This window comes from Bos taurus, chromosome 8 (assembly GCF_002263795.3).
Source record: "Bos taurus isolate L1 Dominette 01449 registration number 42190680 breed Hereford chromosome 8, ARS-UCD2.0, whole genome shotgun sequence".
Classification (NCBI taxonomy): Eukaryota; Metazoa; Chordata; class Mammalia; order Artiodactyla; family Bovidae; genus Bos; species Bos taurus.
Genome location: NC_037335.1, coordinates 3,138,096 through 3,210,184, shown reverse-complemented (window position 1 = coordinate 3,210,184; position 72,089 = coordinate 3,138,096). Strand labels below are relative to the sequence as shown.

At 38.5% G+C, this 72,089-nt stretch overlaps 1 long non-coding RNA gene across 2 annotated transcripts; it reads left to right on the top strand.

Moving 5' to 3' along the window:
* The first annotated feature begins 13,776 nt into the window (after positions 1-13,776).
* On the top strand, positions 13,777-52,184 carry LOC104969247 (uncharacterized). 2 transcript variants are annotated; one of them, XR_808098.4, is made up of 3 exons: positions 13,777-13,973; positions 30,352-30,506; positions 51,180-52,184. It is a non-coding gene; the product is annotated as an uncharacterized lncRNA (long non-coding RNA). The 2 variants fall into 2 exon arrangements; XR_808100.4 differs by lacking the exon at positions 13,777-13,973 and adding an exon at positions 22,541-23,265.
* The last annotated feature ends 19,905 nt before the right edge of the window (positions 52,185-72,089 follow it).

The following is a 72,089-nucleotide window of genomic DNA, read 5'->3' as shown; positions in this document are numbered from 1 at the left end:
CAGGCTTTTGAGTTTTCCTGGGATCCTTTGCTAGGATGTGCATTCTGTATCATGGGGAAAGAGTTGCATATTGATAGAATTTCCATTTTGGAAACTGATATCCAGATCCATGTTCATCCTCCTGCTCCTCCTGGGAAATTTTGTCAAGATCTCACAGATATATCAAAAAAACTGAAATGTAAAAGCATTAGTCTCCCAGTCATGTCTGTCTGTTTGCAATCCTATAGACTGTAGCCCACCAGGCTCCTCTGTCCATGGGATTCTCCAGGCAAGAATACTGCAGTGGTTTGCCATGCCCTTCTCCAGGGGATCTTCCTGATCCAGGGATCATATCTGGGTCTCCTGCATTGCAGGCAGATTCTTTACCATCTGAGCCACTAGCAAAGTTCCTTATACACGAAAGGATAGTCCCCCTTTTCCTCTTAGCAAAACCAGCACTTTCATACTTGTATTGTGACTTGTTCTTTGTTATTGGCCTTTAGACAAGAGAAGGGTGTGAGGTGATTGGAGAGAAACTTCTGGCTTGATAGGCAGAAGCATCTGTATCATCTTCAAAGAAGCTGGAATCTGTTGCCTTTCACAAAGAGGAAGCCTAGACTTTTGATGTTGTTACTGTTACTCAGAATTCCTCATCCCAAGTCTAATAATTCAACCCCTCCCAATCAGGGTCCTGACTTTGACACAGCATAATCATCAATGATGAAAGTCAGCTTTCTCTGGAGCAACACTCTCCTTGCAAGCAAGTATTGGTTTGAAGCTTTTTCTGGCCTCTATTACAGGAGATGAAATTCTCTACCTATGATATCAAGAAGACCCTCTTGTTTTCCCATTCATCATTCTCATCCTTTCATTATCTTCCTTTTTCTAATTCCTCATTAGTGCCCAACAAGGCCACTTCATTCTCTAGTTTTTGTAATGATTGTTTGTCCAGTGTTTCTCAAGTGCGTGATTAATGGCCAGCATCAGGGCCCTTTGGAAGCTGAATCTGGCCTCTGTACCCCAACACTGAATTAAATCTCAGAGATGAGGACTTCCCTGGTGGTCCAGTGAATAAGACTCCATGCTACCAGTGCAGGGGGCCCAGGTTTGATCCCTGGTTGGGGAACTAAGTTCCCCTATACCACAGCTAGCCCTCATTACAACTAGAGAAGCTTGTTTACCCCAAGGAAGACCCAGAGCAGCCAAAATAAATAACAAATTAAAAAAAGTAAGCAAGTAAAATATCCAAGACAGAGTTTTGGGTGAAATAGAAAAGAATAGCTTTATTGCTTTGTCAGGCAAAAAGGGCCACAATGGGCCCTCCAGAATATGTGTCCCAGTGTGGGAGGGTGGGAAGCTTATGAGGAGTCAAGGGGTGGGGTTATTGGTAAGGATCGGGTGCAGGCAGGGCCTGTACTCCTTCAATCCAAAGATCACTTCACATGAGGTGATGATGGCAAGCTGTAATCTTTTCTGGAGTGAAGAGTGCTTCAGCAAGCAGTTGGAATCTTCCATTTGTTGGGGGCTTCAGTTTTACAGAAGAGCTCAAAGCTATTTTGTGTATCCAGTAAGGGGGATCAAGGACCTGTCCCAAGGCTGCACTATTGTTTCCTGACTGCCCCTCCCTTGTCTCTTCATCCTCTCCTTTCCCTGATTAGCAACTGTTTGAATCTGGCCTTTGAGACTCAGGGAGGGTCAAGGAGGGTAAATGAAGCCTATTTCCTGCCAAGAAGAAAACAGGAATCTTGGAAAGGTTTCTGAGCCCAGTAGCCCCACAGGATCCTGCTCTGTTTCACTTTCTCCGACCAAGAGTTAATTTCCAGTAAATTTGAACACTCACACTAATTGCACCATGCTGGAGGCTCTGTGTTCTCAACCTATCACAAATGATGGGGTTGTATTACCAACGGCTAGTGGATGATCTGGCTCTGAAATCCATGGTCTGCTGGCTTAAACCACACTGGTGCCAACTGATGCTGTTGAGGTCCCCTGAGAAGGACTCTGTGAGGGAGATTTTTGTGCCCCATTTAATGAACAGAATCAGCAAAATCCGTTTATTCAGGAAGAGCAGAGAATTGCAGTTTGGGACAGGCAAGCTATGGAGAATCGTTGGCAAGTTCAAGGAGACAAAGGAAAGATCAGCTTTCATTAGGTTTCAGAAGTAAATTGGGGAGGCTTGTTTTGAGTAAAAGTTCCTTGGAGAAGAGCAAGGGTTGGAGGCTTGGTGGCTTCTTCTTGCCTGCAGGTGGTGGTAAGAGGATTATTTGGGGGGCAGAGAGGGATCTTCCTTCCTTTTCTTAAAAGCAAGAGATGAAACTCCCACATGAAAATTGTCCTCCCTTGCAGCAGAAGTAAAGCAATGTCCATTTCACCATGGGTAAAAAGTTGATCCTGAGAGCATTTTATACATAGAATTCTATACAAACAAACCTTGTTAAAGCAATTCTTCGTGCAAGTCATGCAGGATGCAAAGAAGGGTCCATGCCTGAGAACTCTCCCTCAGGGCTTTCTGACTCCACTTTAAATGAGATTTTCTTTATGTATTTTCACAGGAGAAAGAATTTTGCAGAAGGACAAAGTGAATCATGATTTTTGTTGAAATAGCTCCTTAGTGTCATTACACATTGCCCAGGCATACAGTGGGAGATGTTCCTAATGAGAATGCTCTCTTTACCTGATGGCAGACCAGAAAGGAACTTTGGTGAAAGCTGCTGACTGCCACCCCCTCTGGGAGGTCAGGGGATGTGAGTCTCAGTCCTCAGAAATGATTATCTGATGGAGCATTGTTTATCAATGTGAAAGATGGAAACAATATAAATTCACATTAATAGGGGGTATATATAACATATTTGCAGGGCAGGAATAGAGATGTAGATGTAGAAAGCAGACATGTGGACGACTCAGTGGTAGGGAGGAAGAGGGTGGGACCAGTTGGGAGAGTAGTATTTACACACTTCTGTGTGTAAATTGCCGGAGAAGGCAATGGCACCTCACTCCAGCACTCTTGCCTGGAAAATCCCATGGACAGAGGAGCCTGGTGGGCCGCAGTCCATGGGGTCGCTAAGAGTTGGACAAGACTCAGCGACTTCACTTTCAGTTTTCACTTTCATGCATTGGAGAAGGAAATGGCAACCCACTCCAGTGTTCTTGTCTGGAGAATCCCAGGGATGGAGGAGCCTGGTGGGCTGCCATCTATGGGTCTCACAGAGTCGGACACAAATGAAGCGACTTAGCAGCAGCAGCAGCAGTGTGTAGAACAGACAGCGAGTGGGAAGCTGCTGTACAGCACAGGGAGCTCAGATTGGTACTCTATGATGATAGAGCGGTGGGATGGGGAGATGTCCAAGAGTGAGGGGATATATGTACACATATGGCTGATTCACTTTGTTGTATAGAAGAAGGTAACACAACATCGTAAACCAAATATACTCCAATAAAAAATGGTAAAGATCAATAGACAATAATATTAAACAGTTAAAATCAATAAAAGTAGACCTTCAGATGGCAATGTAGACAGTTCTCAAAAAATGTGAAATTGAATACAAAAATCAACATATAGAGTAACATACAACATACAGTAGTATATATTGTGTATCATTTACACAAATATATAATACACAGAATAATTCCCTGTATTCTTCATTAATATAATCAAGTATTTATGAAAATAATAACTAAAAAGATAAATATACAATTATTGACAGTTGTTTGTCATTGAAGAGAGGAACCCACAGAGAACACAAGTTTCTCTGAATATTATCACTGTATCATTTGTATGATTGGATTCCCTGGTAGCACAGATAGGAAATAATCCATCTACAATGCAGGAGATGTGAGTTCGATCCCTGGGTCAGGAAGATCCCCTGGAGAAGGGAATGGCTACCCAATCCTTGCCTGGAGAATCCCATGAGCAGAGGAGCCTGGCAGGCTCCCGAGGGATGCCTGAGGGACTAACACTTTCATGCTGCTGCTGCTGCTTGATCACTTCAGTCATGTCTGACTTTATGTGACCCTATAGACTGTAGCCCACCAGGCTCCTCTGTCCATGGGATTCTTTGGGCAAGAGTACTGAAGTGGGTTGTCATGCCCTCCTCCAGGGGATCTTCTCAGCCCAGGGATCAAACCCAGGTCTCCTGCCCTGCAGGCAGATTTTTTACCACTGAGCCACCAGAGAAGCCCCAAATTTTTATATATACATATAATCATTTGTACGAAAATATGGAGCAAGCTTTTATGGGTACAAATATTTGAACTCTGGTCTCTCCAGTTGCAAAGTGAATGCTTAGCAGTGAAAGTTCTAGGTGGCATTTGGCAGTGTGAGGGTGGGTGTTCAAGGATATCTGATTCTTTATGTCTCAGTGTCGAAAGAACTCCCTGAGAGGCAAAGTGACGGATAAGAAGTGATGTATTAGAATAAGACATAGGATGCTTGTGCACCTTACAGATGGGTGGGTGAGAGGGTACCAAGCCCTGAGAAGTTAGTAGGCTAAAGTACTATAATCAAAGGAAAAGTGAGGAGGGGTAAAAGACCACCTTATTCCTTATTCTTGGGTGCATACTGCATGTTAAGTTGCTTCAGTCATCTCTGACTCTTTGCAACCCCATGGACTGTAGCCATGGGAGCTCCTCTGTCCCTGGGATTCTCCAGGCAAGAAAACTGGAGTGAGTTGCCATGCCCTCCTCCAGGGGATCTTCCCAACCCGGGGATCAAACCTGCATCTCAATGTCTCCTGCATTGGCAGTCGGGTTCTTTACCACTAGTGCCACCTGGGAAGCCAGATATTGCATTTCTATCACTTTCTTCTCTGTGTCAGGTGAGGAAGGTTCTTTGTTCCCTATGAGGACTATCATGGCACTATGGAGAAATTATTTCAGGTCTCTGTACAATAAGGGTCTTTCACTTGGAAATGTCACCTCTCCATAAATTCTTATTTTTCATGTGTTCAGAGAGCATGTCCTAGGGATTATTAACTTGTTGAGCTCACTGGGAAAGTTGTGGGCTTCATGCCACCATTGTTTTCTGGTTTGCGGACTTCTGTGTGTGGCTTTGTAGCTAAGCAAGCCTGCTTGGTTTTGTAGTTAAGCAAACCTGCTGGCTTGTTCAATCATTAATTTACAGGAGTCTTTCATACTTTTTTTCTTTACTTATAATCCCCTAGTGGGATTAACTATTTAATTACCTACTTTGTCCTTTTTCTCTGTCCTTATCAATAATATCTTGAAACCTTTTTCTAAGCATTATCTGTGTGCTGTGCTAAGTTTGTTCAGTCATGTCTGACTCTGTAACCCCATGGACTGCAACCTGCAAGGCTTCTCAGTATATAGATTCTCCAGGCCGGAAAAATGGAGTAGATTGCCATTTTCTCCTCCAGGGTATCTTCCCGAACCAGGGATGGAGCCACATCTCTTACATCTCCTGCATTGGCAGGTGGGTTCCTTACCACTAGAGTAAACATTATCTACTTTATCCCAAAACAGCACTCTCCCATTTTCTCTTCATCTCCACTGCTGCCAAGTGCTTCATATCTTACTATGTGTGCTTGAATGATTTAATGTTCTCATATGTTGACTGGCTACCACCTCCAACCCATCTTTTATGTTATTATTATGAAATAGTAACTTTCCCTAAACACATCACTAATAATATCACTACCCTGTTCAAATCCATCAGTTGCTCCTCACTGTCCAGCGAAACATGTAGGAAAAAAAGGAGAGAACATATAAGGAAATAGATAATAATAATAATTTAAAAAATTCCAAGATATCAGTACCTAACAAAAGGACTCCAGAAGTATAATAAAGAGAAAAAAGAGATTTTTTTTCTCAAACAATAAAGCACCTTTATTCTTAAATTATGCCTTAAATTATTCCTTCTTTTTTTTACAAGAAATCTTCAAATTTAGGAGATAACATTCATGTTTCTTATAATTAGGACAAACTGCTTCACTTAGCACTGACCTATTTGACCTGATTATCCTAGCATAATTATTAATAGTAAGAGTACTTCTTTTTATCCTCACAAATCCTCTAATTTGTCCTAAAATTTGTATATTCACCCTACATCAAACCTCATATTTTTGAAACCAAAATCCTTGTAGCCTTTAATTATGTGAAGCTCTTATTATATATTTAAGTCTTAAAAAGTCTAACTCTAGTAAAAATTGTGGTGAAAGTTTATACAACATTAAAGATCACCTTCAAGGTATTCAGAGGGAAAAATAATAGATACATGGAAAAATAATGAGAATAAGACAGGTATCAGAATCTCATCAGTTACATTTGAACACTGGAAAACAGAGCAAGGAGTTCACAATTCTTATGTAAATTTTTATTGAGCTTAGAATTGTATTTCATTAATCAAGTGTGAGAGTGGATAACAGCATTTTCAGAAGTGTAAGAAGATAAAGTTTTCTTCTGTGTACTACTTTTTAAAGAGTTACTTAAGGATGCTTTTCCAAAAAATGAATATGTCAAGAATTACATATGAGATCCCAGAACTATGGAGCCTCAGGAGAGAGAGAAGAGTCTTCAGGTGTCACCTGGGTGACTGGAGAGAAAGGAAGCATCACAGTCTAGAACACGGGGGATAAAAATCTGAGACTCAAGAGTAGACGGAGGATTCAGCAGAATAAACAGAAAGATTGATGGCTCAGGAAACCAGGGGAATATACTGATTCTTCGAGAAGAAAAGATGGTGTGAGAAGCAGAAATACAAATGTATGGCTTGAAGTTCTAGTGATGATCTATTGCAGAAGGGCAAGGCAACCCACTCTAGTATTCTTGTCTGGAGAATTCCATGGACAGAGGAACCTGGCGGGCTACAGTCCATGGGGTCACAAAGAGTCGGACGAGACTGAAGTGACTTGGCATGATTGCATGGATAGAAGAACAGAGAATAAAATCATAATTGGGAAAAAGGAGGGTGAAGAGAGATGTAGCCTTGTATAAATGAGGTAAATTTCATCTACCAAAGCAGAAAACAATAGATTAGGTCAAAAGTGTACAAATTGACCTTAAAAAATCAATAAGAAGTGCAAGTAAATTATTCACAGATAAGGGAATAAAGTCTAGAATACCTAAATCAGGTTAATGGTATACATATTATATATATATATGTATATATATATATATGTTTATATACACATATACACAACAAATTCTTTCTGAAGTCTTCCATTTCAGCAAGACTCTGTTGTTCATTCTAGAATTTTATGTTATACACACACACACACACACACACATATATATTTCCTTCATTGACAATAAGCAAGCAAAACTACAGATTATGAGGAAGACTATAGGGACTGCCTATGCTAACTTCCCTGCTGGCTCAGCAGTAAAGAATTCACCTGCCAATGCAGGAGATGAGGGTTTGGTAACTGGGTCAGGAAGATCTTCTAGAGAAGGAAATGATAAGCCACTCCAGTTTTCTCCTTACCTGGGAAATTCTATGGACAGAGGGGCCTGGAAGGCTACAGTATACGGGGTTGCAAAGAGTTAGACACGACTTAGCAACAAAACAACAACAATGCTAAGCTGTAGTGTAGCTTTGCTTTCTGGTTTCTGTCATCAAAATACAATCACATTGGTCCAGAAACAATACCTACTTTTATCAGAGGAAATTTCACTAGATGTTTGTTTCTGTTCAGTTCAGTCGCTCAGTTGGGTCTGACTCTTTGCGACCCCATGAAGCATAGCACACCCTGTCCATCACCAACTCCCAGAGTCCACCCAAACCCATGTCCATTGAGTCAGGGATGCCATTCAATCATCTCTTCCTCTGTCATCCCCTTCTCCTCCTGCCCTCAATCTTTCCCAGCATCAGGGTCTTCTTCAATGAGTCAGCTCTTCACATCAGGCGGCCAAAGTACTGGAGTTTCAGCTTCAACATCAGTCCTTCCAATGAACACCCAGGACTGATTTCCCTTAGGATGGACGGGTTGAATCTCCTTGCAGTCCAGGGGACTCTCAAGAGTTTTCTCCAACACCACAGTTCAAAAGCATCAATTCTTTCACGATTAGCTTTCTAATAGTCCAACCCTCACATCCATACATAACTACTGGAAAAACCATAGCCTTGACTAGATGGACCTTCCTTGGCAATGTAATGTCTCTGCTTTTTAATATGCTGTCTAGGTTGGTCATAACTTTCCTTCCAAGGAGTAAGCGTCTTTTAATTTCATGGCTGCAATCACCATCTGCAGTGATTTTGGAGCCCAGAAAAATAAAGTCAGCCACTGTTTCATTGTTTCCCCATCTAATTCCCATGAAATGATGGGACCGGATGCCATGATCTTAGTTTTCTGAATGTTGAGCTTTAAGCCAACTTTTTCACTCTCCTCTTTCACTTTCATCACTTTTTGTTTAGTTCTTCTTCACTTTCTGCCATAAGGGTGATGTCATCTGCATATCTGAGGTTATTGGTATTTCTCCTGGAAATCTTGATTCCAGCTTGTGCTTCATCCAGCTCAGCGTTTCTCATGATGTACTCTGCATATAAGTTAAATAAATAGGGTGACAATATACAGCCTTGACATACTCCTTTTCCTATTTGGAACCAGTCTGTTGTTTCATGTCCAGTTCTAACTGTTGCATCCTGACCTGCATATAGGTTTCTCAAGAGGCAGGTCAGGTGGTCTGGTATTCCCATCTTTTTCAGAACTTTCCACAGTTTATTGTGATCCACACAGTCAAAGGCTTTAGCATAGTCAATAAAGCAGAAATAGATGTTTTTCAGAAACTCTCTTGCTTTTTCGATGATCCATCGGATGTTGGCAATTTGATCTCTGGTTCCTCTTCCTTTTCTAAAACCAGCTTAAACATCTGGAAGTTCACGGTTCATGTATTGCTAAAGCTTGGCTTGGAGAATTTTAAGCATCACTTTATTAGCATGCAAGATGAGTACAATTGTGTGGTTGTTTGAGCATTCTTTGGCATTGTCTTTCTTTGGGATTGTTTACATATACATTAATTCATATGACAAATGTATGTGGGGTGTCTTTCACTCTACTACATGAGAGTCAGAATGTAAAACAAACAAAAAAAGCAAATCCATTTTTTTCTAATTTATAATATTTTACACTAATGATATACTAATGATATAAGACAATTAAATAGAGTTTAGACTAAGAATGTTCTAAGTGCTCAGAAACTAAAACTGATTGAATATATTTTAATTTTATAACATACTACTTTGAAGAAGTGAATTGTACTAAAAAGAGAATGAAGAAGACTTGGATCTATGGAAGAGTCACTGGTAGCAGAGAAGGGAAAAAAGCAAAAAAGGGGGGAAAAAAGGATAATAATAGAACCTTTGAGGACGAATATGAAAACAAAACAGAAAACTTGCACCGTTTTGGTGACAAAGACACAGTTCAGCTGCTGCAGGTGCATAGGTTTGAGTAATGTTCTGGACCAGGTCATTGGGGTTTTGTGAACATTGGTTCCTGTCTACAAAGGTAGCTGAATGGAGGAAGGGATGGGCACAGAGCGCAAGCAGGCAGAGTGGTAGGTGAGGATGGAATATCAGCAGAAGTATTAGAGACTTCAACAATGCAGAGTTGGCTGACAGTCAGTGCCAGCTCCTCTCTAAGGAGGAGGTGAACAGGGCTGCTAGCCATGAAGATTGAAAGCACATGGATGTTCAAAAAACATTTTGAAGGACAAAGGAACAAAGATTGTGGCTACAGAAGGCTGATGGAGTGAAGGAAGCTTGAGGGATAAAGGAGATGTAGAGCTTTTCATCCTAGTAGCACTAAAATGATGTTACCATTTTATAAATAAGTTTACTTGCATCTTTTCTTTTCAGTTCAGTTCACTCAGTCATGTCCAACTCTGTGAACCCATCAACTGCAGCACACCAGGCCTCCCTGCCCATCACCAACTCCTGGAGCTTATTCAAACTTATGTCCATCGAATCGGTGATGCCATCCAAACATCTCATCCCTTGTTGTCCCCTTCTCCTCCCACCTTCAGTCTTTCGCAGCATCAGGGTCTTTTCCAATGAGTAAGTTCTTTGCATTAGGTAGCCCAAGTATCAGAGCTTCAGCTTCAGCATCAGTCCTTCAGATGAATATTCAGGACTGATTTCTTTTAGGATTGACTGGTTTGATCTTGCAGTCCAAGGGACTCTCAAGAATCTTCTCTAAAACCACAGTTCAAAAGCATCAATTCTTTGGCACTCAGCTTTCTTTTTTTTTTAGGTACCACATATAAGTAATATCGTATGACATTTGTATTTCTCTGTGTGACTTACTTAGTTTAGTATAATAATCTCTTGGTTTGTCCATTCTGCTGCAAATGGCATTATTTTGTTCTTTTTATCGCTAACATTCCACTGTATATATGTACCACATCTTTATCCATTCATCTATAATGGAAAAGAATCTGCAAAAGAATAAATAGACACACAGATGGATAGATACGTGGGTGTTCAGTTACTTCAGTTATGTCAGACTCTTTGTGATCCACTGGACTGTAGCTTACCAGGCTCCTCTGTCCATGGGATTCTCCAGGCAAGAATACTGGAGTGAGTTGCCATGCCCTTCTCCAGGGAGATAGATTGACAGAGATAAGCTGAATCACTGTGCAGTACACCTGAAACTAACACAAATCAAGTATACTCCACTTTAAAAAATGACGTTACTATGACATAAATGGGAAAATAAGGACAGGAAATTCATTTAAAAGAACATAATAGAAACAAAAGAGAGATAGAAAGTAGGGTAAATGTTACATCACATCATTATGAAATAATTTTAGACTTAAGAAATTGCTCAACTAATGCAACGAGCTCTAAATAACTTGAGGAAGTGAATTATACTAGATAACTTTCTTTGAACTCTATTAATTTTGTTTTTCTTTAAGACAAAATCATTTTTAATATATTCTATTAACATGAGACATTAAATTAGAATATATTCATATTTGAGAATATTTATCCCATAATTCTCTGTTACCTGTCCTAATATTTTTAAAAATTTAAGAACTTTCTAGGCAATAAATTTGGTAATTTTCCTTATTATTACATTTCCAACTGATGAAACTTGCTTCACTTTGACGTTTTTCTGGGGAAAGTTTTCCCTTTTCTCTGATGACATCTGAATCATTGAAAGATTGCATCTTGACTGTAAAATTAACAGAATGTTGGTAGGCATATAAATCTTTTCAGATGTTATATATAATTCATGTTTATTTCCCTTCTCTGTTGTGGAAATGATCCTGGTTATTTACAGTTTATTCAAGGAAGAAGTATGAAAAATGTGTTCTTGCTAAATTTTTGTTGCTAAGAAAAGCAAATTATTGCTAATCCTGTCTCTCTCCCCACCCCACTGTGGTAACTCACTTGAGCATATGACAAAAAGAACTACCACGGCAGTATTTTTTAAATTTCAAAAGGCCTGATATAACCTTTTTGTTTCTCTTTAATAAGTTGTGAAAAATCTTCAAAATGCAGAACATGCACACACAATATGTCAAAGACAGTGTTAGAAAAATCCAAGAAAAGTACCAAATATTTTATTATTTCTAGATAAAAATATGCATATCTAATAAATATTATATCAAAATTTTGAGGGCAGAGCAAAAACTTCAGTAGAAGCAAAATCCTGCATATAAAATGAAGTAAGCAAAATTTTGATTTTCACTTATAAAATCTTACCTGCCAAGCGAGGTAAATGTGAAAAAAGATAGATATGAGTAAAATGATATTCATTATTTAAAAATATTTTTTGTCTGTGTACCACTCAAGATCTTTAGTTGCAGCATGTGGGATCTAGTTCCATGACCAGGGATTGAACCCAGGCACCCTTCATTGAAAAAGTGCAGAGTCTTATCCAATGAACCACCATAGAAGTCCTCACAATACTCATTTTTGTCATATATATATAAACATTACCTTTATTGAACAAAAAGGATATTGAGCAGGCAGGAAGGTCATTTTTAGTAACAAATTATTGAAATGTAAGAGTTAATGTGAAATTAATGTTTTTATTAATATGCTAGTGCACAAAAATCCAATTTGAAGGGAAATAACTGAACTGACCTTTTATTTACCTTGATGAGAGAATAGAAAACCATTGCAACTCAACACAAATGTCAAATGTTCCAACATAAAAAGAGGAGACTTTTTATTAAATAATTCATTTTTCAACTTCTGCGTTCATTTGTTTTCTTCTCCTTGACACATATAAGAAAATATATGGGACTTGGTGCTTGTATACTCTTTATATAATATATATTATTTTACTGAATTGTCAATAAAACAGGCTTTTTGTCCACTCAGTGTTTTTTTTTTTATGATTGTTTTATGTTCTCATACTAAACTATTATAAAATTGTGTATGAGTGAACTTTTTGAAACATTGTATTACAGAAATGTTCATGCACACACACACTCTCACACACAAGATGAGAGAGAGAAAACCCAGTGTTCCCCTTTGTTACTATCTCTGATCCACAGTAATTGCTACAATCAAACCAATAATGTGTTGATCCATTATTATTTGAGAATTTTAAAGCAAATTCAAGTAAACAACTTACTCTACACTTAAATAGCCCAATGTGTATCAATAATTTTCATAAGATGTTATTCTTTTTTAATATAGCCATAATAGTATTCTTACCCATTGGAAAATATAATACAAACTATATCCAGTCCATGTTCAAATTTTCCCGTATATCAGAAAAATAATTTTTGCACTTGTTTTGTTTGAATTATTGTACATTTTCTGATATCTATCTTTGTAATATAGCTAATGTAAATTTTACTTATGAATATGATCAACATAAATCTCTGTATTTCTATGGCATGTATTTGTACAGTTAATTAAACTACGTTATTTAAGTATTACATGCACAGGAGTTTAAAATTTCTGATGAGGTGGATGAAACTGGAGCCTATTATACAGAGTGAAGTAAGCCAGAAAGAAAAACACCAATACAGTATACTAATGCATATATATGGAATTTAAAAAGGTGGTAACGATAACCCTGTATGGGAGACAGCAAAAGAGACACAGATGTATAGAACAGTCTTTTGGACCCTTTGGGAGGGGGCAATGATTTGGGAGAATGGCACCAAAACCTGTATAATATCATATAAGAAACAAATTGCCAGTCTAGGTTCGATGCAGGATACAGGAAGCTTGGGGCTGGTGCACTGGGATGACCCAGAAGGATGGTATGGGGAGGGAAGTGGGAGGGGGGTTCAGGATTGGGAACACGTGTACACCTGTGGCAGATTCATGTTGATGTATGGCAAAACCAATACAGTATTGTAAAGTAATTAGCCCCTAATTAAAATAAATAAATTTAATTAAAAAAATAAAAAGTAAAATAAAGTTTTATTATATGAAACATATGTGTGAATTTATGAGTTTGTGTGTATGTGTATAAGTTTTACTTTGATCATAACTATTAGGCTAGATTTTATGTTGTAACCTAAGAGTGATAGTTCAAATTTCAGTTTTCAAAATTAACTCATTAAAACATTCATAAATAGTTACTGAACAGACACATACCAAGAACCTCTTACGATGTCACCATTTGTCTACAAGACAAAAATCAAAAGGAGAAAACTTATAATTTCCTTTGTGTTTTCATGGTAAGACAATGAAATATTGTATGAGAGGGAAAGATGAATTTGATAACACGTAGAAAAAACTCACAAGCTGAAAATCAGTGACTGCAATAGCTTTTCTGAAGTAGGTGATAGTTTTATTTGGTTTTCGTGGCAGCAACTTTCACAGACTAACATGGAAGTAAGTCAACGGAAGATCTGTTTGTTGTTCTTGTGTCTGCTTCTTGGCAACCACATGGACTGTAGCCTGCCAGGCTCCTCTGTCCTCAGGATTCTCCAGGCAAGAATATTGCAGTGGATTGCCATTTTCTTCTTTAGGGGATCTTCCCAACCCAAGGATTGAACCTGTGTCTCCTGCATTGGCAAGGGGATTCTTTACTGCTGAACCACCAGGGAAGCCTAAAATCTGTTTAGGGGTGAGTAAATGAAAAAGGCTAGTAAATATTAAGCATTTATACAGAGAACTGAGTTAAAGTGAGAAAAGGGTATTTATAGAAGCTCTTTATTTCAAAATTAAGGTATACAAATCACACTATAGAAAAAGGAACAAGCCACTTTAGTTATTTTATACAGAACGTGATTGGATGTGGGACATTTGATGATTCTTGATTATGTTCATAATCTCTTTAGTTGACACTCATGGTTTTGATAAAATGGCTGATATAAATCCACAGCGTGTTATCTATAATATTTTACTGTGAAAGTATCCGTTAAAGGAGGAATCCTTTTGAGCACCCACATGGCTTAGAAATATTGCCCAAGTCTGTGCACTCTGGGAGGGCTTCTTTCTTATCTCCACTTAAGGGCTCCTTGTGGCCAGACTTCCAGTCTTGTTTCTCTCAAGCTTCTCACCATCTTGCAACCTGACTTCTCACTGATCATTAAAAATCTGTGAATATACTTCTGTACATGTAACTTTCCAAGAAAAGCAAAAACCTTGATGGGTTATTGGAAGTTCTATCTGCCAAGATTTTTCTCGCTACTGTTGTTCAGGGCTTCTCCTGGGTGGTAATGTTACCTTGCAGTTGTCCAATTCTGACAAATAGCAAGTTCTATCGCATAACTATATATAAACCAGGCTTGAATCTTTTCTTTTTGGACAACCATCATATGAAACACTGCTGGAGGCTATAAACAGAATAGGTCTATTGCAAATATGAGCAGGCAACGAATCTTTCTTGTGCTGTTACACTGCTATCAGAACCTGCTGTCTACCTCTTTTGAAATACACCACATTCACTTTGTGATGGAATTCTGCTGCATGCACAAAGCTGTAGGACTTGAAAGATAGGATAATACCCACATTCTTTGGGGCTGGTCAATTCAGTCATCACTTAGAGTCCTACTGCTGGATCTTTCTTGTTGGACTCAGCAAGGAGCTGTTTATGAAAACTTGAATAATTATCACTAAAGAGAGCACTGCTTTTTAATGAAACAAGGCATGGTGTTTCTTCTGCTGAGCATATCACAGGTGCTATTAAGCTTACAAACATATTGCAGATAGTCTGAATTCTATTATGTCTGCTGAGAACTGGAAACTGAAGTTCAACTGGCAGTTCAGCCTCCCCTGCAATAGGAAAAAGGCAGCATTCTTTTGTCCCGGAAACACTTGAAGCAGGATGCCTCACCAACTCTTCAGTAGATAAAGAAGAGCAACACAAACACTACGGTAAATGTCTCATCAAAAATCTCTAGAAAAAAAAAAAAAAACAGAAAATGACATGCTATTTCCTCTTCTCAGTCAGCAGAAGAGATGGAACCTCATTGTTCACTTCGGAGAGAAAAGCTGAGTCTGATGTAGGACCTCCAGAAAATTCACTGAGATGCCAAGTCCCTCAATGTTTCTGAGTTTAATTTCCTACTTTTCAGCATTGCTATTTCTTACCAAAGTAGGTGGATAGCCTACTACTTCCTGCATCGCTGAAGCTTCTGAACAAACTGTCATCAGCCCTGTGAGACATCAGGGAGATTGTGGGGTAGTCAAAGTTTTTTAGAAATAAGGTACAGTAGTAAGAAAGTATTACTGTAGTGAAGGTTTATATCCGTAACCGATTAAAGTAACCATGATGACCTTGCCACATTCACAGTGCTCCATTGGCTTCTGCCATTTCTGAATGTTATCCGTGGTGCATTGACATGGTAATAGCCCCTCAATGAATCACACCTCCTATACCCTCATCTTTCCAGTTTGACTCTGGCTTGCTCATGAGACAGCCTCCCCATTTCCTGGCCATTGGTATAGTAGCATATATGAAAAGCATTGCCTTGAAAACTCCTTGTTCTTTAAGTCTTCCCCTCTTATTATAGAAACTTTTCTGGGACCATGTTAAAAATCAGATTAGGCTCTTATGAGATGAGAGCATCTGGAAAACATGCCAGTATTTCCAACCAACCCATGATTCCAGTGGAAGCCCAAATGCCTGAAGAGCCCAGCCTACACCACGGGAAATAGAGGAGGCAACTCAATCCAACACAGTCCAAAGTGTAAACCTTCAGAGCTAGAATAAAGTGAATGATTGTTTAAGGTTCCTAAATTTGAGAGAGTAGTTTGTTGGGGATAAATAGGTAATCAGTAGAGAAATTGGTGGCTGGAATTGGGGCTATTACAAAAATATAATGCTTATGATAGAGTCTATGGAAATGGTTGGGCCGTGGAAGCTGGCCGGGCACGAGGAAATAGTAGGCAAAGGTGACAAATAAAGAAACACAATGAGGTAACAGCTAATGGGGGCTGAAAGATGATGAGTCTTGTCATTCAAAAACAATTGTCAGCCCACATAAGTACAGGCAACTGACTTTCGACAAAGGAGCAAAGGCAACACAATGGAGAATGAAGCAAAGAAAGTGTTTTCAATAAATGATGTTGAAGCAACTGGACATCCACATGCCAAAAAAAAACAATGAAATTAGATGAAACTCCTATACTCTTCACCAAATTTAACTTAAAATAGATCAAGACCTAAGTAAAAATGCAAAACTGTAAAAGTTCTAGAAGATAATATAGGAGAAAACTTCGATGATTTGGGTATTATGGTGCCCTTTAGTTTTAAAACCAAAGACACTATTCATGAAAGAAATAATGGAAAACTTAGATTTCATTAAAATTAAAAACTTTTTCTCTGTGAAAGATAATGTCAAGAGAAGGAGAAGACAAGTCACAGACTGGTAGAAAATAGCTGCAAAAGTCACATCTGGTGAAGGACTGATATCCTAAATATACAAAGAGCTCTTGTAATTCAATAATAAGAAAACAACCAATTTAAATATGGTCCTGGAACTTCCTTGGTGGTCCGGTGGTTAAGAATAGGCTGCCAGTGCAGGGGGTGCACAAGTTTGATCCATGGTCTGGGAAGATTCCACATGCCTTGGAGCAACTGAGTCCATGAGCCACAATTACTGAAGCCTGCATGCTCTAGATTCTGTGTTCCACAACACAAGAAGCCACTGCCAGGAGAAGCCCACACAGCACAACACAGAGTAGCCACGACTTGCCACCAACTAGAGAAAGCCCACACACAACAACTAAGGCTCAGCACAACCAAATAAACAAAACTTTGTTCAGAGGCCTCTCACTAAAGATACACAGACCGCAAACAAGCATATAAAAAATCCACATCATAAGGCAGAGATTAGGAAAATGCAAAAATAGCCAAAATTCAGATACCACCGCACACCTAATAGAATAACCACAATCTGGAACAATGGAAAATATGAAATGTGGGCAAGGATGCTCAGCAACAGGAACTTTCCTTCATAATGGCGGGAAAGTAAAATGGTACAGCCAGCTGGGTGGTTTCTTATACAGTCCAGAAATTGTGATTGGAACTTACCCAAAGGAATTTGAAATTTATATCCACACAAAGACAAATGAACAAGGATGTTTATAGCAGCTTTATTCATAATTGCCAAAATTTAGAAGAGGTCCTTCAGTAGGTGAATGGATAAATAAATTGTGCTACCTTCAGCTTTGAAAAGAAATGAACTATCAAATCATGAAAAGACATGTGAGTTCAGTTCAGTTCAGTTGCTCAGTCATGTCCAATTGTTTGTGGCCCCTTGAGCTGCAGCACATCAGGCCTCCCTGTCGAACACCAACACCCGGAGCCTACCCAAACTCATGTCCATTGAGTCAGTGATGCCATCCAACCATCTCATCCTCTGTCATCCCATCTCCTCCTGCCTTCAATCCTTTCCAGCATCAGGGCCTTTTCAAATGAGTTAGCTCTTTGCATCCTGTGGCCAAAGTATTGGAGTTTCAGCTTCAACATCAGACCTTCAAATGAACACCCAGGACTGACTTTTAGGATGGACTGGTTGCATCTCCTTGCAGTCCAAGGGATTCTCAAGGGTCTCTCCAACACCACAGTTCAAAAGCATCAATTCTTCGGTGTGCAGCCCTCTTTATAGTCCAACTCTCACATCCATACATGACTAGTGGAAAAACCATAGCCTTGAATAGATGGACCTTTGTTGGCAAAGTAATGTGTCTGATTGTTAATATGCTGTCTAGGTTGGGCATAACTTTCCCTCCAAGGAGTAAGCGTCTTTTAATTTCATGGCTGCTATCACCATCTGCACTGATTTTGGAGCCCAGAAAAATAAAGTCAGCCACTGTTTCCACTGTTTCCCCATCTATTTCCCATGAAGTGATGGGACCAGATGCCATGATCTTAGTTTTCTGAATGTTGAGCTTTAAGCCAACTTTTTCACTCTCCTCTTTCACTTTCATCACTTTTTGTTTAGTTCTTCTTCACTTTCTGCCACAAGGGTGGTGTCATCTGCATATCTGAGGTTATTGATATTTCTCCCGGCAATCTTGATTCTACCTTGTGCTTCCTCTAGCCCAGCATTTCTCATGATGTACTCTGCATATAAGTTAAATAAGCAGGGCAACAATATACAGCCTTGACGTACTCCTTTTCCTATTTGGAACCAGTCTGTTGTTCCATGTCCAGTTCTAACTGTTGCTTCTTGACCTGCATAAAGGTTTCTCAAGAGGCAGGTCAGGTGGTCTGGTATTCCCAACTCTTTCAGAATTTTCCACAGTTTATTCTGATCCACACAGTCAAAGGCTTTAGCATAGTCAATAAAGCAGAAATAGATGTTTTTCAGAAACTCTCTTGCTTTTTCAATGATCCAGCAGCTGTTGGCAATTTGATCTCTGGTTCCTCTGCCCTTTCTAAAACCGACTTGAACATCTGGAAGTTCACGGTTCATGTATTGCTGAAGCCTGGCTTTGAGAATTTTGAGCATTACTTTGCTAGTGTGTGAGGTGAGTGCAATTTTATGCAGTAGTTTGAGCATTCTTTGGCATTGCCCTTCTTTGGGATTGGAATGAAAACTGACCTTTTCCAGTCCTGTGGCCACTGCTGAGTTTTCCAAATTTTCTGACATATTGAGTGCAACACTTTCACAGCATCATCTCTGAGGATTTGAAATAGCTCAACTGGAATTCCATCACCTCCAATAGCTTTGTTCGTAGTGATGCTTCCTAAGGCCCACTTGACTTCATTTTCCAGGTGTCTGGCTTTAGGTGAGGGATCATACCGTTTCAATTAACTGGCTCATGAAGTTCTTTTTTGTACAGTTCTTCTGTGTATTCTTGCCACCTCTTCTTAATATCTTCTGCTTCTGTTAGGTCCATACCTTTTCTGTCCTCTATTGAGCCCATCTTTGCATGAAATATTCCCCTGGTATCTCTAATTTTCTTGAAGATATCTCTAGCTTTTCCCATTCTATTGTTTTCCTCTATTTCTTTACATTGGTCACTGAAAAAGGCTTTCTTATCTCTCCTTGCTATGCTTTGGAACTCTGCATTCAAATGGATATAATCTTTCCATTTTCCCTTTGCTTTTCACTTCTCTTATTTTCACAGCTATTTGTAAGGCCTCCTCAGACAGCCATTTTGCTTTTTTGCATTTCTTTTTCCCGGGGATGGTCTTGATCCCGGTCTCCTGTACAATGTTCCAGACTTCTGTCTATAGTTCACTAGGTACTCCCTCTATCAGATCTAGTCCCTTCAATCTATTTCTAACTTGCACTGTATAATCATAAGGGATTTGATTAAGTCATACCTGAATGGTTAGTGGTTTCCCCACTTTCTTCAATTTAAGTCTGATTTTGGCAATAAGTAGTTCATGATCTGATCCACAGTCAGCTCCTGGTCTTGTTTTTGCTGACTGTATAGAGCTTCTCCATCTTTGGCTATAAAGAATATAATCAATCTGATTTCACTGTTGGCCATATGGTGAAAAGACATGAAGGAGTCTTAAATACGTATTACTACGTGAAAAAAGCCAACCTGCAAACCCTACAGACTATATGAATCCAACTATATGACATCCTGGAAAAGGAAAAACTATGGATACAGTAAAAAGATCAGTAGCTGACTAAGGCTGAATGTGGACTAAGTGAACTACACTGAATGTTGCTATGATGACAATACATGTTTTTATACCTTCTTCCAAATCCATAGAATGTACAACACCAAGAGTGAACCAGATGGTAAACTATGTACTCTGGGTTATTATGCCATGTCAGTGCAAGTTAATCAATTGTTAACCAGTCCACCACTGATGTGGTATGTTAAAATTGGGGAGAGGGTTTAATCTACTTGGGAGGGGCTGGGGTGTATATGGAAAATTTCTGTACCTTTGCCTCAACTTTGCTTTGAACATAAAATAACTCTAAAAAGAATTTTTAAAAACATTGTTGAAAGTTGCCTGTGATAACAAGGGTGATATGAAACACACCTAATGAATATGTGGACCTCAGTTTCTAGCAAGAACTTCTCTGAATTGCTTAGAGTCACAAAGTAAAGTTTAGGGAACCCAAAGTCTCCATCCTCCTCCTGAGACAATTACTACCCTTAGTTACCAATTTTGGCAAGGTTGAACTATTTTGAATTATATTTCTGAGGTTGAGAAGTGATTCTTCTGTTATCTGGAGAATTTTTCTTAAAGAGTTGCTTAATTTTGCAAGTTAAATATTTTAATTCTTGTTATTTTGCAATTCATGGATTCATGGCTTCCCTCATGACCACTGCCATTCTGGTAACTGGTCAACAGGCACATGTGCTTCATCCCCTTATTCTCCCAGATGGTTCCTTTCTAGGTCACGTCGAGTTGTTAAAATAATTTCAGAGATGCAGAAAATCCTTCAGAGATATTTTCTGATAAAATTCAAACCTTGAAATACTGCTTCTTAAATCCCATTCTTAGTTTTAATGTTTTTCCTAACCATTGAAAATCTGAAATTTACTCTCCCTGTTTGTTCATGATAAGTTCTAAGGCATACATATGTGTGTACAATTGTCCAAGCTCAGTGAACACAGTAAATATTTATCTTATGTAAATTTTATATCAAAACTATCAGTAAACATTAAAAATATGCAATGGTATGCATATGGAAGTATTCAGAGGAAATCTACTGACATCTCAGATTTGAAATGTTAACAGAAAATAAGATGGAGTGTGGGTAGATAAAAGGATGGATACAGGATAGATATGTGAGAAGCAAACCTGGTAAAATGTGATTCTAGATCTTGTTTGTGGGTAAACCAAGGCTTCACTGTAACAATTTCCCCAACTTTTCTCCATGTTTGAAAATTTTTACAGTAAAATGTTAGGAGAGAAGTTCCAAGACTGGTGTATTATTCTCCAGAATATGTGGAAATTAGTATTCTCTTCCAGAAATTCTCTTAAGTCTCTTTTCTTACTGAAAACTCTGAATAGCATTTTGAGACTTCATCAGCATTCAAAAAACTAAGATCATGGAATCCAGTCCCATTACTTCATGGCAAATGGATGGGGAGATAATGGAAACAGTAACAGATTTTATTTTCTTGGACTCTAAAAATCACTGTGGATGGTGACTGTAGCCACAAAATTAAAAGATTCTTGCTTCTTGGAAGGAAAGCTGTGACAAACCTAGACAGCATATTAAAAAGCAGAGACATCACTTTTCTGACAAAGATCCATATAGTCAAAGCTATGGTTTTTCCAATAGTCATGTATGGATGTGAGAGTTGGACCATAAAGAAGACTGAGCCCTGAAGAATTGATATTTTCAAATTATCAATTTGAAATTGATAATTTCAATTTCTGGAGAAGGCTCTTAAGAGTCTGTTCGACAGCAGGGAGATCAAACCAATGAATTCTAAAGGAAATCAACCCTGACTATTCATTGGAAGGATTGATGATGAAGCTGAAGCTCCAATACTTTGGCCACCTAATGCAAAGAGCCAACTCACTGGAAAAGACCCTGATGCTGAGAAAGATTGAGAACAGGAGAAGAAGGTGGAAACAGAAGATGAGATGGTTGGATGGCATTACTGGCTTAATAGACATGAGTCTGAGCAAATTCCAGGAGATAGTGAAGGACAGGGGAGCCTGGCATGCTTCAGTCATTGGGGTTGCAAAGAAGTCGGACATGACTTAGGAATTGAACAACAAAACTACTTAAATTGTTGCCTGAAAATATTTCCTTGGTTTTGTTGCCACCAAAATCTTGGCTTTCTCTGCCCACCAAAGCTGAATAAAAAATGTGGAGGCAGTTTGCGGGAAATAGAGAGGTGACTTTAATCCTCAGCCGGCAGAAGGAAGACATAGCTGGCTCATGCGTCTGAAACTGTGTCCCTCCCTTCCATGGGAAATCTGGAGTATTATATAAGATGCTGCTGCTGCTGCTAAGTCGCTTCAGTTGTGTCCGACTCTGCGTGACCCCATAGATGGCCTCCTACCAGGCTCATCTGTCCCTGGGATTCTCCAGGCAAGAACACTGGAGTGGGTTGCCATTTCCTTCTCCAATGCATGAAAGTGAAAAGTGAAAGTGAAGTCGCTCAGTCGTGCCCAACTCTTCACGACCCCATGGACTGCAGCCCACCAGGCTCCTCCGTCCGTGGGATTTTCCAGGCAAGAGTACTGGAGTGGGTTGCCATTGCCTTCTCCGATTATATAAGATGAGGGCTTATATAATGGTGACTTACAACAGTGTAAGGATCTTATATTGTTTCTCTTGCATTGTTTCAAAAACAGTCGTAGGCTGGGGTCAGGGAGCCTGGTAATTGGGTCTGGCATCCAGCCGTTTAGTAGTTGCTTCTGTTGTCATTTGTATATTGCACTGGCTTTCTTTCTGTAATGCAGAAGGAGAAAAAAATACAAGGGACGATCTGTGAGGAGAGTGCTGTAAAGTTTAGCACCAGATATAGGATGTAATTAGCATAGAGGCAAAGGATAATAGGTACAAAATGTAGCTCATGCCCAGTTAGGGGGCAGTAAGGGAGTTGGTGATGGACAGGGAGGCCTGGCATGCTGCAGTTCATGGGGTGGCAAAGAGTCGGACACGACTGAGTGACTGAACTGAACTGAAAGCAAACTTATTTACAGATATACAGAGTTAGAAAAGCAAACTTAGTTACAGACTACAGATTAGTAACAGTTAAAGTGAAACATAGAAGTGATCAGACCTGTTCACTGTTCTCTTTATCTTCTTTGTTTTCAGGGAAGAAGAAAAAAAAAAATCTCATTCCTTTTTTTCCCCTTTTCACTGCAGCACTTTCACTGGTTGTATTTATTTTTATTTTTTTGGATTACTGTTTGTGCTGTGATTGTCTCAATAAAAGATTGTGATGTTCTCTGAAAATTCAGTTGGAATTTTATCATCAGAAGATTTACAATTACATGAGTCATTTTTATTCTTCTGTTGCAGGTGAGACTCCGGTGATTCTTTTATCTCAGGGACTGGCAGCCTCAGAAAACAGAAAGTGATGAGACCAGTCATCTGTTCAGAGTCGGATGACCCTAGATAGAGGCAGATAGTGATGGCTGCTGGCACAAAGCCATGGAACCCACTGTCTGCATAGATGGGGATGTTGACTTCAAAAATATTCACAGCCTAAAAGTTAAGACTTATGTTTTATTTGGTGGGTATTTTTAGGACGTCAAGCCCAGGAGACAGGATCTCAAGTGACCCTGAGAGAGCTCCTCCAGGGAGGCAGGGGAAGGAGCCAGGTTATATAGAAGTTTGCAACAGAGGGCAGGTAATCTGAATGCCAAAGGTATTTTTGTGAACTAAAGAAAACCAGATATCTCAAATTAAGGAATTTAGTGCTTTTCTGTGTATGAGGAGATGATTACTGAAATCATTCCTTTCATATGCATCTCAGCTCTCTGGGCCCAGTGCCTGGTGGTTTTCACAACCTGAGCTCCCCTGGGTTTGCTGGAGGGAGTGGCTGCAGTCTAATGACTGTCAGATTCCAGGTGTTCTTCTCCCTCCTGAGTCCCTTCAGGGCTCACCAGCTCACATTGGAGGGCCAGCATTGCTGACGACTGTGACATTCTTACTTACTGATATGGTAGAAAATATGTATTTCTCAGGAAATAGACCTCAACATCTTCCTTCCTGGTCAAACAGCAGAAGAAAGCCCTTATTTCAACCTACTTGTTTACCCAGTAAGAATGTGTGTGTGCTAAGTCGCTTCAGTAGTGTCTGACTCTTTGAGACCCCATGGACTATAGCTCACCAGGCTCCTCTGTCCATGGGATTCTCCAGGCAAGAATACTGGAGTGCATTGCCATTCCCTTCTCCAGGGGATCATCCCAACCCAGGGATCAAACCCATGTCTCCTGCACTGGCAGGCAGGTTCTTTACCTCTAGTGCCACCGACCTAGGTTTTATTACAATGCTCACAATTCACATGGTTAATTGTGACAGAAGAACTGAAGAACTATATGCAGTTCTTCAGTTTCCTGTACAATGATTGCTATATGGATCACACCAGGTATTTTGAGGTCCCTATTTAGTTAGTTCCTCTGTTCATTTGCTTAATTTCACACTCATCAAAAATAATAAAATTTTGATACAAAGGGGAAAATGTTTATTTTACTATAAAAATTATAACTGAAAGTTTTAAACTGTAAAAGTATAACTGAAAGTTTTAAAAGATAAAAGCTAACAAAAAGGTCAGCCAACAAAGACAGTGCTAATGTATCTCCAGTAATAATACACATTTAAAAACTGGATGACAGACACATATAAGACAAAATAAGGCAGATTTTTTGGCCATTTAGAAAATGGAAAATTTCCATGTTTTAATCTGTATCAAGGCATTCCTTCACAAAATGTAATAATTGCTGCAATTGCTGCCACCTGGATTCTGGTTAATCTTAGTATCATTGCATAGTCTGGGATCAATCTTGATTATAGTCAAGGACTGTGTAACAAAACCTAACTTGGTAGTTTATGGTTAAGGAAGGAACCTGAGATCTTCTGAATTTAATCTGCACAGGCTGCTATTGTTGAAAAAAAAAAATGTGCACAATGTGGGAGTGTCAAGTTAAGCTTAATTTGGGGCAAAATGAGGACTGCAGCCCAGAAGACAGCATTTCAGATGGCTCTGGGAAACTGTTGCTAGGAGGTGAGGGGAGGAGCCAGGTTATATAAAAGTTTTGCAACGAATGGCAGGTCATCTGAATGTCAAAATAGTACTGTTAATTAAAGAAACCAGATACATTAGGTTAAGGAGTTTAGCACTTCTCTATGTATGGGAAGATGCAAGAGTCTGGGCTCACTGAAATCATTCCTTTGATCTGCACTTCAGCTATCTTGGGCCAGTATCCTGAGTTTTCACATCCTGAGTTTCCTCAGGGCTCACTGTGGGGAGTGGCTACAGGCTGATGGCTGCTAGATGCCAGGTATGTTTTTCCTGCCTGAGTTCCCTGAGGGCTCACAAGCTCAGCATCCATGGTGGCTGCAGTCACTGATGACTGTGGGATCCTTGTTTACTGCTCTGTCAGGCAATATTCCATTTCTCACTGTCCATACCCTAATCTCTATGAAAGTTAGATGCCAACCAAGCTTGCTCTCTGTTGCTTTATCACAAATCCTGTGAATTTTCAGTATCCCTGAAGATACTGGCTCTAAAGATGGAAATGGTAGCATATGATTTTCAAAGGTGATGAACTATTGCTAAATCTAAAGTGATCACAAACATTTGTTGAACTCTAGTGCATGGAACTCATTTAAGTGCTTTGTGTGCCTTAACTCAAGTGTACTATCATCATTACTCTTTTGCAGATAAGAGATTTGGGGCTAATGACATTAAAAACATTTCCAAAAGTTTAAAATGTCACTAAAAATTGTAATTGGGATTTAAACTCAACCAAGATGGTTCCAAACTTATGTTTGTAATCATACTGAAGCATCTGGTTTGTGGGGTCTGGTTTGTGGGATTAATGAGTTAACCAACTCTTTATTCTTTGTGTTTAAATCTCCAGATATAAGTTCTAGCAAAAAGCCCAGTATCTCAGTGCCATTCAAAGTGTCCCACCTCCTTTCAAATTGCACAACCCAGTATTATGAGGAATACAACATTTACCCAAACAAATTATTGATAGTAGTAATAATATTTATTGCTCATTGTGGGCCTTATAGTGGAGAAGGCAATGGCACCCAACTCCAGCACTCTTGCCTGGAAAATCCCATGGACGGAGGAGCCTGGTGGGCCGCAGTCCATGGGGTCGCTAAGAGTCAGACAAGACTCAGCAATTTCACTTTCACATTTCAGTTTCACACATTGGAGAAGGAAATGGCAACCCACTCCAGTGTTCTTGCCTGGAGAATCCCAGGGACGGGGCAGCCTCGTGGGCTGCCGTCTATGGGGTCACACAGAGTTAGACACAACTGAAGTGACTTAGCAGTAGCAGCAGCAGTGAGCCTTATATACATATTTTACTTTTGCATTCATGATCTCATGATTCTAATAGCAATGTTAATATCTGCTGCTGCTGCTGCTGCTACTGCTAAGTTGCTTCAGTCATGTCCAACTGTGTGACCCCATAGATGGCAGCCCACCAGGCTGCCCCGTCCCTGGGATTCTCCAGGCAAGAACACTGGAGTGGGTTGCCATTTCCTTCTCCAATGCGTGAAAGTGAAAACTGAAAGTGAAGTTGCTCAGTCGTGTCCGACTCTTAGCGACCCCATGGACTGCAGCCTACCAGGCTCCTCCATCCATGGGATTTTCCAGGCAAGAGTACTGGAGTAGGGTGCCATTGCCTTCTCCAATGTTAATAGCTACTTACAATTATTACATATTTACAGATGAGGAAACTGAAGCTTATGAAAGTTTGCTTACATGATGTAAAGAAATTACAAATGTGCCTGTAACATCCACAGAGCTGTCTGCCAATTGCAGGTGCCCAGTGAGCAGGAAAAGAAAGTGAGGTCATGTAGACTATAACTGGTTTAGTCAGTATAATGTAAATCAAGTCCTCTCTGTACACGATGTCATAATTGCATATGGGGACCCTTTTCATTACCTTCTACTTGAACCTGGATCATTTGGCCTGTTCTGTATGCTCTGCTTCTTCTCTGGATCTCAGATGACTCTCTTCTGACCCATTATAGTCCCAGGGATCATTCACTCATGTTTTTGCCTGATGAAATAGAAAATGAGGATTTGTTGTTTCCAAATAAGTGATTAAATATACAAGTCAAAATATGAAAATAGGGAAAAGTGTGACGGGTTTGCTATGGGTTTCCCAACCTTACTTCCCACTCAAATTATGATTTTTTCACCATGTTTCAATATTGTAGAGGATGTAAAAACAACAACAACGAAGTCTTTCCTGTATACTCTCAGGTTCAGGAAAGAAGTGACTGAAGTCTGCAAATCAAATTGATAAAAGACAGGTGAGCAGGAGAAAGGTTCGTTTTGCATGCATACAGGGAGCCTCACAGAAAAGAAGTGGAAACCACAAAGAAGTGGTTAGATCTAGAGGCTTATAAGTCGTTTTAATCATGGGCAATAAATTGTGAAGTAATTAGACAAAGGAAGGGAAAGTTGTGTTTCTAGGGCAATAAATTACAATAGGTAAAATACATGGGGGAAAACTAATGGAAGATTAGGGTTATTTAGTAAGGTTTATTATGTGACTCAATTTGATGCTTTCATCATTTAAAAGAGTTGAAAGTGTTTTCAGTGACTGAGTCATGCTCATCTTCCTGGTTCTGGAAGAAGTCACACCTTTGCAAAGGGAAATGTGTGTCCTGCTTTTCTACTGAAAGGGGAAGGGCAGAAAGTTAATTGCTTTCAGCTCAAAACAAACCAGGGACGAGCGGGGAAGGATAAATTGGAAGACTAGAACTGACATACATACTCCTATATATAAAACAGATTAACAAGGACCTACTGTATAGCACAGGGAAGTCTACTTAATACTCTGTAATGACCTATGTGGTAAAATAATTTAACAAAGAGTGGACATATGTATATGTATAACTGATTCACTTTTTTGTACATCTAAAACTAACATAACATTGTAAATCAACTATACCTCAGTAAATATTTTAAAAAATTGTTTTGTCAAAGAAGAATATTTTGGTACAGCAAATTCTGATTTCCTTCAACATATAATTAATATTATGAAGTTTTAAACCTAAAACATGACTTCCTAGTTTCAGGTATATAAAATTAAAATTATCATAAAATTAACATTAACAACTCAAGTATTTTTAAGAAAAAGATATTTAAATTGATTTCCAATTTAAATGTTAAAATCATGCATTTGAAAGACTTTAGCATACCTTTGAATTATAGATGGTCTTCTTAGAGTGCATTTTCTTTTTATAATTGATACTTTCCTCATTTAGTAGATTATGTAGTCACATAATGAGTTTGAAAACTCATTAACAAATTAGAGATAAAACCAGTACATCTTTTTGAATTACAGTTTTTATACCAAGCCTAACTATATATCTGCTGCTAAGTCGCTTCAGTCGTGTCTGTGCGACCCCATAGATGGCAGCCCACCAGGCTCCCCCATCCCTGGGATTCTCCAGGCAAGAACACTGGAGTGGGTTGCCATTTCCTTCTCCAATGAACTATATATCTACCAGGAAATAAAAGTTGGTTTAAAAGGGAGGTTTTTTTTTTTTTTTTTTTTTTTTAGTGTATTACATGATATAAAGAATGTCTAGTGCTCCAAAAATAAAATTTTACTTTATAGTATTGGAAAACTTACTGTTTAAGGATTACTGCAAAAAGACTGCAAACTTTCAAAGTTAGAAATGCAGATTTTGATTACTTTTTGCCCCACTGTTTCTCCTTTACAGACTTATTATACTTGTTACAGTGAAATTTCTCAACAATCATCTGCTAAAAAGATTTTCTCTTGGATTATAGTTCTTTGTCTATTGTATTCTAATTAGAGATCTTTGTACGTTAAGATGAATATTTGCAACTAAAACCAAAGTAGAGTAAAACTATTTAATGTCCCTGAGAATTCTCATAACATCTGTTCCATAGCACTCATTCCACTTCTTGGGTTGTCCCACATCCTCACAAAAAAGTATGCTGAGACATCAACATTCACAGTCATCTTTTGTAATAAACATATGAGAATATTTTCAGTACTGTTCTCAGGTTTATGTGTTTTCTTTACATTATAATTATTCTTTAATTTTCAGTTAAAATGATAAAATTATTACCTTTTGGGGTAGTTGTTTTATTTTATTATACACTTAATTTAGAATATATGCATCTATCTTACAAATATACATGTTGATACATACATGCATTATATATCTAGTATATATCTATCCATTTGAATGTTGGAATCACCAGTTCGGCAACTTTACATTTATTCTTTCCACACAGTCAAATACAGTATGTCTTTTGTAGGCTTAAAACTTGTAATTATATGTATATGTTAGGCAAAAATGTTTAAAAAGTGACAAAAATGCCTTTTATGGATGCCATCTATACACACAAAAACTAACACACATATAGTATATAGTACATAGTAATAAGAATTATTAGGCATAAGTGTGTTTATATCACCTAGTTATCCTCCTTTTTGGAACCTAGAATGACTCACAGTCATCTCAGAACCGTATATTCATGACTCCACTCTTCCTTCTGCATCACCTTCCTTTTACCTTAGTTGCCCTAAGTGCTCAGCATACTTCAGCCTTGAGTTTCAAGCAGACAAATTCTATATCAGTTACTACAATCTATACATGATCAGTACTATTTTTCCTAAGTGGACAGACACATGCATTTCAAATAATCTTCCTGTCCCTCTTTGAAAAGTCTATGTGTTGAGAAATGCAATATTTGCTTTCATATTCATAAACAAGGATGTTACAGTCATCATGGTTTTCAACTCTCCATATGTGAATTCCTGAGTCCTAAGGGCACTTAGAAAGAAGACATGGCATCAGCCACCATGAGGCTGCAGCCACGCCCTATGGTGAGCCCAAAGGAAGCCTAGGATGTGAGAAACAGGATACTGGCCCCAGATAGCTGAGATGCATATGAAAGGAATGATTTCAGTAAGCCTAGACTACTGCATCTTCCCATACATAGAAAAGTGCTAAATTTCTTAACTTGGGATACCTGATTTTCTTTAATTCACAAAATATATATATAATATTTTTATATATTCAGATTACCTGTCTTTTGTTGCAAACTTCTATATCACCTGTCTCCTTATCTGAGATGGAGCAACTAGAGATGTGAGTTACTATCTCCCAGGCTTAAGTCCTAGAAATTTCTGCTGAATAAAACAACTCTCAACTTTAAGGTTGTGACTATTTTTTAAGTCTAAAGTGTCAGCTCCCATGTGTCAAATATTTCATATAAGTTCCAACAAAAAATATTTTCTTTGATGGATATAGAACTATTTCTGGCCAGCTGTTCTTTTTGTTTCCTAAATTGCATCACACTTAAATCTACATGTTAATCCTGTGGTTTGTATTTGTGTTCACAAGTCTGCCTTTTGTGTTTGCATGTAGGCTTCCTTCTAGATGACAAAGTCCTAAGTAGAGAGATGAGTCAGCTCAGTCTGTAGAAATTCCTGGAAGAATGTTTGCTTATCCAACTGCTTGATAGTTTCCTTGCTCACCTAAAGGTTCCTGTGAGAACACATGAAGATACCTTCACATCTCAGGTAACTATTATACAGTATATTCTAGAAATAAATTAATGAGCTTAAATTTAAAATAAACTCTTTATAACATGCTGGAATTTACAAAGACATCTTGCTACAAATCCTAATAAAAAGAACTTATGATTTAGTTGTAAAGCCACAACTAACTTACATATATATATGTAATATATATTACAGTTCCCTGCAATAGAGTGTGTTCTATCTGTCCAAAGTGAGATAAGTACAATATTATGGGAATAAATGAAGAAAAGACAGAAGATCAGGGTCTTTTGCTAGGTCATGGCATTTTCCATTTAAATCCCTGTATAAATATTGTCTCAAAATATATGTAAATTAAAACTTCTATCTTCCCCAGGAAATATGAACTAGTCATATTGCTTTCAAATCCTTTTTCCTGACAAAGTAAATATCTTTTACTATTAAGATTGGATTGACAATTTCTGAGAGATAAAACTATTACCATGAATTATATGGCAGCCTTGAAACATGCTAAATTAGCCTTTGCTAATTTATATTTAGAAATGGAAGAACCTGTGCACTTCAGATTTTTCTTAAGGATATAGCCTATTAGATTTAAATGAAAACTGGCATGAATTAGGAATATACCAAAATGAAGATCAGTGTAGTGATGAAATACAGTAATTCAGCATTACCTTAATGCCTCAGTGACAACAGCAAATACCAGTTGGCTGTGAAATTATTAACCCTCTGTACAATAAATGTTGATGTTTGAATTGTATCTGAGATTAATATGTAGTCTGGTTCAAAGCACATAATTCTTTATAAGCCAACATATAAGTATGCCTGATATAATAAGAACATCTATAAAGGAATAATCAAAAACATGTTAGCAATCTAAAAACTAAATTATATCAGATTTTTTACCTTTCTAAAGTAAATATTTAAATAATAAACTCTTAACACCTTTCATTTCAATCCAACTTGCCTAGAATTTATGTTTAGAGATACCAAATTAATGGAAACTTGAAGTTACCCTCAAATCCAATTCCCATCCTTCATTTTGTAAATACAAATGACCCCAGAGAGACTGAGGTGTGAAAGTGGTGTACCCTTGAACTTGCACACCGACCCTTCTTCCTTCCCTTCTCTGTACCAAACCCTCTGAGCTGAGGGATTTGAATGTTTGAAAAACCAAGTCCGCTGTATCAGAGTTCCCTCTCCTGTGACCATTATATGTTGTATTCGTGCCCAGTAGGGCATTTCCAGATTGTCATTTTTTCTTCTTATTTTCTGGCCACTCTCTCATCTTCATCTTATTCAAGGTCAGTAAAAGCCAGAGAGATCAGCAGTGAAAGAGGAAAGCTTTTTGATGTGCTTTTAAATGCCTAATCTGAATGGTTAGGCTAGATGGGGTTGTTCTAGACCTGTCCTGGGAAGCTCTTCTCTGTCCACTCTTGTGTCTGTAACCTTGCTCTCATTTGCCCTTCAGTAACTACTGAGACATCACCCCTTGTCTTAGTATCTTCACAGACATCTGAAAATTTCACATGCAGATCACCTCCATTTAGGAAGCTCAATTTCTTCCTGTTAGAGGCTTCCTGTTAGAGGCTTAGTCACTCAGTAGTGTCCAACTCTTTGAGACCCCATGGACTGTAGTCACGAGGTTTATCCACAGGGACTCTCCAAGCAAGAATACTAGAGTGGGTTGCCATGCTCTCCTCAGAGGCTCTCCTCAGTTCAGTTCAGTTGCTCAGTCATGTCCAACTCTTTGCAACACCATGAATCACTGCACACCAGGCCTCCCTGTCCATCACCAACTCCCAGAGTTCACTCAAACTCATGTCCATTGAGTCGGTGATGCTCTCCAAGGGTGGTCCTAATTTTGAAATCTTACTCTCTGGGGCTTTCTTCTTCTTCCCTGTAACATTTTCATAAGAGGAAGGCAATGGCAACCCACTCCAGTACTCTTGCCTGGAAAATTCCATGGATGGAGGAGCCTGGTAAGCTACAGTCCATGGAGTTTCAAAGAGTCGGATACGACTAAGCAGCTAACACATACACATGACTGCAGTCATCTGTAAAATGTCTTTCAGATTTAGCTGCTTTGTTTTGCTAAGTTGGCACTTTCTCTTATAATAGACTTCTGAGGTCCTGTTTTTCAATTAGAATTTTTTGATTAATTCTTCGTGATTTAGAGCATCTTTATCTCTTCAAAGAATCAGATTCAGTTAACCTAGAGTAACCTCAATTTGGTACATAACATAAGAAATGTTTTCTTTACTTCTACCTTTTATTACAGGCTTGTTTAGACAATCTTTTTCTGGTGACCTTAGCAGAACTTTAAAGGAAGATATAGGTAAAATATTGCAAGAGCAGAAAGCTAATTGGAATCTCAATTTAAAAATTAATTGCCATATCCTTCAACAATAAAGAGGTCAAACAAATCTCCACTGTATTTTGCCAGCAAGACATTTGCATTAGAAAAGATCAATAGAAGATAATATAACAGATTAATTTAGAAAGGGTAAATTAATTTGTTAACCCTTGTATTACCATTAGGGTGGGTGGTACTGAAGGAAATAGAACTGGTTTTGTCATAATTGGTCTTATTCCTGCTTTGAACAGAATTGTCTCTGAGAGTTTGCTATTATAATTATGGATATGCATGCAGTACGATGGGAAAACAGTTTTTCTGAACCTTTATGTAACTAGAGGCATGGGGCTTAGAGACCATCCAATGAATGGGTGTGTGTGTGTGTGTGTGTGTGTGTGTGTATGTGTGTTATTTTCAACATTTTGTAGATGTATGTATTTTCAATCAGGGTCCAGTGAAACATCTGTCACATTGAAAGGTTGTTGCTGAATCACAAAAGACGCCAGGATTCTTGGCCTCCAGAGAATTCAATCTGGGGCCAGAGATGAGGCTCGATTGCTCAGAGCTTTTGTGTAATAAAGTTTTATTAAAGTATAAAGGAGATAGGGAAACTTCTGACATGGACATCAGAAGTGGGCAGAATACCCACCTGCTCGTCTTTAGCTGGATGTTATATAGTTACTAGCAGTCTGTTAATGAAAGAAAGGAATGTCTTAAAACTCAGAGAATGGCACCAGGCCCTTCACCCACAAGATGTATTTTGGATAATCTTGGCACCAGGTGAGTCATCCCAGGCCATAAAATGGTTGACTTGAATCTTGTAGAAAGGCAGATTACCATACAAATAGTTTCATTTACATAGATTAGGAGAACAATGTCTGAGTATAACATACTGGTTTGTCAAGTCTCCTCTGTGCCATTAGGCTGAATGACTTGAGGAAAAGTTTGGGGTAAATGCATAGTAAGTACATTAACATAGCTTAAGACAAACATTTCCATAAGAAAAATGCATTGGTTAACTCAAGATTTGAGAAAAGTTAAATTCAGATGGAACCAGGTGTCATTATGGCAACAAACTATTTTAAGAGAAACCTCTTTTTAAATTTGTGTAGAAAAGGGAAAAAATACATCACTAGTTTGCTTCCTCCTGCCACTTAAGAGAGAAGAAAAAACAACAACAAAAAAAAGGTCTGACTGCTGCTGCTGCTGCTAAGTTGCTTTAGTCGTGTCCGACTCTGTGCAACCCCATAAATGGCAGCCCACTAGGCTCCGCCATCCCTGAGATTCTCCAGGCAAGATCACTGGAGTGGGTTGCCATGTCCTTCTCCAATGCATGAAAGTGAAATGTGAAAGTGAAGTCACTCAGTCGTGCCCGACTCTTTGTGACCCCATGGACTGCAGCTTACCAGGCTCCTCCGTCCATGGAATTTTCCAGAAAAGAGTACTGGAGTGGGTTGCCATTGCCTTCTCCAAAAAAAAAAAAAGAAAAAAGTCTGACACTTGCAGCCTATTTCCTCCGTTTGGAGATCCCTGGCCTTCCTTCCTGTTAGCCTCTCAACATGCTTTCCTTTCCTCTATTCATCCATTTTTGGGCTCCAGTATTTTAAAAAATGAGGACTTCCCAGATGGTGCGGTGGTAAAGAATCCATCTGCAATGCAGGAGACACAGAGATACAGGTTCAGTTTCTGGGTCAGAAAGATCCCCTGAAGTAGGCAATGGCAGCACAATCCAGTATTCTTGCCTGGGAAATCCCACTGACAGAGGAGCCTGGTGGGCTACAGACCATCAGATCGCAAAGAATTGGACACGACTGAATGACTGAGCAAGAAAGCAGCCTTTAGAAGATAACAGGATCCACTTGAAATAATTCAAGTTGGTTGGTTTGTGAGGACAATTCCACCATAAAAGGGGAAAACAGTTTGCAGGCACAGTGCTTAAGAACTTCTTTGACAGTTCTTTTCTCACGTTGTTTGATATCTCCTTGCAAGGTATTTCTCTTGATTAGTTTTCAGCATTTTCTCTAGTACTTTCTTTTAAAATAAAGTTCTATTTTTAGTACTATTTTATAAAGCCTGCTAACATCCCAGTGATCACCATAATTTAAACAATCTAGGCATGAGTAGAATTCCTTTCTAAGAAGTTTCTTCACCTTGAACATCTCCCCTCACGGGTCTTTTGTTCTTTTACCAGCAAAAATGATTTTCCTCCCTATTATCCATATGTGATTAGAAAATTTATACATATGATGATGGAGGCATTTAACTGTGCATTTTTCCTGAGGTCAAATTTAAATGTTTAACTGGGGGATTTGTTTCCATAGGCATTCTATTCTTTGAGGGTTTAAATCAGTACATCTATGCTTGCTAAATTGCTTCACCCATGTTCTACTTTTGGTGAGCCTATGAACCGTAGCTCTCCAGGCCCCTCTGTCCCTGGGATTCTCCAGGCAAGAATATTGGAGTGGGTGGCCATGCTCTCCTGCAGGGAATCTTCCCGACCCAGGGATCAAACCCACGTCTCTTATGCCTCGTGCACTGGCAGGCAGGTTCTTTACCACTAGCGCCAGACTGCCCCAAATATTTTCTCCTCCTCGGCATCATCTGCCACAGCAGCCAGCAAGCTGTTTCTGAAAAGGGCTTGTATGTCAGCTTTCTTTCTCCTGCTGTAACAAATTACTGTTCATATAACAGTTTAAAAAACACACTTTTTTTTTTTCCAGCTAGAGTCCTGGGGGACAAAAGTATAAATTGAGTCTAACAGAGCTAAGGTCAGGGTGTCCTCAGGTCTGGTCCTCAGAGACCCTGAGGAGAGAGTTCATCCCCTCGCCTTTTTAAGCCCCTAGAAGCCACATGGTCACTGTGGCCTCTTGCCTTCATCTTCACATCTCTCCTGCTTCCTCCTCATAAGGGCCCTTGAGGTGACCTGGGATCCACCTGGATAACCCCAGATACTCTCTCTGTCTTAACAACCTTAATCACATCTGTAATGTCCCCCCACCCCTGCCCCACCACCATGAAGTTAACGTTCTCAGGTTGTGGGGATAAAGATATGGACATTCTGGGGGATGGGAGGCATGGATTAGCCTAGACAGACAGTGACTGCTCAAGGATTTGCAGGACACAGTCTTTATCATATATTCTTCTTTGTTCTATTTGTTTGGCTGTGTGTTTATTTGCCAAGTCGTGTCCAACACTTTTCAACCCCCTGGTCTGTAGCCCTCCAGCTCCTCTGTCCATGGGATTTCCCTGGCAAGAATACTGGAGTGACTTGCCACACAATACAGCATGTAATCAAACTACCGCAAACTGTACCCTTCTCACAGGCTAGCAAAGTAATGCTCAAGATTCTCTGAGTCAGGCTTCAAAAGTACATGAACTGAGATGTTCACATCAACTTCAAGATGTTTAAGCATTTTAAGAAATTAAGAAAAGGCAGAGGAACCAGAGATCAAATTGCCAACATTCGATGGATCATCAAAAAAGCAAGAAAGTTCAGAAAAACATCTGCGTCATTGACACGCCAAAGCCTTTGACTATGTGGGTCACAACAAATTGTGGACAATTCTGAAAGAGATGAGAATACCAGACCACCTGACCTGCCTCTTGAGAAACCTGTATGCAGGTCAGGAAGCAACAGTTAGAACTGGACAGGGAACAACAGACTGGTTCCAAATAGGAAAAGCAGGATGTCAAGCCTGTAAACTGTCACCCTGCTTATTTAACTTATATGCAGAGTACCTCGTGAGAAATGCTGGGCTGGAAGAAGCACAAGCTGGAATCAAGATTGCTGGGAGAAATATCAATAACCTCAGATACGCAGATGGCACCACCCTTATGGCAGAAAGTGAAGAAAAATTAAACAAAAAGTGATGAAAGTGAAAGAGAGTGAAAAGTTTGGCTTAAAGCTCAACATTCAGAAAACTAAGACCATGGTGTACAGTCCCATCACTTCATGGCAAATAAATGGGGAAACATTAGAAACAGTGGCAGACTTTTTTTTTTTGCTCCAAAATCACTGCAGATGGTGATTGCAGCCGTGAAATTAAAAGACGCTTACTCCTTGGAAGGAAAGTTATGACCAAGCTAGACAGCATATTAAAAAGCAGAGACATTACTTTGATGACAAAGCTCCATCTAGTCAAGGCTATGGTTTTTCCAGTAGTCATGTATGGATGTGAGAGTTGGATTATAAAGAAAGCTGAGCGCCAAAGAATTGATGCTTTTGAACTGTGATGTTGGAGAAGACTCTTGAGAGTCCCTTGGTCTGAAAGGAGATGCAACCAGTCCATCCTAAAGGAGATCAGTCCTGGGTGTTCATTGGAAGGACTGATGTTGAAGCTGAAACTCCAATACTTTGTCCACCTCATGCGAAGAGTTGACTCATTGGAAAAGACCGTGATGCTGGGAGGGATTGCAGTCAGGAGGAGAAGGGGACCACAGAGGATGAGATGGCTGGATGGCATCACTGACTCAATTGACATGAGTTTGGGTAAACTCCAGAAGTTAGTGATGGACAGGGAGGCCTGGTGTGCTATAGTTCATGCGGTTGCAAAAAGTCAAACACAACTGAGCCACTGAACTGAATTGAACTGAACTAATCTGTGGTGTTGGTAAAGACTCCTGAGAGTCCCTTGGACTGCAAGGCGATCAAGCCTGTCAATCCTAAAAGACATTCAGTCCTGAATATTCATTGCAGTGACTGATTCTGAAGCTGAAGCTCCAATACTTTCACCACCTGATGGGAAGAACTGACTCATTAGAAAAAAACCCTGATGATGGGGAAGATTGACAGTAGGAGGAGAAGGGGACAGCAAAGGATGAAATGGTTGGATAGCATTACCATCTCCATAGACATGAGTGAGCAGACTCTGGGTGTTGGTGGTGGACAAGGAAACCTGTTGTGCTATAGTTTATGAAGTCAGAGTCAGACATGACTGAGTGACTGAACTGAACTAAACAGCTTATATTTAAAGAGTCTTTTTCCATTTCTTTCCAATATACCACACCACTCTTAGTGATAACAGTGGTGACTAGAATAATATTATTTTGACAATTCTGAATTCCATCTGGTTTGTGAATATAACTACACTGTAAAACAAGTGTTTTCAACTGACAACTTTCAACTGTTATAGTGTATTAACACTATCTACCTCCCTTAATGTCTCTTTTGTTATCGTTCAGTCGCTAAATTGTTTCCGACTCTTTGCCACCCCATGTACTGCATCACACCAGACTTCCCTGTCCTTCACTATCTCCCAGAGTTTGCTCAAACTAATGTCCATTGATTCAGTGATGCTATCTAACCTTTTCATCTTCTGTTGCCCCTTCTCCATTTCTAAGACAAGTTTTTCTTTCCTTTATTTGTCCATTCAAAGCCACTTGTATCATCGATAAGATAAATTTCGTTTTCATTCAGAAGACAATGAAAACCTGACTGTCCAGTGATAAACTGCCATGTTTGGTTTAGCATAGATTTCCCATCATTGGTCTTCCTTAACCTGGCTCTCTAGAAGTCTAGCCGCTTTGCATGCATTCCATCCTGGTCTCAGCATTATCCACAGAAGTGAAGTTCCAACACAGTTTTTATTCTGTTAATTCATTCAATTAGGTATATGTTGTCCCTCCAGACTGGTTTTATAACTGTTTTTGGTCTCCTGGAAGAGACCTCCCTCTTGGGTCATTATGATAGTTTGCAAGTCCTTTATATAATGATGAATAACCTAAAATACTGAAACTGATCATTACCCTAAGAGCAGCTCCTAACAAACTGGATCACAGTGGACCAGTGCTGACCAACCCATCACATACAGCACTGCTTTACACACCAATGAATCTCATACCGTTTGAAAAGTTGTCCTGTGCCAAAAAATATTGTGTGTCTCATGAGACTGTCACTGGGGCCATCTAATTCCTATCACATCTCTACCTGGGAAGGCCATCAGTCTTCCAATTCCAGTGAAATGGAGGTAACATAATGGTAATTTGGGGTTTCCCTGCTGGTTCAGATGGTAAAGGATCCTCCTACAGTGCAAGAGACCTGGGTTCCATCCCTGGGTCTGGAGGATCCCCTTGAGGAGGAAATGCAACCCACTCCAGTATTCTTTCCTGGGAAATCCCATGGACAGAGTATCTGGTGGGCTATAGTCCATAGGGTGGAAAAGAGTCAGACATGACTGAACAACTGACACTTTCACTTTTCAACACCTGTAATTTTGGCCACCAAATCATACCCAAATCCATCTCTTTTGTGACTAGAGTCTCCTTCCACTATCTTTAAGTCTGTGTTTCATTCACAGATGAGTGGTGATAACACTGACCAGGCAGCTTCACCCTGCTTTTCATCACGTTAAGGCTGCTCTCTTGGCAGTTCCACATTCCAGCTTAATTTATGGTCACCCAGAATGCCGAATCTCTGTTGTTCAGCCTTCTGCTCTGTCTAGTTTGTTGATATCATTTCCTCTGGCTAATCTTTTCATTAACCAGATGAATTCATGTGACTGATATACTGTGGACCAGCTGTTTTGGACTCTGATAAGCATCACATGAGTATCCCTTCCCACTCCTTTACTCAAAATTATTGACATGACCCTGTAGATGAACTTGGAATTCAGCGATTGTCTATTTTCCCTTATCCAGAGAGGACAGCCCCAGAAGTTATCCCCAACATTGGTCATTAGTATCAGATCTGAGACAGGTGGGAGTTTTGTTCTAGCGTTTCATGTACTTGGGGGAAACAGAATGGTAGCCCATCCCTGATTGCAATAGAATTCCAAGAGCCTCTTCCCTATGCTATGATCTCCTACTTTTTCCATTTACTACCCCTTTTTCCTGGGCTTCCCAGGTAGCACTGGTGGTAAAGAACCCACCTGCCAATGAAGGCAGACACAAGAGACACAGGTTCCATCCCTGGATCAGGAAAATCCCCTGGAGTAAGAAATGACAGCCCACTCAATTATTCTTGCCCACAGAATTCCATAGACAGAGGAGCCTGGTGGGGTACAGTCCATGGGGTCACAAAGAGTTGGACATGACAGCACACACACATCTTTTAACCCATCTGTCTTCTCCATGGTTGGGTTTTCCAGGTCAGCAGAAATACTACTTACCCTTGAGAAAGTCAATTCCTAGGCAAATTGATAAGAAGTCCAGGGGTCCCCAAGGAGAGAGGGGTCTGGAGTTCTCGAGGAGGAAGAAAAGACAAACATTTTTTATCCCTCTACATTCCTTAGGATTATATAACAATAATGTATCCTGCTTGAAGACAGTCTCTGGAAAAAAACCTTCTGGCTAATCCTATTATCTTAAAATGTAAATTATGGGAGTAGGGCTAGTGAGTTCTTTACAACCTCCAGACATTCTTTTGATTCACTGTAATAACTAATTAGAGAGTATATAACTCCATGGCTAACACTAGCAAGGGGGTACTCTTTCTGCCCCTTCTGATGTCTATGTCAGAAGCTTTCTCTATCTCCTTTATACTTTAATAAAACTTTATTACACAAAGCTCTGAGCGATCAAGCCTCATCTCTGGCCCCGGCTTGAATTCTCCTCCGGAGGCCAAGAATCCCAGCATCTTTGCATGGTTCAGCAACAACCTTTCACCCTCTAACATGATCATAACAGCAGACTAGCTCACATTTCTCCCCAGTCCCTTTTCAAGGCAGATATTACACAATTAGACAGGAAAGGAATCAAGATCTTCCTTCCCACTGAGTAATGGAGCTGCATTCAGAGCCTGTTAAATTTAGCAACAGAGAAAGAAGTTAGAATTACCCTTAGAGAATACTTGGCTCAGGTAGTAAAGACTCCTCATACAATGCAGGAGAGTTGGGTTTGATCCCTGGGTTGGGAAGATCCCCTGAAGAAGGAAATGATGACTCACTCCAGTATTCTTGCCTAGAAAATCCCCTGGACAGAGGAGCCTGGTGGGCTATAGTCCATGGGGTCACAAAGAACTTGACAAAACTAAGTGACTGGCACAGTTTAGAGAAGACTTACTAATACACTTTTTCAAAGACAATGGTTTGAATGTCATTTGCATCACTTGTTTACATGTAAATTTGCATCCAGGTCTAGAACAATGTATCAAGCAAAATGAAAGACAGTTTTTATGAGGTGATGAAAGGAAGGAAGGAGCAAAACAGCTGGCTTCTGATCCCCTCACTCAGTTTACCAGAGCATGTGCCCCTGGCAAAAAGAAAAGAAGAAACGTGACATACCTTGTTGCTTGGGCTACAGGTAAATTGACTCAGGGGGTGGTATTTCTCAGGTGAAGAGATATTAGCTTCAAAATAACTTTAGCAGGGTGCCCCTTGCTAAACATGCATCCACGAATACTCAGATGTGTCCGACTCATTGTGATCCCATGGACTGTAGCCCACCAGTCTCCTCTATCTGTGGAGATCTCCAGGAAAGCTTGCTAAAGATCATTTACAGGAAATTAGCAGAGAATCCAAGAATCATGTTGCTATAGAAGACAACACAAGTAAACAATCCTAGGAGAAAACAATGAGGTTGCTCATAACTGAAATATTTCTAAGGAGCTCCTAAAACCCTACATTCAGACCTCAAGTGTTGTCTTAGGTGGAGCAGCACAGGTCAGCTGTGAAAGACAGGACCTAGGGCAGAACTGGAGCTGGTCTGGATCACTCTATTTTCTTAGCTGTTGATAGTATATATCCTTGAAATAATTAGGAGCTGTTGTAACATTTGACATTGGATACATTGATGGCTTCTGTGAATCCGATTTGAAAATCTGATCTGGTTTTATATATATATTTGTAAAATTTTAAACAAAATTGCATATAAGGAAATGGCAAGCCACTCCAGTGTCTTGCCTGGAGAATCGCAGGGACAGGGGAGCCTGGTGGGCTGCCATCTCTGGGGTCACACAGAGTCGGACACGACTGAAGCGACTTACCAGCAAACATACAAGATGATATTTTGATCCCCATATGCATAGTGAAATGATTATTACAGCCAACCTAATAAGCATATGCATCTCCCTTGGTTACCTTTGATTTTTTACTGAAATCTACTCTCAAGAGGTACCTCCAGTGGGAAAGATATGAATCATGTAATTATATCCTTTCCAGCCTTCTTATTTTTTTACTTTTTATTTTGTATAGCAAATTAACAAACAATGTTGTGATAGTTTCAGGTGAACAGCAAAGGGGCTCAGTCATACATATACATGTATCCATTCTCCCCCAAACTTCTCTCCCATCCAGGCTGCCACATAACTTTGAGCAGAGTTCCTTGTGCTATAGAGAAGGTCCTTGCTGGTTATCCATTTTAAATATAGCAGTGTGTGCATCACCATCCCAAACTTCCTACCTGTCCTTTCCCCCTATCCTTCCCCCTGGAAACCATTAAGTTTATTCTCTGTCTCTTGCTGTTTTATAAGTAAGTTCATTTCTTTTTAGATTCCACATTTAAGGGATGTCATACAATATTTCTGACTTAATCAGTATGACCGTCTCTAGGTCCCTCCCTGTTGCTGAAAATGGCATCATTTCACTCTTTTTAATGACTAATACTCATGTGTGTGTGTATCTACCATCTCTTCTTTATCCTTTTCTCTGTTGGTAGACATTTAGGTTGCGTCCGTGTCTTCACCATTGTTTATTATCCAGTTTATCAGAGGCCCAGAGGCCTGACCATACAGTGAAGCCACTGAATGCCTAAATGCTAATCCAGCACTAACTCATCATTAGCTTAAATATGGAGTCTTAGACTCCACCCACCCTTGAGACTTGCCCTTCCTCCCATGGTAAGTTGTTCGCATTTGCAAGCCTTGTGTTTGAGCCAAGCAGCCTACTCGGGCACAGCTGGGAGAGACTGGTGGGGCTCTGACCCCACAGGAACACAAGAGGTGCAGGGAAGACCACCTTCTCTATATGACAGAACGGCTGCTCCCACTCACACAACGTGCCCCTTACGGTGTATTCCCTAACACATCCATTCAGAATGAAATCTGCAACCCTGCACCTTCCATATTCTAATAACTCCCTGACATCCTCTAGGGCATGATGGGATTTTCTGACCTCAGAATTTTCTAATGCCCTTTTGTAATGAGAGCAGTCATGACTACTGCCAAGTGATATGCCAATAATTACCTTTCATTTTAGGTGTAGTGAGTGACTTTCTCATGGAACTGAGAGTCTCGAATCCAAAAAGTCACCACTTGATAGCACTTTTCAATTTAGAACAAAGGTTCCTGTCTGCCAACATGGTCTATTATCTGAGCACACAGGTCATAAGTACCTACCTGAAGCACCTTTACCATTTACTCTGTAAGATGTTTGAATGTTTCTGCCCAGACCACATGCAAACTCAGACCTCTTCATCTTGATTTTGAGAACAGGGCACAGTAAGTTTCCTAGATTAGAATGACAGTTTGACCAAAAGCAAAAAGTCTTGTTAGCCTCTGAAGTTCTTTATTAGCAGCACCTTGTGAAATAATAATGAATTTCTCATAACTAGATTGCTTGCTTGGTTTCTCCAGCCCTCTAATTTCCAGGAATGTCACAGAATCACTTGTTCTTTCAATTTTGTCAGGGTTTATGCACTGGACTCCATTTGTCACTAAGGTGCCATAGCAATGGTCCTTGCTGCTAAGTCACTTCAGTCGTGTCCGACTCTGTGCAACCCCATAGATGGCAGCCACCAGGCTCCCCATCCCTGGGATTCTCCAGGCAAGAACACTGGAGTGGGTTGCCATTTCCTTCTCCAGTGCATGAAAGTGAAAAGTGAAAGTGAAGTCGCTCAGTCGTGTCCAACTCTTAGCGACCTCATGGACTGCAGCCCACCAGGCTCCTCCGTCCATGGGATTTTCCATGCAAGATTACTGGAGCAGGGTGCCATCGCCTTCTCCGAGCAATGGTCCCTACTTCCCCCAAAATACTTCTTCTGAGAAGCAGTTACTACAACAGGTTTTCAGTTCTAACTCAAAGGCTATACCAACATACCATGAAATTTAGCTATACTTTTTCACAAAGTAAATGTTTATTGAGCCTTCCATTCTATAAGAATACAAATTTTGCCTGACTGACATTCAAGCCAGGAATAAGAAAGAAGTGGGACCCAGGTCTGTAATGTGATACAGCTGTCTTTAAACTTGTGCTCTTCTTAAGTTGCCTTTATCTACACAGTTATGGTGGAGAATTCAGGGGAAACACCTTGGTGTTTCAACCATTATGTCTACAAAGTCTGAAAGGGCAATTTGGCTTCTAGAATCCTGATATAACACAAAGTATCAGAACATCAAATGCATTGCATAAATTATAAGATCTTTCCCAATATCAAGTTATCGTAAGAATTTTGAGGGCACTAGTAACCTTGATGCAGGTATGAAGCAGCTTAACTCCCAAAAGTTTTCTTTTTCTTTTTCACATCATATATCTTCTAAGCAAATACACAGAAGATGCTATATCATTCATAAAGCAACTCAATATTTTTGGAGACAATAATGTATGTCACATGGCAGTTACACACACACACACACACACACACACACTGTTGTTATTGTTTAGTTGCTTGGTCATGTCCAACTCTTTGAGACCCCATAGACTGTAGCCTACCAGACTCCTCTGTCTGTGGGATTTTTCAGGCAAGAATACTGGAATGAGTTGCCATTTCCTTCTCAATGGTGTCTTCCTGACCCAGGGATCAAATCTGCATCTCCTGCATTGCCAGAAGGGCTTTTTACTGCTGACTCACCAGGGAATCCCCCCACGTCCATATATTTATATATATGGATGTGTATATCCTCCCAGATGGCACTAGTGGTAAAGAACCCACCTGCCAATGCAGGAGACATAAGTGATGCAAATTCAATCCTTGGGTCAGGAAGATCTGGAGAAAGGAATGGCAGCCCACTCCAGTATTCCTGCCTGGGAAATCCCATGGACAGAGAAGTCTGGTAGGCTACAGTCCATGGAATCACAAAGAGTTGGACATAACTGAGCAACTAATACATGCATATATCTATATATATACCCTTGGTGTTGAGAAAGTGTTACTTGCTCAGTCGTGTCCAACTGTTTGCAACCCCATGGACTGTAGCCCACCAGGCTCCTCTGTCCATGGGCTTCTCTGGGCAAGAATACTAGAGTGGGTTGCCATATCCTTCTCCAGGGGATCTTCCCAACCTGGGGATTGAACCAGGTCTCCTGCATTGTAGGCATATTCTTTACAGTCTGAGCTATAAGGGAAGTCCTTATGTACCAATAAGGCAGACTCATTCTGCTAAAAGCTTCAGAGATAATGATTCTGCTACTAACAGAAAGCATTTACTGTTGACCCTTGAACAACAGGAGTTTGAAAGGGGTGGGTCAAGTTACCTATAGATATTTTTCAAAAATAAATATTACAGTCCCACAAGATCCCATGTTGGCTGAATCTGTGGAGCAACCATGGATACACAGCACCAACTGTAATTTAAATCAGGACCTTTAAATATTGTGACCCCCGTTAAATCAGTCTTCCTTCATAAACCTATTGACGTTCATCGAACCAACCAAAGGCCTTAGATTTCCTGACCCTGATTCAATCAATAAATACTTATCAACTCCCTGAAGTTTCCTGATCCGCATTAAATGAACATGTCTTCTGAAGTCTCCTGACACCCATAACAAAGAATGAATTAGGGTCACAGTAGTTAAGGCAGATTGAATCAGGAGTACAGCCATCCCTGAGGGTGGGGAGGTTTGGATCCCCATGGGGGGCCTTGGACCTCCCCCCATGTACAGAAGACACAGGTAGGGTACATGCTCCCCAACCCCAATGTGTTGTTCAAGAGTCAACTATGGTCTGTCCCCAGAGAAGCCAGCCACTAGTGTGCTTTTACATGAAGGGTAAATCAGGTCACCTACCTTTCTCCCTTGTAGAGCTCCCCCCCATTTCCTTATCCTCCAGCCAGAAAAAGCAAAGCAAGTATTTGAGGATTGTAGGTATGCAAATTTTCTAATGCTTATTTTTCCTGTAGTAGCAGTAATTTATTTTATTACAGTGCTTCTTAGAGCTAGAAAAATGAAAGCCTTTGCTAATTCCTAGAACGCCAATTAGTTTTTAAGATAGTTTTTCCTTTTTTGTAGTTGATTATCATGTTAATATTTTATGCAAAATCTGATAGCCAAGTCCATCTATCCTTTTAAAAGTAGGTTTTATTAAAAAATCAGTGTTTCATAGAATGATAGCATCAATTCACAACATATTTTTATATTTTTAACCCTTACTTTTTGGAAAACCTTATTTTAAAAAATATCACTGTTGTCAAACTTGAAGTTTCACTTTAGTTTTCAAATCAACAAAAAAATTAAATCATGCCTGATGAATATAGTTTTGGTTAATTATATTGACTTTGGACTATTAAGTCAAAATCTGGAGATTAAGATAGTATGGGAAATTTTGTCACAGAGCTTATTAATTTGCTTTGAAGTTTAGTTCATAAAGTGGAAGCAATATGTTTTTATATTAATTTTTTTTAACACATACAACTGATTATATTTTGGGGGTACCCATTGAAGAAATCAATTTAAGGAGATAAAGTGATTTATCAGTCTTTTAATATATGATGTAACATGTTATGATATAAATAATACATACCTTTGTTGTTTTCATGTGTTGTGTGCTCAGTCGCTAAATTGTGTCTGACTCTGTGACCTCGTGGACTCTAGCCCACCAGACTCCACTCTCCATGGGATTTTCCAGGCAAAAATACTGTAGGAAATGCCAATTCCTATTCCAGGGGATCTTCCCAACCCAGGGGTTGAACCCACATCTTCTGCATTGGTAGGTAGACTCTTTACCACTGAGCCACCTGGGAAGCCCAATATATACCCATACATACACAGATACACACTGTATTGCTTAGGTGAGGTAAGGTTATAGTGTATTGTTTTGAGTGACTGTTTTTCTCTCATAAAAGTTTGCTGAAAAGCTTAAAATAATGAAATATAATTTCATATATTTAAGTTATAAATGAAAAATATTCTATCTCTGTGGAAAAGAAGAGCCAAATGAATGTTAAGATGAATTCAGGAAAGATCATCTTCAGAAACTTCTATGTAAGTCAGTGCACGTGTGTGCACACTCAGTCATTTCAGTTGTGTCTGACAGGCTCCTCTGTCCATGGGATTCTCCAGGCAAGAATACTGGAATGTGTTCCCATGCCCTCCTCCAGAGGATCTTCCTGACCCAGGAATCGAACCTGCGTCTCTCATGTCTCCTGCATTAGCAGGCAGGTTCTTTACCACTAGCACCACCTGGGAAGCCTGTGATAGTCACTATTGCTTAATCTTTTGGCATGTTACAAAACACAGTACTATCTATCTTATGTATCATATTTTGAGTTACATGCTATTCTGCAATTCTAACCTAAAGATAAAAATTCTTAAAAATTAATATTCATTTAAGAATACAGTAAGTCCCCTACATGTGTATGATTTCCATTCTGAGAGCACTTTCGTAAGTCCATTTTGTTTTTTTTTCAAAACTCCAAAAAGGTTAGCCTAGGTACACAGCTAATGCACTCAGCTATATATTGATTGGAGAAGGCAATGGCACCCCACTCCAGTACTCTTGCCTGGAAAATCCCATGGACGGAGGAGCCTGGAAGGCTGCAGTCCATGGGGTAGCTAAGAGTAGGACATGACTGAGCAACTTCCCTTTCACTTTCACTTTCATGCATTGGAGAAGGAAATGGCAAGCCACTCCAGTGTTCTTGCCTAGAGAATCCCAGGGACGGGGGAGCCTGGTGGGCTGCCATCTATGGGGTCGCACAGAGTTGGACACGACTGAAGCGACTTAGCAGCATATATTGATACCTGTTTTTAGGTGAAATCAGAAATGTCAGTTAAAAATATTTGTATAAGGTTGAATAGCTCATACAGAAAATCTTCATGTTTTATTAAAAAAAATTACCCATATAGCTTCATGTAAATATGGCAAGGATATTTCAGAAACAAATGAAGTGACAATGTTATTGTAAATTGCTCTCAATTCACATTTTTACCCCCAGATGAAAAGATGAAAATGACAAAGAAGCCTTGCCTTCCTTTTTTATTTGCTCTCTAAATTGCCTGCAGTCCACACATATGCAGGCATTTAGGTAGAGTAATGAAGTTTTCCACCTTAATTTAGGAAACAGAGAGTCTGGATTTAGTGTGTATACACTGAGAGCTAATGTTTCAGGAGGATCACTTTGCTGACTTAATTTAATGCAATTGTAATTTATTAAATGGCATTTCATTGTTCAAAACATGTTCACTTAATTTTAAATAAAACAGTACTAAAGTCATTGAACACAAATAGGATTTCTAAAAGGAATAAACAAGTCTCTACATAGCCATGTGCATATTCCTCAGCTGAATGTTGTAAAAAAAAAAAAATAATAAAGTAATCAAACATAGTCCTTAGAAAATTACATGAGAAAGTAATGTTAGAAAAACACCACATTGAATTCTGTCTACAGTAATCTCTTAGAAACTTGCTAAATGTATGTAATCATGGGGCACGGGAAATGAACCACTACCAACTACAACAAAGGCCGATATTCATCCAAAGGAGTTGATACTGTGTATGTGGTGGCACTGGAAAGGACTCCTCTATTATGAGCTACTTCTAGAAAACCAAAGGATTAATTCCAACAAGTACTGATCCCGGTTAGACTAACTGGAAGCAGCATACCACAAAAAGCATCCAAAATTAGTCAACAGAAAATGTATCATCTTCTACCAGGATAACACAAAACCACATGTTCCTTTGGTGACCAGGCAAAAACTGTTAGAACTTGGCTGGGAAGTTCCAATGCATCTGCCGAATTCATCATACATCGCACCATCAGATGTCCATTTATCTGTCATTTAAAAATTATTCTAATGGAAAAAATTCCAATTCCCTGGAAGACCCTAAAAGTCACCTGGACCAGTACTTTGCTCAAAAAGATAAAAAGTTTTGGGAAGACAGAATTGTGCAGTTGTTTGAAAAATAGAAGAAGATAGTAGAACAAAATGGTGAATTTGTTGTTCAATAAAGGTCTTGGTGAAAATGAAAGATGTCTGTTATTTTTATTTAAAAACCAAAGGAACCTTTTGGCCAACCCAATATCCATGAGAATCGAGCTATATTTTGTTGAATCAGACATTAATGAGATTCACAAAATGTGAAACAGTCTCCTTTCTAGTTAAATTTGTGTGTGGTTTTAAGAAATATTCTTCTATTCCATGAAAATATTGTATTTATGTTAAATTTTAATGATTGTGTTATTTTAAATATACTAATATTTTTAATTACTATTTTAAATTACTAAAATGATAAATATCAATAGATATAACCCACATAAACAGAAGCTCTAGGGAGACTTTATGAAATTGACTAGTTTAAAGCATTTCTTAGACTTCAAAGTTTGAGAACCTCTGTTTTTATATCAATAATTCCTTCTCAAGCAATGGGATTTGAAAGGTTAAAGAATAATTTTCTCACTTTTTTATATGCCTTGTTTTCTCATTTGTTTTCCAAATTCTATTGTGTATTTTTTAAGATTCCACCCAGTTTATCTGCAACTTCTAATTTTATGTGCTATTTAGGCATCAATGAAAAAGATTTATTTTTCCAATTGCTAAAAACACTACAAAATAAATGAATTTGCTATACTAATTCAACAGTGATTGAAAAACCTCATTCATTCTAAAAATTATGCTTCCTAATACTTGAAGAAATGCTTGCTCTCTTTTTGAAATATTTTTAAAGCACAAAAAAGATTTTAAAATAAAGAAAGTGCATAGAGATGAGGGAAATAATTGTCTAATCTCACCAGGGATATTTGCAAAATGATCATTATAAGAACAGTTTCTCAGACTTTCTGGGGAAAACCTCCTTTCAAATGGAATGATATATTACAGGTGTATTGATCAGCAAGGTTTTTTTCATATTATTAAATTTAATAAATAATTTTTATGAGTAAAATTACAAGCAGTATTCTCTACCAGTAGTGTGGGTTTTTTGTTGCTGTTGTTTTCTTATGCATATACTAAGGTTCATTGGGAAAAAGTTTTTCATTTATAGATGTGATTGGAGAATTGAGGTTTCATCTCACTTAGCTAATTTAATACTACATCATCAACCAGTAAGTACATACTGGGAGTCTTCTGGCTATGTGAATCTTGAGCATGAATTAGGAATAAAACTTTCCTAAATGACAACTCTGAGTATTCTCAGTCAAGTTATACAACTCACTGTTCAAGTCTAAAATTCCAATGGAATATCAAGTCACATGTAGCTGTTCTAAAGCAAAGAGGGACCTGCCTGTGTTATATTCTAAATATTTCTTGTTATTCTATTAATTAAATATGTAACAGGAGGTAGAAGAGCAAAGCACATACATCTCATCATGAAGAAATTAACAAATGCTTCTTTCAGTAAGCTTAGAATAATGAGTTGGAGTGTAGTTTCTTCAGGATCAATTGGGCTAAATAGAAAATACCAATGAGAGATGAACATGGTGTACCAAAGGTAGGGTAAATTATAAAATATTAGATTTATTGAACACACATCTTCATTTTCTTTAATTTGTGAAGGTTTTCATCTTGTCTCTATATAAACATGAAATAACATATTTCCCATAGGAAAATAATTATTGAGTCTCTACTTTGGGTCTAAGATATTAATATAAGTATATAATAATATGAAAAGATGTTTAAATATAATTACTTTTGAAAATACATTGCACTTAACTCTTTGCAAGCTCCCAAATATATCTGCTATTGGAGGATTGTTATGTGACAATGTTTCTCTTCAGCATAATTAAAGTATAAAATATATTGCCAAAACCATCTCCTTCTCTCAGTTTTATCTGAAACACACTAAATATGACTATATAATCCCATAGTAGTTTTTGAATCATGTTGTGAATCCTGCTGTAATACTCATATGTATTCTCAGTTTAATGATTGTTAAGCTTGACAACCAGAACTGCATATAAATAAGTTGTTTCTGTGAATGAGCATTTTAATTATTGGTTTTACTCTGTATGTATCATGAAGTTAATAAAGTACTCTACTTGCCATCAAGTTTATTACAAGAGTCTGGATGAGAAAGATATTTCATTTTTACAATTAACTAACAGCTCACTTCTTTGTGTCCCACAGATATATTTTAATTTTGTTATATATCAATTAAAGTATGTCAAGGATGAGAATCCAATAAGTAAGCCAGGATTCCAATTAAGATTGTTATTTTGTAGATTAAAAAACCATGGCTTCATTTATATTTAATTAACAGGAACTAAAATAATGCAATGTATTTCTCATAATCCCTTTTTGTCTATGACTCTGCAGAAGCAATTTTAAATTCTGAACACTTGAGAGAGAAAAAAAAAGATGCCATCATCAACTGAGCTCTGAGTCCTTTAGCAAATGCCTGCTCCTCAGCCTAGATTACAGAGCAGCCATGAAGAGGACTGTCCACGTGACTCAGGCCTGTCTGGATTTCACACAGTGCTGTGCCCTACCTGACCTAAAAATTTATTCCTGTACAAGGAATGCATCTCTGTTGTTGTCCAACCACTTTGCTAACACTTAATGCTAGCAGTTTTCAGAAGATTCTTTCATGTGCCTGAAAAAATCGTTTAAAAATTACTTTTAAACTGGAAGCTTTCTAAAAAAAAAAATTAAACTTTAAACCAAAATATTTTATCCTGTGTTTTACATGGTTAAAATAGACTGAGTTTAGGATATTGTGCAAATATGGACATTTTAAATTATGCTACATTAGTCTTTTAATTTGACAAAATACAGATGAATCCAATCAGCAAGCTTGAGCTAATAATCATAAAGTTGACATTTCCCTTTTATCATCATGAACTTGAATTTCCATTAAAATAAGTTTACCTTATAGTAATGTATTTATTCTTAAATTATTTTATTAATTGGTAATAAATGCATACTCATACACAAGACACAATTAGTTACTATTTTTTCTAAGTTTTCTATTACCATATATCTCTAGGTGTCAACATTTTTTATAGTTTGAATTATCATCACTGTTATTCTTACCACAAATGAATCAAGCTGACAAATTTAAAATTAAATACATAGAAAATATTTGTTGAGCATTTTAATTAGAAAAATGGGGCTTTAAAATAAGCTCAATGATTTGCATGCTAGAACAAGTCGTTACATCTTCAGTTCCATTACTGTATTTATGTCCTGCTACAAATAAAAATTCTGAGAACCTCTTTTCAAGTGATACATTAATAAGCCCTGTGGGATCAATTATTCCATTTATTTTTTAATGTTATATCAGCTGACAGTTCTATTAGGTAGTACAAAAATTTTTTGAACATGAGGAATTGAAAACCTTCTGATTGCAGACTAGTTTAGTACCCAGACATTCGAATCATTCATTATTTTTAGCACTGCCACAAGTGTGGAGAACCGTAGTTTCATTTGGATATGCATGTTGCTTGGAGAAGCATGCCTGGATGTAAATAGAAGGAGAATGGTAATGAAGAAGTCAGGGGAAAATTGATCCATCAGATCGGTCATGGGATCAAGTACATACAGAAGGTGAGTCCCTTAAGACCATCTCTGTCTGTCTCCAGCAGAATGTACCCTACTAGGAGGGTCCAGACTCCAGTGTCAAGACTGTAGCAAATATCCCCTTCCTGCTTGGCAAGACTCACACTCTCCTCTGTCTTTAGTCTGTGTCTGCTCTACTGATTTTTCAGTAAAGTCACCCTTCTATACCCGAGGGTCTGGCTTATTTGGATTCAAGCAACTTGGATGAAAAATATTTGAAAAAATATTCCAGGAAGCTCCAAAGATCAAAATGTGAATATGCTACATGCTGGTAATTATTTGCATAGTGTATACATTGTATTTACAATAATTTGCATAACATTTACATTGTATTAACTATCATAAGTTGTCTAGAGATGATTTAAAGTCTATGGGAGGATGTGAGTAGGTTATATGCAAATATGCATCATTTTATACAAAGGACTTGAGCATCTGTGGATTTTTGTATCCATGGGGGTCTTAGAATGAATTCCTGGAGGGACTACTGTATCCAAAATCCTTTAACTTCTCCTTTATAATGCATGAAACATTCTCCTGACCCCTATTTCTTACTCTAGTCATTTTAATTCTTAACAAATTAAAAAATAATCCAATTTGGTTTTATTGACATACATCCACTTCACTGTTTTGTAGTTCCTGATTTCTCTAGGACCCTGACATTATGCTTGTTAGCATCACTAATGACCTCCTTATGAATGCAGTTATAAAGATGTTCAAGTCCCTTGTATAATATGATGCATATTTGCAAATAACCTACTCTCATCCTTCCACAGATTTTAAATCATCTCTAGATAACTTATGATAGTTAATACAATGTAAATGCTATGTAAATGATTGTAAATACAATGTATATTCTATGTAAATAGTTGCCGGCATGCAGCAAACCCACTTTTTGCTTTTCGGAGCTTCTTGGAAATTTATTTTTTTTTCAAACACTTTTGAAAAAAGTGCTTGTATCCATATAAGACAGACCCTCAGGTACAGAAGGCTGAATTTATTGAAAAATCAGCAGAGCAGACAAAGACTAAAGACAGAGAGGCACGTGAGTCTTGCCAAGCAGGAGGATATTTTGCTGCAGTCTTGACACTGGGGTCTGGCTGGACCCTCCTAAGAGGGTACATTCTGCTGGAGACTGAGACAGAGATGGTCTTAAGGAACTCACCTTCCAAATGTACTTATTCCGAAAGCTGATCTGCTTAATCAATTTCCCTTGGACTTCTTAATAACCATTCTCCTCCTATTTGCAAATAACTTTTGTACAAACTCCCATACACTTTAAATCATCTCTATATTACTTACAATACCTAACTCAATGCAAATACTATGGAAAGTGTTGTAAAGATAATATATATGCCACCATATGGTAAATGGTGGCCAACCCAAAGCAAAGCCAGGTGTTAATCTGGGGATCTTTCTTTTTTTTTTTTTATTTTTATTTTTTTTATGGAATTGGTCCCTTTACCCCAGACCAGCTCCTTTTCACCTCTTCCCAGGCTCCAGGTTTCCCCATTCAACTGTTAGGAATGTATATCACTTCTCTTTCCTTCCACCTTCTGCCTCATTCCTCTGGAAAGCCCCTTCCTCTTCCTCACCTTTTCCTTGCTAAATTTAATTTCATTGTCACCTCTCACTGGAGCAGATACGTACATAATGCTTATTCTGTGCTAGGTACTATCCTAAGTGCCTCACAAATATCAACTCATCTTATTCTCACAATAACCCCATAACAGATATGCTATTATCATCCTCATTTTACAGACAAGGAAACTGAGCCCCAAATCACAAATAACTCCATTCCCTAAGCTCTACTGTGCCTCTTTTGACTACATTTTCTTTTTCTTTTTTTTTTTTCACATGTGTTCCCCATCCTAGACCCTCCTCCCTCCTCCCTCCTCCCTCCCCATACCATCCCTCTGGGTCGTCCCAGTGCACTAGCCCCAAGAATCCTGTATCCTGCATCGAACCTGGACTGGTGACTTGTTTCTTACATGATATTTTATGTGTTTCAATGCCATTCTCCCAAATCTTCCCACCCTCTCCCTCTCCCACAGAGTCCATAAGACTGTTCTATACATCAGTGTCTCTTTTGCTGTCTCGTACACCGGGTTATTGTTACCATCTTTCTAAATTCCATATATATGCGTTAGTATACTGTTTTGATGTTTTTCCTTCTGGCTTACTTCAGAAGCCAGAAGGAAACTTTCTGTAATTTTATTTGTACTATTTTCAATCTGCGGTTCATTAAATCTGCAGATGCAGGACCTGCAGATTTGAGGGCTGATGGCATATCTAATGACACTTTCTTTTCCTTTACTGTGCACTGTTTATTTCATCATGTGATACATATCTACTGAGTCTATGCTCTGTGTCTAGGACTTCATTTGGTGATAGGGAAACAGCAAGAGGAGGTGAAAATGTCCAGGGAAGGGACACTGTGGACCACCCTCTCCTTTTGAGACAATTAATCTCACATCCAGTGTACATAAGGAGAGCCTGAGCACAGACAGCCCAAGTCAAAAGCTTAAAGCTGTGTCCAAAAATGGAGGAGCCAGAGAACCAGAGAGACTGCCTGCAGAGTCCCGGGCCTTTGCTGTTCCTCTACAGCTCCTCTCAAACCACCACTTCATTGTTCATGTGTTTTGAACACCCACTGGAAACCAGACATCTTGTAAAATTAAAAAAAAAAAAGATTCCATTTATCCTGGTGACATTGGTCTCAGAGTACCTGGGGTATACTGTCTCCTCTCTGCCTCCTTAACTGAGCACACTCCATCCACAGGAAGATGAAAGAAGCCTGGATCATCATCATTTCTCCCATGGAGTACGTCCTCCTCCTGCATTTACAACTAGTCTGCCCATACAGACAAGCTCTATGTTTGCCCTTGGTTGTTGCCTAAAGGCTGCATTCAGGGTTTCAAATTCTTGTTGTGAAGCATCCTAAGTGGAATGGATAAAACACTACTACAGAGGGCTTGAAGTCAGGGAAGGAAGCTAAGTAGTCCTCCTAGTTCTGGGGGACAAGAGAGTTGGCAAGTTAGCCTCCTTCCCTACAATGCTCTGGAAGAACTTCTGGATCTTTCGGTTTAAAAAACATTCATCCTTATGTCAACTTTAAAAAATATACAACCTAAAAGTTGAGAGTTATGTTTTCTTTGGCAGACAAAACTGAGCACTTAAGCCTGGGACACAGCATCTCAGATAGCTCTGAGACACTGTTCCTAAGATGTAAGGGAGGAATCAGGTAATATAGGGGTTTTTGCCACAAAGACTAGGTAGCTACAACATCAAAAATTTATTGTTCATTAAAGACATACTGTGCTAATCATTTAGCAATATATATAAATATTGAATAATTGTCTTATATATTTGAAACTAATAATGCTATATGTCAATGTATGTTGTTTAGTTTCTAAGTCACATCTGACTCTTTGCAACCCCAAGGATTGTGGTCAGCCAGGCTCTTCTGTCCTAGGGATTTCCCAGGCAAGAATACTGGTTCAGTTCAGTTCAGTTGCTCAGTTGTGTCCGACTCTTTGCAACCCCATGGACTGCCAGACCTCCCTGTCCATCAACAACTTCTGGAGTTTACCCAAACTCACGTCCATTGAGTTGGTGATGCCATCCAACCATCTAATCCTCTGTCTTCCCTTTCTCCTCTTCCCCTTAATCTTTTCCAGCATCAGGGTCTTTTCAAATGAGTCAGCTCTTTGCATCAAGTGGTCAAAGTACTGGCGTTTAAGCTTCAACATCAGTCCTTCCAATGAACACCCAGGAGTGACCTCCTGTAGGATGGACTGGTTGGATCTCCTTGCAGTCCAAGGGTCTCTCAAGAGTCTTCTCCAACACCACAGTTCAAAAACATCAATTCTTCCGCACCCAGCTTTCTTTATAGTCCAACTCTCACATCCATACATGACTACTGGAAAAACCAAAGCCTGACTAGATGGACCTTTGTTGGCAAAGTAATGTCTCTGTTTTTTAATTTGCTGTCTAGGTTGGTCATAACTTTCCTTACAAGGACCAAGCATCTTTTAATTTCATGGCTGCAGTCACCATCTGCAGTGATTTTGGAGCCCCCCAAAATAAAGTTGCCACTGTTTCCCCATTTATTTGTCATGAAGTGATGGGACCAGATGCTATGATCTTAGTTTTCTGAATGTTGAGCTTTAAGCCAACTTTTTCACTCTCCTCTTTCACTTTCATCAAGAGGCTCTTTAGTTCTTCTTCACTTTCTGCCATAAGGGCGGTATCATCTGCATATCTGAGGTTATTGATATTTCTCCCAGCAATCTTGATTCCAGCTTGTGCTTCATCCAGCCCAGTGTTTCTCATGATGTACTCTGCATATATGTTAAATAAGCAGGGTGACAATATACAGCCTTGATGTACTCCTTTTCCTATTTGTAACCAGTCTAGAGTGGGTTGCAATTTCTTTTTCTAGGGTATCTTCAAGACCCAGGGATCCAACCTGTCTCTGCTACATTGGTAGGTGGATTATTTACCACTGAGAAACCTGGGAAGCCCATAAATGGGATAATCTTGGCTAAATAGAAATAAAAGTTGAATACTGTAGTTAATATGGAACTAGCATGGATGAAGTCTTTCCTCTGCAAACCTCCATTCCAGAATGCTCACTTCCTCACTCAGAGGGTGTTAAAACAAAAGCATCAAGTATTCTGCTGTGTATCCAAGTTTATATGTTACGTGTGGAGGTATGGTGAACATGGGGCTTCCCAGGTGGCCCAGTGGTAAAGAATTCACCTGCACTGCAGGAGACATGGGTTCCATCCCTGGGTTGGGAAGGTCCCCCCAGAGGAGGGAATGGCAACCCAGTCCAGTATTTCTGCTGGGAAATCCCATGGACAGAGGGGCCTGGTGTGGTACAGTACATGGGGTTGCAAAGAGTCAGACGTGACTAAGTGATTAAACAACTATAACAACAAATGATGAACATACATTACCATGTGCAGATAATAAAACTAATCAGTTTTGACAAATGCAGACACTCCTATCATGATATTAACATTACAGCTACCCCAGATAACTGCCTTCCCTGCTTCTCATCAGCCTCCTTCCTCAAGGAACCTCTGTTCTGGTTTCTATTACCATCAGTCACTTTGCCTATCATGTGACTTCAGATAAGCTGTTTGATACAGTTTTACCTGTTTTGTGTTTGATTTCCTTCAGTGCATCTGTGACACCCAACTTTCTTGAGTTGTTTGTCAATAGTATATTCCCTCCTAATGCTGAGTTGGGTCTACCAGATGTTACTAATTCTCTCAAAACAGAGTTTATTCTTATTAATTGATTCCTGATGTCTGGGTATGGTATCTCTGAAAAAGAGAGAAATTTAGAGACAGGAAAAACAGTCAGTTACCAAACTATTTTTCAGCATCATTTCTGTGTCTGATGATAATTACCCTATATAAGTAATTCCCAGGTGGCGTTAGTGCTAAAGAATTTGCCTGCCAATGTTGAGACACAAGAGTTGCGGGTTTGATTCCTGGGTTGGGAAGATCCCTTGGAGGAGGAAAAGGCAACCCATTCCAGTACTCTTGCCTGAAAAGCCCCATGGACAAAGGAGCCTGGCAAGCTACAATCCAAGGGCCGCGGAGAGTCGGACATGACTCAACAACTAAACACATGAGTAATTCCTAGATTCTATATCACTGAATAAAAGAGATTCATTGAGGATAAATGGAAGCAGAACCCAAGGGTTAGTTACTCCTTTTATTTAGTGTCTGTTTTATGCCTTCTGAAGCCTATTTATAACCCATTCTTCAGGTAAAACTTTGAAGAGAGTTAGCAGAGGTATCTATGTCAGATATTTACATTATTTTTGTGAGGGAAATGGGATCATCTTAGCAGCCTATTTCAAAGACATCAAATATACTAGTATCTGGTTTCTATAATCTCATTATTGATTTAACTCTCATGCTGACATATTTCTTCTACAAGAGAGGAACAGGGCAATGACAAATGGATTATTATTATCCTTTTAATGTACAAGATGCACTGAATTAACCAGTACTTATTGGGCTTACTTTCAGATTGATTTTACTTTTAGTAGTTCTATTTAATTAAACAATAAAGCTAGAAACTTTAATTGACATAAAACTTCCATGAATTCTGATTTTTTTCCTCCATTCATTAAGTTCATACTCTATTAGTTTTGAACTTACAGTCAGCCTTCTGGCAATTAAATAAATGAACCTTATTGATGGCAATATCATACTGTGATATTCATTTTATTTGGGAAGAATTTAAAAGAAACAAATTATTATTTTCCACTGAGATAGGTTTTCTAGTCTTCATTCTCTGGGTAGATAATTGTCAAGAAGAGACTTAAAGAATTAGAAGTAGTTGGAGCTGCAATGAGTCGGGGAAAAGAAGTTCAGGAATAATGGGCACATGTAAATAAATCAGAAAAGTGTTTTGCAAGTATAAAAAACTGATCCTTAGTAACTGGGAGGAGAGTTTATTGTTGTAGAGATGAGATCTTAATAAAATCATATACATTAAGACTACAGAAGATCTTCCCTGCACTAAGGAAGGTGTGCCTCTTTATACACTTACATCCTTTACAGGAGTTGATCTAGAAAACATTAAACTACTTGCTCTAACATTAAAATGCATTAATAATATATTTATCTATTTACCTGGGACAAAGAGTTAAATGACAGATGTGTCATAAGTATGTGAGCAACTTAGCTTGTAATTGGAATAAGCCCACATAGAGGGTTTATTGTATAGGGCATATGGTTAGATACATCTTGTTCAATTAAAAAAGATGTCAAGGGGGGAAAAAAAAAGATATAAAATTTGCTATATCTTTTTGTTTACCTGTTGTACTTTTATTTTCATTCATTTATAGAATTTTATCCTAAAAAATGTCTTTTTGTGATTTAAAAATGAAAGATGTCAAATGTTCCCTCAGACTACGATAGAAAGTATCAATGCTGGGAGGATCAATACTGGGCTGGAAATAGATTAGATTAGATCAAGGAGTGTCTGGGTGTGTGTGTGTGTATGAGTTTTATATTTAAATAAAACTTTTGAGCAAAATAAGGAACTTTCTGTCCCTCTTGACTCACATTTTTTTAAATAGCTGAATGTTTACCTGTGTCGGGCTTCCCTGGTGCCTCAGCAATAAAGAATCTACATGTGATGCAAGAGACGCAGGAGATGAGGGTTTGATCCCTGGGTCGGGAAGATCCCTGGAGCAGGAAATGGCAGGCCCCTTCACTATCCTTGCCTGGAGAGTCCTGTGGACAGAGGAGCCTGGCAGGATACAGTCCATAGCATCTCAAAGAGTCAGACGTGACTGAGTGAGTTAGCTCTACACACACACCTACGTGATGGGGTCACTGTGGCCACTGAGACCGCGAACACACGCACATAACTTAGAAAAACGCCCAGAGCATAACAGTTGTATCAAATGCTAGTTGTCATTGTTATAAGCTATGTCAATTATTGTGGAAGTCCCTGTTACTCGTAGGCACCTTAACTCCTAACTAGCAAAGTTTTGAGAAGGCTTGTCTCCCACTTTAGTAGAAAAGAGAATTATGGACAGATTATGAGTGAGACATATGAAGAATTTTTTATACCCTGTATTGTGTGAGAATGAATCTTTCCCAGGGTCAAGGGATAATTAAAGATTACAGGTCTTGAGTTTCAGCTATAAAGTTTATATACTTCCCATAAATAATGAGAATTGCTTTTCATCTTTTTGAAAAGGCTATGTAAGAAAAATACTTGGCATAACATTTTTGAAGTATAAAATCAGCAGAAATAGTTCCATTGATATGAGTTTCTAGTACCCATGAGATAATTCACTGTTGCCTCATTAAAAAATATCCATATGAAAACTGTCTATGTGATATAAAATACACTTAGAATTTATCATATAAGAAACTATGTAATTCTAATCACAGTCTACACTCCCAATTCCCCTGCACATACAAAAATTCTTGTTTACTAGAGCTTAAGCCAAATTGTTTTAGCCTAGTGGCTACTTTAGTTTCTTGCTAAATTCAACTCTGCATTGTTTACTGATATAATTTTCTTATTTATGAAGATGATGCACTCTTACACTCTCCCCTTAAACACTGGTGATTTTTGTAATTTTATTTAACTGTATAATTATTTAAATTTTATATGTATTTCACAATTGTGGGAAGACACAGTTAACAAATTTTAGGAAACACTTTTGAAATGAATTGTTTCTGAAAATAACACAGATTTGAGGCTAATTTTGTACTGATCTATTCAAGTCCTATCATTTCATACTACAGGTTACTCAATTCCACTTTCCTCTAAGAAAAAGAGCGCCCCACAAGTCCTTAAATATATTGGTAACCCAAATACCCCATGATCAATAATTGAAGTAATAGCCTCTAATATGATATCGTCCCTGAGTCTTCATCCTCCCCTTCTGACTCTGAGCTTGGCTCTGTGATTTGTTTTGGTTGGTTAATGGAACAACAGCAAAAGTAATGCACCAAAGTTTTAAAAAGTATTTGGACATTAGAGATATTTTTTTTTCTGTTTGCTGCCCTCAGAACTTATTCTACTCTATCTTAGCCCATTATATCATAACAAAATAGCACAGACTGATCTCATTTGAAAAGCAGAAGTAGGGACACAGACACAGCAAACAAATTTATGAATACCAAGGGGGAAGGTGGTGGTAGGAGCGATTGGGAGACTGGGATTGATATGTATAGACTATTGATACTATGTATAAAACAGAGAACTAATGTGAACCTACAGTATAGCACAAGCAACTCTAGTTAATGCCCTGTGATGACCCAAATGGAAAGGAAATCCAAAAAACAGGGAATATATATATACATATCACACACACATGTGTTGTGGTTTAGTTCCGAAGTTGTGTCTGACTCTGCGACCCTACGGACTATAGCCAGCCAGGCTCCTCTATCTATGGGATTTTCCAGGAGAGAATACTGGAGTGGGTTGCCATGTCCTTCTCCAAGGGATCTTCCCAACCCAGGGATCCAACCCATGTCCCCTGCCTATATGGATTGCCAATGGATTCTTTACCACTGAGCCACCTGGGAGTGTATTTATGTATGGCTGATTCATTTTGCTTTACAGCAGAAAATAACACAACATTGTAAGGCAGCTATACTTTAATACAAATTAGTTTTAAAAAATTGGCACAGACAGGGTGGCTTAAACAAAACATTTTCCCCACAGTTCTAGAGGATGGAGTCTAAGATTAGGTGCTGACAGATCTGGTGGCCAGTGAGGGCCCCTACTGGTTTGCAGTCCTCATCAATGTAAGCTTCCAGTAACACATAATTTTAAGTGTATATATATATATATACATATATATATATATATATATATATATATATATATATGAAACTAGGAAATGTCTGGAAACATGATCCCTATCTAGGAGAATAATCAGTTGCCACCATCATATGCAAAATTAAAGGAATCTTTTCCTAGCAGTTTCAGAAACAGAGTGGGGATAACAGGGCTGCTGAGTCCGAGAGGGTGGTAAAAATCATCCACGAATAAGACATCACTATTATTTGCGTGCAGTCCCTCTTGGCCACAACCCATGGTGGGAGGATAAGTATATTTCCCCCTGCTTCCTATCTGGATATAAACTACAACAGGTAAATATTCTGAGTCTTTAGCCAATATACATTCATTCTTGGTCCCATATAATCCCTGACTATATTTATAAAGTGCTTACTGAAAAAGAGCATAGATTGTGTGCTTCGTCTTTGTCCAACCCTTTTATGACCCCGTGGACTGTAACCCACCTGGCTCCTCTGTCCATGGGATTTCTCAGGCAAGAATACTGGAGTAGGTCGCCATTCCCTCTTCCAGGGGATCTTCCCAACCCAGGAATTGAACCCACATCCCCAACAGCTCCTGAATTGCAGGCAGATTCTTCACCACTGAATCACTGGGGAAACGCAAGTACTAAAGAAATTCCTAGCTAGAAGTAGCCCTTCAGAGCCTAGCAACTAGAGGTGGGAAATGGAGTGGAAAAGCACGAGGCGCTTTAGACCAAGTTGACAAACTTAGAAACAAATAATTTACCAGCAGTAGATGGCACCAACCAAGGGTCTGAAGAAACTCGAGAATGACTTTGTGAAGGTCTTGGCCAAATTGGAACCAACCTTGCAGGTAAAAATAACCACATGCCATGGGAGTGGCATATTTCCAGTCAGACTTAGGCTTGCAAGGGCTGCAGAGGGAAGCTGAGAACCACAGGCAGGAAGGTCTTACTTCCAACTGCAGTATGGTGTTCAAAATGATGGTGAAGTGGATGCTTTCTACACACTTACAAGCTGAATCTTTCATCTTGAATGTATCTCTCACTCTTGAAGGGGAAGCAGGTGGCACAGTGGAAAAAGCAACAGCTGGAAATTGGGAGAACCAGTCTCATATATGTTCTTCTCCTACAGGAATCTCCCTATGTCTCATTAATAAATAAACACATTTTAAAAATGTAAGAAAAGATGAAAGTAGAGGATATAATCACTAAAATAGCTATTTAACTATTTAAAGGAAAACATGAATGTAATATGTAAGGATATTGAAAATACAGAAGTAAGGCAAGTGAAATAAAACCTAGAATGGAGTGTATAGTAACTGAAGTGAAAAATCCACTGACAGAATTAATAATAGTACATTAAACATGGATGAAGTAAAAATCATTGAACCTGAAGACATAGAAAATAGTAGAACTATGCAAATTGAAGCAGCATGATGGAGACAAATATAAAAAGAAAGATAATAGATCAAGTAAATTAACAGACTCAGTGATACATGAACTGATTCTAAGTGGTCTAACAGGTATCTCAGAAAGAGAACAGAGAGGGTAAAATCTGCAAAGGAAAAATGACCAAACATTTCCCAAAGTTGATGAAAACTATGAGAATATTGGTCCAAAAAAACCCCAAGCAATTCCAAAAAGGATAAACACAAGAAAATGACACCAACCCACAGAGTATACTCAAATTAATAAAGTATAGTGTTAAGGAGAAAACTTATAAAAACAACCAGAGGCAAACACATTAAATAAGTTTAGAGGGAAAAGTACAGGAATGAAAATGGACCTCATCAGAAACTAGGCAAACCAGAAAACAATAAAAGGAAAAGGTGTTGAAAAACTCTTACAACCCAGAATTTTACACACAGAATAATATATCTTGCAAAATTAATCATAAATTTAAAACTTTTAAAAACAAACTGAAGTTCAGAGAATTTCTCAATAATAGACTTATAGTACAAGAGAAAAATTTGGATTTACACAAAAAGATCAAGGTTATTGCGTTTAGTTAATCTGTAGATATATATAAAGGAGTACTATATCATGTTTAAACCTTGAGTTACCTCACAGTTTCAGAATGTCAAGTCAGACTCACAAAATCAGAGATCTTGCCCAAGACCAGCTTTTACTAAATAAAGGAAAAGGCTTAGATAAAGAAGAGATACGTGACATGGAAGCAAGGTGCCTTTCTTCCTATGCCAGACATGACTGTTTGGTCTAGAATATTGGAGGGCTTTAAGTAAGGTTCAGGAGCTTTCCCACAGAGTGCTAAGAATTTTTATTATAAAAGAGTCCAGAGGTTTGTACATCACTTGGGACATTTCTGGGGACTGTGTCTTACACTCACAAGGTTTTATTTAGGGTGGAATCTCCAGCTACAGGTGTTTCAGAGATTGGGTCCCTTACTCTTAATAATCTCATTAATCTATCTGAGGCCCACTTAGCAAAGAGATTTCCAGTCACTTAACCTTTGCTTCCTACTAGGGACTTCTACCAGGTAAAAAGAGTAAATGGACCATGGGCCCATTACTTTTATTCCTTTCTTTCAACTTTTCAAAGCAAAATTAATAACCATTTATTTTAGATTTTATGACATATGTGATAGTATATCTACAAATACAGCACAAAATTGGATTGTGCAAACAGGATATATTATTATAGATTTTTACATTATGTTTGAAGTATACTCTCATTTGAAACTTTATAATAAAAAGTGCATATTTTAAATATCAGAAAACATTAAAACAATAAAAACATTGTTTTTAATAAATAAAAAAAATTAATAGTAATGTTGATGGTTTAGTCACGAAGTCATGTCCAACTCTTTTTCAACCCCATGGACTATAGCCTACCAAGCTTCTCTGTGCTTGGAATTTCCCAGGCAAGAATACTGGAGTGGGTAGCCATTCCCGTCTCCAGGGGATCTTCCCAACCCAGGGATGGAACCTGCATCTTCTGCGTTGCAGATGGGCTCTTTAACACTGAGCCACCAGGGATTCCCCAGTAAAGGTAAAATGAAATCTAAAAGTACACATGGATCAGAAATAAGGCAGGAAAAGAGAAGGAAAAGGGCAACATAGAAAATGTGAGAAAATAGAAACAAATATCAAGATGATAGATATAAGCACAAAGAAATAAATAATTATATTAACTATAAATGATTAAACAATTTGCTTATAAGGCATAGATTTTCAGGTGGGATAGAAAACCAGGGCCAAATTATATGTTGTCTCCAAGAAGCACAATTAAATGTAAAAACACATGTGCTGAAGATGAAGTAAAAAAGATACACCACACACATTCTAAGCACAAAAACTGTGAGTGCCTGTGTTAAATCAGAGAAAGCAGACTTGAGAGCAAGAACTATTGCCAAGGGCATAGGAGAGTATTTTGTAATGAGAAAAGAGTCAATTTATCAAGAGGACACAATTCTGAAAGTGAAAGTGTTAGTTGCTCAGTCCTGTCCGACTCTTTGTGACCCCATGGACTTTAGCCCACCAGGCTCCTCTGTCCTTGAGATTTCCCAGGCAAGAATGCTGGAGTGGGTTGGCATTCCCTTCCCCAGGGGATCTTCCTGACCCAGGGATCAAAGCTCTGTGATGGCAACAAATAGCAGCACTTCGAAGTCAATGAAGCAAGAGCCGAGGGAATCAAACATTTGAGAAGGATGTCCATACACTTGATTGACACAGAGTTGCCACAGACCTGAAATTTGTAAAAACAGCAATATCCACAAAGGACAATAGCATGAAGTGCAATAAACCAAGGTCGTCCTATATTGGAAATTTAATGTTTCTCTTTTATTAGATGATGGAACAATTAACTTGCAGAATAACAAGAATCAAATGATAAATGTGAGCTGCTCCATAATTCTAAAACAGCGCTAAATTCGTACAATCACTTTTGAAGTCTGGCAGCATCCAGTACAAATCAACCTGTCTCCTCAATCCAGAAATCTCAGTCTTTGGCATATACTGAGTAAAACTGTGTGCATAAATATATATGTAACAAGAGGCACACACAAGAATATTCTACACCAAGTTAACAATCAAACACCGGAATCAACTCAAATGCCTGTCAGGAGTAGAGTGGATAAATACTTAGTGATATTTTCTTCAATAAAAACTGGATCGTAGTTAAAATGAATTGTCTATAATTACACACCATAATATGTATGAATCTCACAGACATTATGTTACTTTAAAGAAGCCAGACACAAATAGTATGTGGAAATTCTTCCATTTGCATGCAGTCCCAAAACAGGAAAAAATAATCTGTTGTTAATACCAAGGCCAGTGATTTATTGTAGGGGCTTAGTGACTGGGCAATAAAACATGTCTTCTCAGATGCTAGTGATATTTAATCTCTTAATGAGGATGCTGATTAACAGATGCATTCACTTTGTATACACTTATGATTTATCTACTCTTATTAAAATTCAGCAAACTTTAATAAAAAAAAGAAATGAAGAGGTTGAGGGCATGTATTGGAGAAGGAAATGGCAACCCACTCCAGTGTTCTTGCCTGGAGAATCCCAGGCATGGCGGAGCCTGGTGGGCTGCTGTCTATGGGGTCGCACAGAGTTGGATACAACTGAAGCGACTTAGAGGCAGGGCATGTGTAACAATGTGTATGCACAAAGAAATATTGATATATGCATATAAATTTTTTATTAAAGCATCACAGTAATGAAAGAAACCTGATTGATGTTATAGAAATACTTTGAACCAATTATGACACTTTGAGGGAATCACTTAATTTCTCTTGGTTTAATTTTTCCACCTATCAATGACTGAAGCTTACTAGTTAACATGGAAAGTACTATTTAATTTAAATGCTACATTTTGCTATGTATGATGTCATTTTGGCGCAAATATAGTAGGCGAACTGCTGATACGATATGGCACCAGAAAAATGTATAGAACTGTTGAATTAGATGCCCTCTTATTTAAGTAAAATTTTGGAGTAAAGGGAAAACAAAATACCAGAAATGACTTTTATTTTTATGTATCCATTTACATGAAACGTAAAATTCTTAACACATTTTTTTTTCAGGATTAGAAAATGTATTTTCAGACAGATTGGCAGTGTATCTAGCTTGAAGAATTAAAATCACATATGTTATACAATATGTATAAAATTATCCTTCTGTTTTTCAAACAGATATGATACAAATGCCAGGAACAGAAGTTATATTTCCTCTATTGTTTTAATCTGCATTATTTTCTTCACAGCCATGACAGCGTATTTTTAATACGTCTTTCTTTAACCAGTTATCTAATGAGGTATTGAATAATTAAATTCCCTTGTGTATAAACAGTAAAGAAAGATTCTATCTTTAAAATATTGCAGTCTCCATATTCTGATATATACATTACATCTCTACTACAATCTGGACCTGATCCTGAAAAAATATATAATTTCTTTAGATCCTCACCAAGTAAAATATGTAGGATTAAGCTTTGTTGTTGTTGTTGTTCAGTCACTAAGTCATGTCCAACTCTTTTTGACCCCACAGACTGGAGCATGTCAGGCTTTCCTGTCCTCTACTATCTCCCAGAGTTTGCTCAAGTTCATGTTCACTGAGTCGGTGACGTTATCTAACCATCTCATCCTTTGCCTCCCCCTTCTCCTTTTGCCTTCAATCTTTCCCAACATCAAGGTCTTTTCCTATCTTTGATATATCCAGTGGATATTTTGTACCTTTTATTCTGTGAATAAGGGAGAATTATTAAATTCCCTTTCTATTTCATTGAATCTCCATATGCCAAAGAAGAGTATCTTCTATTTCCATCTCCTTCTTTGTTTTTGAAAAGATTATCTGTTAGTTGTGTTTTTTTTTCTCTAATTCAGAAACATAACATAGAAAAATGTTTCACAAATTGACCACAAACACTTTATCTTCTTAATCCTTGAACAACTGGCACCATCAACCATGGTGTGGCAGGCACTGTTGTTTGCCTTTCTGTTCTAAAGGCCTTTCCTCATTTTCCATCAGTTTAGAAAGCCCAGTGTGCCCAAATCAAGGTGACAAACTCTGGCTAACCTTAACTAGTAATTGCAATGTCATTCTCTCTTGCCAATTACTGGATGTGTGACTAAGTGGTCCAAAAGGAGATATATTCTAGGAATCCCCAGAAACAGATTTTATTCTGTTCCACAGGTTTGGAGATGATCACTTCAACACTCATTTTGCTACTGCTCATTAACAAACCTGGGGATGGAAACCCTTCAACACCTCGAAGACGTCAAAACAGAGACTAGATGGTAACTGGATTCTGAATGATATTGCTGAACGGTTACACCAATCATAAAACTACCTACAGTCATTTGTTATTATATGAGTCAAAGAAAACAATTTGTTGCTTATCCCACTTTGGATGGGGAATCTGTTACTTGCAATCAGAAACATCTTAATTGATTAAAGTGATGTCAAAAAACTTTACTTTTAAGAAACTGATTGAACAAAAATACCTTTATCCTTTTTATTGGTTAGACATGGACAATGAAAAACAAACTTTTTAATGTTTAAAAATGAATCAATGTAGTTGGTCACTCTTCTGAAATAATGTGCTATTTTGATTTTATGAAAATACAGCCACGAAATATCTAAATTACTCCTTTAAATTGTAGAAAATTAAAGGTGTTGTTTTTGGATTGACACTGGGTCCAGTGTTACTGTCATTCAGCCTACTTAATTCAAGTCCCAGTTCTTCGGAAAAATAGAACCTCAATTTCTTGGTACTCCTTAAAAGTTTATACCACGTAATGACAGGGAGTTTTTGTTTTCACTTCCTCTAGAAACCTCGTACTACTCATGTATCATAAAAATTAGTCCAGTATCAATTTATCTAATATATTGTTCTGATATGTAAGAAAAATAAAGTTTTTCTTAACTTCCAATAGGTTTAAATGATTCCAGTTATGGTAGTTCCATGGTAGCAAAGACTCTCCTTACCCACATTTTAATCAGGTTTCTCTGAGCATTCTTCTTCACTAAGCCTAGATCTTGGTCTGCTGTTCTGCTTGTGGACTGTACAATATTTTTAGAAAAGAATTCACTAATCCAGTTTAGAAAGAGAACCTTCACCTTTGACAGCTGATCAAGTTCCTTATCCCCAGCCCTTTGGCCTGCATTTAAAAGGATCTCATTATTTTAGCAAGAAATTCCTAGCCCTTGATGTCTAATCAAGTTCTTGTTAGTAACCGTCCATGCACTGACTCCTCACCCTGCTTGTTGGTAACTAGAGATCTGTCCTATCCACCAGAAGAAAAAAGAGTAAACCCAGTGAGGTGGAAAGGAAGTAGAGAGAGATGAGGAGAGAGCCAGACTCTCAAAGAGAAGCAGTGCATCAGCCAAACATACATATATATCCCCTCCTTTTTGGATTTCCTTCCCACTCAGGTCACCACAGAGCATTAAGGAGAGCTCCCTGTGCTCAGTAGTTTCTCATAGTTATCCATTTTATGTGTGTGCTAGTACTCAGTGCTGGCTAAGTCGGTTCAACTCTTTGCAACCCCATGGACTGTAGCCTGCCAGGCTCTTCTATCCACTGGATTTCCCAGGCAAGAACACTGGTATATGTTGCCATTTCCTCCTCCAGGAGATCTTCCTGACCCAGAGATCAAATCTTGTCTCCTGCAGCTCCTGCATTGGCAGGCAGATTCTTTACCACCGAGTTACCCAGAAAGCTCATCTATTTTATACATTGTATCAATAATGTATATGCATCAATCCCTATCTCCAAGTTCCTTCCACCTCCCCCTCTCGGTATCTATATATTTGTTCTCTACTTCTGTGTCTCTATTTTTGTTTTGCAGATAAGCTCATCTATACCATTTTTCTAGATTACACATATATACAATATATGTGCATTAATATACAATATTTGCTTTTCTTTTTCTGACTTATTTCACTCTGATTGATTTGCTGTGCAGTAGAAACTAACAGAACTACAGAATTGTAAAGCAACTACAATAGCAATTTGTATTGCTACAACCCCAATAGCAATTAATTTACAACAAAATCAAAGAGAAGCAGTGAGAAGAAAATCCAATAAATGCCAGAAAGACCGAGAGATTAACCTTAATCATTGGCCTTCAATTAATCATCTCTTTGAAATTTGACCCTTTTTTCTTCTCAGGTTTCATTTCTATAATAGTGGTCTCCTCTTTGCCTTTCACCCTATATTAGATATGTTACTTTGTTTCTTTCACAAAATGGTTCTTGGGTGAAATATTTTGTTCAACTTAACTGTTTTAATCATATGTACATTTTAGAAAAATGACAAGTTGAGATGTGTATACTTCCATATTTGTAGATAATAACTTGCTAGGGTATTTGGTCAAAGCTACTTACTAATACCATCAGGAAAGTATTTTTGAGAGAAAATTTTTAAAAACTTTCCCAACCTGAATTAGAATCTTCACTTGTTTTGAAATTTACAAAAATGATTTTTTAACTTAAAAGATTGTATGTGGAAGAGATACCTTTGTGAAAGAACACATTTCTTTTAAAAAAGCTTTCATACTCTACACCATAAATTCTACTTTTGCCTTTTCAAGAAAATGTACTCAAAGGAATTTAGTGTTGCAGTTTCATACTGGATCCATTGTTATAGATCAATGATTTATAAATCTTTTCTGAATAAAATAATCACTGGGGCAGATTCTGGGTTTCCCAGGTGGCTCAGTGGCGTGCCACTGCAAGAGACTCAGGAGATGCAGGTTCAATCCCTGGGTTGAGAAGATCCTCTGGAGGAGAAAATGACAACCCACTCCTGTATTCTTGCCTGGAGAATCCCATGGACAGAGGAGTCTGGCAGGCTACAGTCCATGGAGTCGCAAAGAGACAGATACAACTGAGCTCACACACACAGGGACATTTTTAAAATATAGATTATTTAGTTTCATTCCAGTCCAGCTAAATTAGTAAATCCTGGGATGGGTCTGAAAATTTTTTGTTTGTTTAATGACAAAATGTGGTCCACTGGAGAAGGGAATGGCAAACCACTTCAGGATTCTTGCCTTGAGAACCCCATGAACAGTATGAAAAGGCAAAAAATAGAACTCTGAAAGAGGAACTCCCCAGGTCAGTAGGTACCCAAGATGCTACTGGAGATCAGTGGAGAAATAACTCCAGAAAAAATGAAGAGACAGAGCCATAGAAAAAACAGCACCCACTGTGTATGTGACTGGTGATAGAAGCAAGGTCGAATATTGTAAAGAGCAATATCACAAAGGAACCTGGACTGTTAGGTCCATGAATCAAGGCAAATTGAAAGTGGTCAAACAGGAGATGACAAGAGAGAATGTTGACATTTTAGGAAGCAGGGAACTAAAATGGACTAGAATGGGTGAATTTAACTACGATGACCATTATATCTACTACTATGGGCAAGACCTTAGAAGACATGGAGTAGCCATCATGGTCAACAAAAGATTCCAAAATGCAGTACTTGGATGCAATCTCAAAATTGACAGCATGATCTCTGTTTGTTTCCAAGGCAAACCATTCTATATCACGATAATCCAAGTTTATGCCCTGACCAGTAATGCTGAAGAAGCTGAAGTTTAATGGTTCTGTGAAGACCTACAAGACCTTTTAGAACTAACACCCAAAAAAGATGTCCTTTTCATTATAGAGGACTGGAATGAAAAAGTAAGAAGTCAAGAAACACCTGGAGTAACAGGAAAATTTGGCTTTGGAGTACAAAATGAAGCAAGGTAAAGGCTAATAGAGTTTTCCCAAGAGAACACACTGGTCATAGCAAATACCCTTTTCCAACAACACAAGAGAAGACTCTACACATGAACATCACCAGATGGCTAACACTGAAATCAGATTGATTATATTCTTTGCAGCCAAAGATGGAGAAGCTCTCTACAGTCAGCAAAAACAAGACTGGGAGCTGAGTATGGCTCAGATCATGAACTCCTTATTGCCAAATTCAGGCTTAAATTGAAGAAAGTAGGGAAAACCACTAGACCATTCAGGTATGACCTAAATCAAATCCCTTATGATTATACAGTGGAAGTGAGAAACGGTTTTAGGGACTAGAATTGATAAAGCGCCTGATGAACTATGGATGGAGGTTAGTGACATTGTAGAGAAGACAGGGATCAAGACCATCCTGAAGAAAAAGAAATGCAAAAAAGTAAATTGGCTGTTTGAGGAGGCTTTACAAATAGTTGTGAAAAGAAGAGAAGCAAAAAGCAAAGGAGAAAAGGAAAGATATACCCATTTGAATGCAGAGTTGCAAAGAATAGCAAAGAGAGACAAGAAAGCCTTCCTCAGTGATCGATGCAAAGAAATAGAGGAAAACAACAGAATGGGAAAGACTAGAGAT